The sequence below is a fragment of the Macrobrachium rosenbergii genome, chromosome 12 (assembly GCF_040412425.1).
Source record: "Macrobrachium rosenbergii isolate ZJJX-2024 chromosome 12, ASM4041242v1, whole genome shotgun sequence".
Lineage (NCBI taxonomy): Eukaryota > Metazoa > Arthropoda > Malacostraca > Decapoda > Palaemonidae > Macrobrachium > Macrobrachium rosenbergii.
Window position 1 is genome coordinate 110,449,486 of NC_089752.1, and position 72,089 is coordinate 110,521,574.

The 72,089-nt window shown below is 37.0% G+C and overlaps 3 protein-coding genes across 4 annotated transcripts in view; 2 read left to right on the forward strand and 1 right to left on the reverse strand.

Moving 5' to 3' along the window:
* Nucleotides 1-6,423: 6,423 nt before the first annotated feature.
* LOC136843863 (facilitated trehalose transporter Tret1-like) lies at nucleotides 6,424-25,000 on the reverse strand. Of its 2 annotated transcripts, none has more exons than XM_067112706.1 (10): nucleotides 23,736-25,000; nucleotides 14,569-15,035; nucleotides 14,181-14,331; nucleotides 13,016-13,178; nucleotides 11,963-12,084; nucleotides 11,254-11,388; nucleotides 10,357-10,557; nucleotides 9,342-9,439; nucleotides 7,628-7,885; nucleotides 6,424-7,032 (listed from the first exon to the last, which is right to left on the reverse strand). In XM_067112706.1, exons 2-10 carry the CDS (start codon nucleotides 14,710-14,712, stop codon nucleotides 6,850-6,852), a joined length of 1,455 nt encoding a protein of 484 aa, XP_066968807.1. In that variant the 5' UTR covers nucleotides 14,713-15,035; nucleotides 23,736-25,000; the 3' UTR covers nucleotides 6,424-6,849. The 2 variants fall into 2 exon arrangements, with proteins under 2 accessions (XP_066968807.1, XP_066968806.1); XM_067112705.1 differs by lacking the exon at nucleotides 23,736-25,000 and adding an exon at nucleotides 18,656-19,263.
* A 17,878-nt stretch (nucleotides 25,001-42,878) lies between these two features.
* LOC136843871 (gastrula zinc finger protein XlCGF8.2DB-like) lies at nucleotides 42,879-63,117 on the forward strand. The gene is made up of 2 exons (XM_067112728.1): nucleotides 42,879-43,128; nucleotides 52,989-63,117. Exon 2 carries the CDS (start codon nucleotides 53,868-53,870, stop codon nucleotides 54,864-54,866), a length of 999 nt encoding a protein of 332 aa, XP_066968829.1. The 5' UTR covers nucleotides 42,879-43,128; nucleotides 52,989-53,867; the 3' UTR covers nucleotides 54,867-63,117.
* A 570-nt stretch (nucleotides 63,118-63,687) lies between these two features.
* The window catches only part of LOC136844181 (uncharacterized), a 32,254-nt gene continuing 23,852 nt past the window's right edge, over nucleotides 63,688-72,089 (forward strand). The window contains exon 1 of the mRNA XM_067113198.1: nucleotides 63,688-63,814. Coding sequence (XP_066969299.1) covers nucleotides 63,703-63,814 — 112 coding nt within the window. The 5' untranslated portion in view covers nucleotides 63,688-63,702. The remainder of the gene's footprint in view (nucleotides 63,815-72,089) is intronic.

Here is a 72,089-nt window from a genome sequence, read left to right on the forward strand (position 1 = left end):
CTTGCTCTGAAGTGCAGATACGTTCAAGAATATTGAAAATGAAAAGTGATCATAAAACCTGTACAGTGCAAGTATATGTGATTATATACTTTCATGCCTAATCATACACTTATAATAAATGCATGACGTGTGAGTCATGTAAATATCCTTCATATTTACTGTATATTACTGAGTAGAACAAGTAACTTGCTTCATTTGACCTGTGAGCAGTAATTTAAAGAATCAGGATTCAGAAGCAGCTTATTTTTTTAAGTCTTAAGTGGCACCTCATTACCATCGGTTTACAGTTTTTATTTTTTTACATTATCCAAGTGGTAAATCTCGTAAATTGGTTAATATCTCCCATTTACTCCAAACCATTAAATTAAAATGAACTGCAACAAGTAAACAATGCGCCGAAATTTCTTCGGCGCAATCGAGTTTTCTGTACAGCCGCCACAGCGTATAATCAAGGCCACCGAAAATAAATCTATCTTTCGGTGATCTCGGTATAATGCTGTATGAGCTGCTGCCCATGAAACTTTAACCACGGCCCGGTGGTGACCTATCCTATATCGTTGCCAGGAGCACGATTATGGCTAACTTTAACCTTAAATCAAATCAAAACTACTGAGGCTGAAGGACTACAGTTTGGTATGTCTGATGATTGGAGGGTAGATGATCAACATATCAATTTGCAGCCCTCTAGCCTCAGTAGTTTTTAAGATCTGAGGGTGGACAGAAAAAGTGCTGACAGAATAAAGTGCGGAAAGAATAAAGTGCGGACAGAATAAAGTGCGGACGGACAGACAAAGCCAGCACAATAGTTTTCTTTTACGGAAAACTAAAACAAGATGACGGCACTGTAAAGATTGTTCATGCTTTGCTACGCAGTTGACAGGTTCAGTGACTTACTGTATCTGCTACCTGGCAAAGATAAAACAATGGACGCTATGAAAAATTATATCATGACGTGAAAATAAACACTTCGTTATTATCAAATAAATTAATTTCCCACGCAGAGGTGGGATATGACCTCTTAAAGGATTGTTTCGCTAAGGCCAAAGTTCCCTGAAGGGATGTCTCTTGCCAAGGCCACGATCTCCCTCAGTCTCCTTTATCGAGGTCATCATCTTGGGGGCACAGGCAACAGGACAGAAATTTTTCATTTACTTAAAGATTTCATTTTGCTAAAATTACACTCAAGAATAAAAAGTATAACTGTGATACTGGGGCTAGTAAGAGAAAAACAAAATAGAATGAAGGTTATTAGAATACTCGGTGAATGGGGTTTTAGTCTTCGATATCATTTGATAAAGTAATCTGTGCACAAGCTGGTATCTCTTAAGTGTACATGTATACTAATTATATATATATATATATATATATATATATATATATATATATATATATATATATATATATATATATATATATATATATATATACTGTATATGTATGTGTGTGTGTGTGTGTCAACTTAATCACTTATACAATTAATACAATTATTAATTGTATTAATAACTGTGCATTAATACAATTACTAACAGGACCTCGTTGAAATAAATGGTATTTAGCGGAGATATTTATTCAAAAAAAGTTACAAGCTTTCCAGGACTAACAGTCCTCATTGTCAAGTATCTGTCGAATAACCGGACATGTTGTTTTAGATTTAGCTGGCCTTGTGCCAGCATGGGCTCTTGCTCTGAGAGCAGCCCGTAAAGACCGGACATGTAGTCCAGCTGTATTTATATGTCCGTGGGGGAGTGGATTAAAGCCCTTGTTCCTGTGATTACCCTCCTTCTCCCGTGTGTCCCCGCCCTCGTGACCTTGGCCTTTCTCTGCCTGCAGGCAGTTCTTTCCAGGTGCGCATTTTCCATGTGGTTTCTTCTGTTTTTGTGTTTCTGTTCTGTTGTAGAGTAGACGACTTTTCTTGATAGGCTGTCTTCAAATCCGTTTCCACTGTTGCCTGCCATTACATTGTTTGCGCATGTTATCAGTCTGTGTGTGTCTGTGTGTGTGTGTGTGAGAGAGAGAGAGAGAGAGAGAGAGAGAGAGAGAGAGAGAGAGAGAGAGAGAGAGAGAGAGAATAAATGTATCTGCCTGTGATCAATCTTCTGCTACTGTTGTGCAGCACGAGCTGGCATTAGCTCTCATATAATAGTTTTCAGTACTCCTGGTTCCATCACTACCCTACCTAGTGTCCCTTCCTTCTTGAATATGAATAGTCTTAATGTGTACGCTGTTAACTCAGCTAGCATCATCACCGTGGTGGCACCACCAATTGTAAGTTTCCTGCCTATTTGTCCTCTGAATCAAATCCTACAGGCTGAGGGAGAAAGCCAACCTAGTTTTTTTTTCTCTCTCTCTCTCTCTCATTTTCCATGAGGTTACGTAGGCAATGTCCTCAGATATATAGGCATAAAAAAGGAAGTACATGTAATGAATGGTAAATCCAGTATGGCCCCCATATAAACAAAGATAATTGCGACGTTTATTGGTATTGCAAATAGCCGAGTGAGTTTGGGGTCATTGTCTAGCCAAAAGTGGTCGGGACCTTGTGATCGGGTGATTTTAATGGGAATCTGGTAACGCCAGGTTTACACTTCGATTTACTTTTTATATCTCTAAGATTGTGATGTGTTGGTTTGTGGTTGGGGGAGGGTTATCTAGCTTTACCATTCAATAGCTTATCAACTCTTGAACTGGACATGCCATGTAGGTTATAGGCTGCATGATAAAGAACTTTGGAGTAATTTTATTGCATAAAGAACACCTGTGTCTTTGGAAAATGAAATCCAAAGAATTTAGTGACAAAGGAAAGAGGAGTCATGCTGACATAATTTTACTCGAAAAGTTAAAGGAGAATAATGGGTCAGCACTTAGAGACGATGCCATATCTGCACTAAATGGAATCTCTATTGAGACTAAGATCGTTCGATAATCAGAGCAAATAATTGGAACAGTGTGTGACCGACTTCGATTTCAGTTTTATCTTAAGTAAATCGAAATCGAAGCCAATGGTCGCTGTTTGTATGAGGGCCCTGAGACACAGTTCAGTTTAATTTAGTTCGAAAGTTTTGCCTTTGCAACTGCACCTCCTGAACTCCGTAGTCCTCTTTTCTGAGATCTTTTAGTTTCTTGTCTCTTGTCCTTCTGTGAAGGCTGTTTATCTATACTCTATTCTTTCTTCTGAAAACAAGAAAATCCCTACTGCATTTTTTGTACTTTCTCACCGTTTTGATTTTTATACCGCAAATATACTGTAAACAACTCACCTCTAAAGCTTCGACCTTCATTCTTTCATTTACATTCAATGTTCACTCTTCACTTACAAAGAGCAGAGCTTGTTCAACAATCCCTAAATAAATTCCTCGTCTCCAGGGCTCTCAGAGTTTTTCTCAGTCTTCAGTGCTTTGCACATAGCCTGTTACCTTCCTTGTTTCACTTCTACTGTGAGTTATCTCTTCTTTCATCTTTCCTTCATCCGAAATCTTTTCTCCAAAATGCTTATAAAAATCTGTCGCTCCCACTTCTCGCCGTCCATAATATTCATTACTCAATTTTCCTGGTTTCCATTTGCCCCCCATAACCTTAATACTTCTCACGTTCCTCCCCATGAGACTACTTTCAAACTCTTTCACCAACGTCTTTAGTTTTTCTCCACTACCGCTATCACCATTCTGATTCGTTCTGATTGGTTGTTTCTGATACAGATTGGATGGAACGATATCATTAATGCTACTGTCACGATTTATGGCCATGAGCTGCCGTTTTAAATTTCCTATATTTTATATTTGGATGAAGTAGTAACAAATTAGACCCTGCTACCGTCGATCACAGTCCTACCCTAAATATCGTCTTCTCTTAGTTCTACCATATGACTTTAAAATACTTGTGTTATAGCGTTAAAACTGTATCGTTTTCTATATCAGAGTAAAAAAGAAAGTGTAACATGTATATTTTATGATAAACTATATCCAATTCGTAATCATCACTTTCTGTGAAATTATATCGTTTTTGCACTTCTATTGTGCATTATATATATATATATATATATATATATATATATATATATATATATATATATGTGTGTGTGTATGTGTGTGTGTGTGTGTGTGTGTATGTATATACAGATATGTATGTATAAGAATAATTTTACTGTAAACCACTGTTGCATTTTGAGCTAAATATATTTTTCCTAGGCTATGTTTTGGTGTGTGTTGAACGCTTCTGATATTCGTTTCGTTCGCAAATGAATATTTTTAGAGATAGTGGACCCCACCCTTATATCCTACAATTCAGGGGACCACAGTGGGAAAACTGGGTTTTTGGGCTGGGTAAAAACAAGAGTGAAATACAATGACCTTCATCCTATTGATAGCTCTTATTCAGATTAAGGTAAGCTTTTGGAATGTTTTCAAACTAATATCTTGCATTAGGGTAGGAACCGGGTCCAATAGGTTAAGTTAGGCTAGCTGAGGCTGGTTAGGTCATTCACGAACGAAGTGAACGTTAGAAATGTTCGAAGCACACGTAGCATAGGAAAATTATAATTTCAAGTCCAAAATGCGTTAATGGTTTACAGTGAAATTTTATATATATATATATATATATATATATATATATATATATATATATATATATGTGTGTGTGTGTGTGTGTGTGTGTGTGTGTGTTTTATATACACACATACACACACACACACACACATATATATATATATATATATATATATATATATATATATATATATATATATGAAATTTTTTATCTCATATGATTTATATATATATCATAAGCTATAATATATATATATATATATATATAAATATATATATATATCAGGAATAAATTTCACTGTAAACCATCAACGATTTTGGGGAATTTATAAGTGATAAAGGGACGGGTTAATGCCGAAGCTAAGTTCAATTTCCCCGCTCTCGACGGGTAAATAAAGTACACCAACTCGGCTTTAACTTATACCTCTCTTGATAACTCAGTGGGTAGAACGTCGACTGGAGTCGCTGGATAAGTATCTGTGTCGTGAGATCGAGACTCGGCAGTACCCGTCCATTTATCACTTATAAATTCCCCTTCGGTGATAATTCCCCATCGGGGATATTCCCGAGGCAGCGTGAATTTGATACTAAGCAACATTTGTAGCTTCATGATTATATATATATATATATATATATATATATATATATATATATATATATATATATATAAAAGAACAAATAGATTCAGTTAATAGGGACATGCAGGAGAAGAACGTGAGTGAGGTAATGCTGCATGATCGTTGAAGATGGAGAAGACTAATAACAAAACAGCGACCCCATATAAAGATGGGAAAAAGCGAAGATAAAGAAGAAAAGAAGATATACAGTATATATATATATATATATATATATATATATATATATATATATATATATATTGAAAGAACAAATAGATGTAAGTATACAGCCGTAAGATAAGACGATAGATCATGTATGGAGTGTGGGATGGCTCATGTTAGCTGACGATCCAGTTCGGCATGGTGATAGTGAAGATAAACTAAAGAAATAAGTGAAAGAGTTTGAAAATGTTTGCATGGGTACAAAGCTGAACACCAGGAAGATGGGACAATGAATATTGTTGTGGACGGTGAGAGAATGGAAGCAGCAGGTTCTCAAAATGTATTTGGGAGAAAGATTTCAGATGATGGTAGCATGAGAGAAGGGGAGATTCACAAAAGAGGAGCAATGAGAAAGGTTGCAGGATGTGTGTAAAAGAAAGGAGGGAAACCGGGAAGGTCTATGGAGTCACGGTTAGAAAGCTTTAAGGGACTGTTGAACCCACTCTACTCTATAGAAGTGAAGATTGAATATTGAATGCAAATAAAAGAATTAAGTCAGAAGCTGCTGAGATGAACAGTGTATAGTATATTTGTGGTATAAAAAGAACTGAAATGATGAGAAATGGGGATGCAGAAGACGTGCTAAAAGTTTAACTTAGGTTAAAGTGTATATATGCGTGATTTGAGATAGCTCGGTCATGTGGAAAGAATGTAGGATAATAGATAAGCGGAAACAGTTTACAGTTCAGATGTGTTAGAAGGAAGGTGGCAAGGAATACATAAAAAGGACTGGACTGATCGGCTAAAAGAGGAAATTAAAACGATGGCCTAAAACATCCAGGAACCAAGAGAGTGCATACAAGATAGAAGTGGATGGTGCTTCATAGGTGGGCTCGATGCGCTGCTGGTGAGCCCTCTGTACAAGTGCATAAAGCAACGAGTGTGAAAGGAATCCAAGTTTCGTAGATTTTGGGGAGAAGTAAATCCCTTTACAATGAGAAGGAAATTTTGGGCAGCCAGCCCTCGAGGAAAATGTGAAAGATTCTTCCTCGTAAGAAGAACAAAAATGTTTCATTTGCTGTTTGGGAATATATTGTGGTTTTTCATACCATCTAAAGACTTAGAATTAATTCTCAACTTTTTTTTTTACCCAGGAGACTAAAATAAAACTCTCAGATTAGTAACATACTGTGTTAATGGATCATATCAAACAATGGTAACAGACTGGCACTTAAATAACTAGTGGTGTATCAAAAAAATCTTATAAATATTCCATCAAAACATCGATTGCAATCAAAGGAAAATATAATTAAACCTGAAAATCAACAAAGCCTCAATGGCTTTTCAGGTATACTACAACTTGAATGAACACATATTCAGGTACTGTGCAACAGGATAACAATACTGTTGTAAACGTCAACTTGACCCAGCCAAGTCTCATATTCAGTTTTTAAAGCTGTTGACTGCCACAGTCACAAGTGTTGTAATTGCAGCTAAACTTTACTTGAGACATTTCTAAATTCGGGATTTCAGCCCACTTTCTTCCCTCTCGTTTCTGTCACGAAGAAGTAGGAGAAAGCAACGCCAGCAGCAGAGACAGAGGCGTAGAAGGCGTACAGGCCGGCTTGCGTCATCTCTTGAGCCATGGGCGTATAAAGTTGCAGAGTTAGGAAGCCAGCTACGGTCCCAATCGTATAACAGATGCTGCTGGCCTGTGTGCAAGAATAGGTGTTAGTCAAACCTGTTTGATTGTTTCTACCAACCGTAAAACACAGACACTCTTCGACAGTAGTAATACATCTTATTTTTTTTACGAAACTTGTGAAGAATACAGAGTTAGGACAGAAAGGAGTGTCATGTTCATGGTTGATTTAATTGTATTGACATACTATATTCTGTTTCTTTTCTGTTACCGTCCAAGGTTTCTGTATCATCTGCTCTGACGTTAAGTTGTAATGGTGTAGTGACAGCAACTTTATATAATGAAAGTTAATCCTGTGAAACCAAGGAGATTAAAATTATAGAGGAATAAGCAGTTGTATGTACCAGTGTAATGATTCATGTACGTTCTGTTTGCATTTTTCATCCTTATAACTTTATATTTGTATATCTTGAATATTGAATAAAGAATTGAACTGAACAGTATATTTTATATATAAATAAGCAAACATAAAATCCCGATAAACAGATGCAAAGGCATGACTGTAATAATTATGAAATTAGATAAAATTTGATGGAAAAGAAAAACGAACAAGAAAATTACTCTTTAAAGGACAAAAATCACGTACCACTGAGGGCAAAGGTTACCTGTGATCTGATGGATGTCGGGAAGTACTCGTTGCTCAAGATGAAAGGGATAGGATTTGCCCCGAGGACGCCGGCAGCTTGAGAGATCACCAAACACACGAGTGGAATCCACCGGTACTCTTGGCTCCAGGCGTCAGCGAATGCAGAGTAGACCGCCATGACAGTCAGTGGGACACAGATGCAGGAGTAAGATATAATGAGGCTCTTCACTCTTCCCAGGCGATCTATCAAGAACGATGACGCAATGCCGGGGATCAGCTGATTTAGAGGATAAAGAAAGCATTTTGGAATTATGTAAGGTTTGGGATTTTTTCATTTGTTTATATCTGTGCATTGCTTACATTGTAATACACGTGGTCCTTTTTTATAAATTACCTGCAACAGGGAAATAACGCATGGACTTTTACGATAATTTCACCAAAGGTAGCCCTAGTAACTGCTGGAAAGCTATTAGATTTTGGGAGATATATAAATATAACTTTGGGGAGAAGGGATATTTCAGGAAGATTTAACCTTAGCGGAGATCGCAGTCTCCAAATTATTTATGATTGTTATTACTGACTTTATCCCTTTGTAATTTATATACTGTGAAGTGCACAGTCATTATTATTAATGTTATTACTATTGGAGAAACAAATCCACATTTATGTATGGTACAACTATATTTAAAAATAAATCTGTACAGAGTGCTTTCGGGAATCCTTTCGATTCCCTTTTTCAATTTGAGATTGAGAAGAGAATCGAACAGATTCCCGAAAACTCTCTGTACAGATCTATCTTTAAATATAGTTGTACCATACATAACTATTATTATTATTATTATTATTGTTATTATTATTATTATTATTATTATTATAATTATTATTGTTATTATTGTTATTATTATTATTATTATTATTATTATTATTATTATTATTATTATTATTATTATTATTATTATTATTAATGCCGCTGTAATTCACACAATATTACGATGTGAGCAAATTCTAACAGTTTTTACAAGATGAAAGTAAAATCACAGATAGTGGAGACAGACGTAGAAGATTCATTTGCCAGTGCTTAGAGAAAGGGAATAGAATTCATCCTTTTACCTGTCTATTTTTCCAGTATAAAAAGAGTCTTGTTCTTTCATCAACATAAACTTGTTACAGTTTTCGCATTATTAGAAATAATCATTTGCTTTTTGACATGGATTCTAAGACAGCACGAACTAATCCAATGACAAACAAAAATGACAATAGCAAAATCTGTCTATTAAAGGAAACGCACGCAAAATTGCCATATGACTTCCACGTGTAAAGTTTTTATGCTGTATGAAAAAAGAATTTGATCCCTTTTTTTAAGAAAATATTTATCCCATCCCATCTCCCTAAAGTTAGCAGTGTCTATATTTTGAGAGAGAGAGAGAGAGAGAGAGAGAGAGAGAGAGAGAGAGAGAGAGAGAAGGGGTGGGGTCTGCAAACTGAGAAAGAAGAAAAACTCCGTTTCCGTTATTGTATGAGAAGGTGCCTTTGTTAAGAGCACGTTATTACCACGCAAGAAAAAGTAGAATAAATGGAAGACCAATTATTGCAATAGATTAGCAATTGCTGATTTGAATTAATTTGGTATTGAGGATCAAAGGCGGGACAATAAAACCAAAGATGTGACAAAGATATCTGAGGGCCATCAGGTACATCACTCGGGATGGAATCTTTTAAAAGGATTCCCTTACCTGCACGGCTGTAATTATCAGAGCAGCCAGACTACCATCCACTGTCGATCCTGTAGCTACGAAGATCCTGGAAGTGTTGGCACTGATGACGTAGTATCCTGTGGTAGGGAGAGAGAGTAACAATTGGTACGAATTACATTTAAATTTCCATCAGCTGCCAAAAAGTACGTCTTTTCATATTTCAATTTGATGATGATTTTTTCTGGTTTTAATTCTAAGACATCTCTCGTCTACACTATATAGATTAAGTCTAGTAGTGAGCTTTCATTCCTTGAACAACCCGTATATAATACTGAAAAGAAAGTCTCCTTACTAATAGTTGCAGCTCTTTGTACAGGGATAAGCAAGCTCTACTTCGAGCTAGAGGAATGGTAAGAGGCATCTAGAATAACCTACCGAACTGAAAAAGCATGTAAAGACTCAAAGAGGCGAAATTTCATATTTTCAAGCGAATGGAAACCCGACAGAGCAATGTCTGCGAAATGAAAGAGGCATTTGTCTTTGAAATTGTGAGCTACGCCAAGTAACGTTTGTCCGAATCGAAGAGTGCTCACATCTAAATCTAGTCTGGAAAGCTTTAAGAAAGATAAAAATCAAATGAAAATTTAAGTTTTTACAACATTACTAGAGCTTATCAAAAGAGGAACCAATTTCGAGGTTGCGTGGAAGAAGAAGGCTCTAATGGCTCCAGATCGATGTTTAGTAGGAAAGTACAACTGGCAAAAATTTAAGGAAATTATTTTTAATAGAATTCCTTTAGAAAAACAGGATCAAGCAGCACTATCTTCTTTTCGGAACGAGTTTAGAGTTATCTTTTTATTAATCTCTATGGCTGCGTGTGGCTAAAAGAAAAAAAAAATTTGATTTTCTGTTTTATGAATGCATTAATCAAAGAAAAATTGGTCCCCCCCCTCAAAAATGATAATTTGTATTTTAACGCAAAAAAAAAAATCAGTCTTCCTCTTTCGACCAATAATAAAGTATTAAAAGCTTGTCTTCGGTTTCGCCAACCTACCTGCAAAATACAAGATCGTGAATAAGTTGCAGACGACGATTATGTCCTTTAGCACATCAGGTTTCAAGAGTTCTCTCCAAGAGCCTTTCTCCTTACTTTTGGAAATCTGGTTCAGGGTCTTGTAGCTCATAATTTCGGACTCGATATCCGCTGAGGGTCCTTTGAGTTCCAGAAGTACTTTCCGAGCAGCCTCCTCTCGGCCTGAGAAATAGAAAGATGAAATGAATAGGTAAACGTACCATCAGATTCCAACAGATAATGAGCGGATGGGGAATACCTTTAAACTGAATTGAATATAGAATTTAGGCCGAAGGCCAAGCACTGGTACCAGTGAGGTCATTCAGCTCCGAAACGGAAATTGACCGTAAAAGGTTGAAAGGCGTAACAGGAGGAAAACCTCGCAGTTGCACTATGAATCAATTGTTAGGAGAAGGTGGAAAGTAGGATGGAAGACAGAGAATATGAAAGGAGATACAGTAAAAGGGACGAAAGGGGTTGCAGCTAGGGGCCAAAGGCACGCTGCAAAGAACCTTAAGTAATGTCTACAGTGCACCGCATGAGGTGCACTGACGGCACTACCCCGCTAAGGGGGAATACCTTAAGGTAATCATGTAGCAGGGTCCATGGTCAGAATCAAGTGAATACAGTCAGAGGACGATAAATAAAAATGCAATGTATGAATGAATGAGAGATGAAACAACGAGTTCGCATAGAACTAAAACTAAGCAAATTAAAAGACTAGAAAATAAAGATAAGTAGATTAGTGGGTGCTACGAGATAGATAATTTGCAAAAAAAAACTACTTACATCATTGCAGAATTATAAAATTTCCAAAAGCAATGCTGATATATAAGTTAGTTTAAACACTACATCCACTTAAACAAAAGGGCAACAAACCTTTGACGACGAGAAAACTTGGACTTTCCGGCAGCCATAATTGAGATATAACAAAAACGAAAGGAAGGACCGCATTAACAATTGCTACCACGAAATACCTGGCACCGTAGCCAACAGCCATTGTTAGCAACTGACCTGTGAATCAAAGCACAGAGAAGAATTAGCATTAAGGAGTCTCTCTCTCTCTCTCTCTCTCTCAACATAATCTGTTTACTCGTCATTGTCATCTGTAACTTACGTTTGTTGATGAACTTTGCTGTTTGTGAGAAATTCTTTGGAGTTTTCAAGATTAAAGATTTGTCTGATTTGAACGTATTGCACAAATCTAATATATCATTTCCTTCTAAGGAAATATATATTTTTAGATTACTCTGGAGACATTTTTGTCTTTCAAGATATTGTCACCGATAAATTTTATTAAAAAAAACGCTGCAGTTTGCATATAGTTAGAGGAGCATGTTTTAAAATTCTTGTGAACTGTAATTTTTAATGTGTTATACTTCATAATAGTATTTTTAGAGACAGAGAGAAATTCCTTAAAAATATAACTGCATACCTTGAAGGTTTGATAAATAAACTTATACACTTAGGGCTATACAGAAAATGATAATCACTTTAAAAGCACTTGGTGGTATAAAGAATAATATAACAATGAACCTACAGTCGTTAAAATGAAAGAAGATGAAAATACACTAGGATTTTAACCAACCTGCTAATATCCCGTTATTGACGACGATAAATACAATACCACGGACTTCAGGATCAGGTATTTCCACGATGTATATATTGATGGCGACGCTAATACTGCCAAGCCCCACACCACAGATGCTCCTGTCCAGTGGAAAGATGAAGCTTGGAGTAGGTCATTCAAATAAACACTAAGGTTTCTTATATTCATCTTACACAGGTTGAAACTACTGGCCTTTGCAGGTGTAAAGAGGGGAAGATTAGAACATCATGTAATTACATTTTTACTTTATATGAGCAGGTTTTTAAGACAAGCTTTAGTGGTCATTGGGTAAGGTCGATGTTGAGATTACTATCGTTTGTGTTTGTCAGTGCTTGAGCAGTTAATTGTGTGTGTGTGTGTGTCTGTCTGTCTGTCTGTCTTTTTGTAAAGCAGGTGTGTCAGTTTCGTGGACAGTCTTATAGATTTTCAGAAAAGGCAAAGAAGCTCTGTTGGACACGATTATTGTCATTATCATCTCCTTATTTTACACATGCCGTCAGAACAACATTTTATACATTACTTTTTTGTATAGTTGGATTTATTAATTATTATTATTCCAGACCATTTGGCTTAGGAAACATCTAGCCTTTACGGAAGTAGATAATCACAGTTATGGTCCATTGTAGAAAACTATAAAAGGATTCGATAGATATACAGATAGACAGACGGACAGACAGACAAATTGATAAACAAATATATATATATATATATATATATATATATATATATATATATATATATATATATATATATATATATATATACATATTATTAAATGGAATTCTGTTTTAACGGAAAACATTTAACAGTGACATAAGTGTATATATATATATATATATATATATATATATATATATATATAGAGAGAGAGAGAGAGAGAGAGAGAGAGAGAGAGAGAGAGAGAGAGAGAGAGAGAGAGAGAGAGAGAGAGAGAGATGAGAAAAGACAAACACCCATAAGTTGTCTTTATAGAAAATGGGTATGTTCTCGTTTTCTATCTTAAAAATCTTGCACAAACTTCATTATCCTTACCTGGCAACAAGTAGGCCCGCCGCACCAGGAAGAATAACAACTCCCAACCATCCCAGGGTGACTATCACGCCAGATATCACCATGCAAAGGCGTCTCCCTATCACGTTGATTATGGGCGCTGCCATCAAAGCGCCAACAATCGTAAAAATGCTTAAAAAACTACCTGCAAAAGAGAAAATATGTCAGTTTTAGGATTGTTCCCTAAGGGAATTTGAACAAATCCGTAGTTTACGTTAGGTTTCTGTAAATTTCCAGTCATATAAACCAGTATTTTTTCATTCAATTGATATCAAACGTACAATTCAATCGTATGCGGCTTCATATCCTGCGCTTTTTAAAACAAACCCAAAAAAAATATTTCATTGTAAGGACAAATAATCAGACATTATAGGATCATATACGAAATAATATGGTTACTTTTTATATGAATAAATCAGAGACTGAATCCTTTCGATAGTTATACACTTTTAGCCATTAGCGTTCAAGACTATCTTCTCATAGTTATGGCTTTTAACAAAAGTTATTAAAGACCCTGAATAAGTTCCACGACATTACAGTAAAGTGTGCATCCTTTATTGAGCATTGTTTAGGGAGAAATTGGGAATCCAATTTGTTTTTACTTTTTCTTATTTAATCAATTTTACTTCACCATAAAGCCTGACCGTTATTATTTGCCTAAAGATGAGCAGATTTTACAAATAACAAATTCCTGAATCTCAGAAGGTTCAGGCACAATATTAATATGTTATAACAGCTGATAATTATTGGACATAATATGTATAAAATTTTCAAAGTTTCCGTTTTAACTTTGTTGAGGGTTTTTGAATTTCAGTGTTTCTTAAAATATCAACGTTTTAGAGTGGTAAGATATGCAATTAATAGACAGATGTGTATTTACATACGTGCATACGCATACGTACATACATACATACATACATACATACATACATACATACATACATACATACATACATACGAGTCTATGTTATTCCTGTAAATATAAAGGTCACCACTTCAAATATATAGATTATCCACCATCTTCTCTCTCTCTCTCTCTCTCTCTCTCTCTCTCTCTCTCTCTCTCTCTCTCTCTCTCTCTCTCTCTCTCTCTCTCTCTCACGCACACACACACACAAACACAACAGCACCTACTCCAGAAACATACTTAACATGTCCATCTGAGAATCCGTGAGAGAAATTGGGGTTCCGAACATAGTTGTGTTGTTCTGCCTGAGGTCATTTGCTACGACGGAAGGGAAGGTCAACATTGACCCAATGCTCCACTTGCCTAAGCTGACCAGAAACATCTTCATGCCCTGAAATGAAAATGGAAAATTAGAGTCAAAATGGCTTTAAGTGATTTATCACTCGCACTTAAAATAGCATTCAAGACACATGGTATAAGTAAATGATCGTTCTTATTACTTACTTAATTAAGGATTTAGTGAATGTCGTCTAATTTCTTTTTACTTTGATTTTCTAAAATTAGGCTTCGGCGTAAATGAGCAGAAATATACAGTATGTTCCAGAAACTATGATAAACAGTTACCTACCTGTTTCATAAGACGACTCCTCTTCTCCTGAGGGTCTTCCTTTGGCCTATCCTCGGGATATTTCTGTTTACATTTTGGTATTTCTTCTTCGGGATTCTTAGTATATCCTTCGTTGATTATTCCCACTGGTTTCTTGCATTCCATTTTGGATGCAATACAAAGGAACGGCACAGTAAGCAGAGCGACAAATTCTGTTGTGAGATCTAATGGTTTGGACCAGACTAAATCATATCGTTCTCGGGCTCTTTTGCAAGGGGTGTCAAAGTCCAGCGGATGATTATTATCTTTCAGGAAATCAGAGACGTCTCAGAGGTCTGCAATAGTTATTTTTCTTTAGCCGCGTTTACTCTCTGTAGTTAAGATTGGTATAAAGAAAGAACTTATCCTGTCCGTCGTCAGCCTCTTTCCTCAGAGCTGATAATCACTCGTGAGATGCCTTCCTTAATTTGTCACAAAGCTGAGAAAACCTGAAAAAGAAAACATTTTCAAACTTCCGCCATATAAAAAGAAGACTTTGACATTTCTTATGAAAACACCATTCAAGAATTTGGTATTTACCTTTTTCTTGAAATTAAGTGAACCGGAACAACCATATCGCAATCTATGATTAATGCATAAACCTCCCTCACAGAAATAAGATTTATATCAACTCATTTTATTTTTTTCTTTTGCAGATGGTTGCAATGAATTTCATAGACCCTGATCTCATTATATGGGTTCGAGTTATACTTGAGGCGAAGTTTGGGAGATCGATGTGCAAACACAAAGGTTAAAACAAATTAAAACTTAGGGTTAATTGGCAATGGTCTCGAAAAGGCATAAGAAAAATCATAGTCAGCAGAGGAAGTTAATAAAACAAAAACAAATATTTCTTATCATCAGATAAATCGTTGTAATTAAGACTACCCACTTAGAAAGTTTAGTCTACATTTTTTCGGATTTAAACTCAGATAATTAGGATACCTATAAGCCGTTCTCGTTGTCTCTTTGGGTTTTCTAATTATTGGGATGAAGAGAGAGAGAGAGAGAGAGAGAGAGAGAGAGAGAGAGAGAGAGAGAGAGAGAGAGAGAGAGAGAGAGAAAGCATTTATATTTAGAATGAAGTCAAATTGCAATTTTTCATTGGTGATTTCAACAGAGACGTAAATAATGATCTTACCTTATTTTGCTCTTAAAGCTAGTGAATTTTTCACGATAGTTTTCTTAATCTATTCGGCAAATTATCAGCGCTGTAATGAAATGAAAATGAAAATTGAATTTAAAGGAGTGATATAAATAATTAAAGTTAAACCACCCGAAACATACAAGTGGTCGATGTTGTCCTTATTGCGATGTCTTTCGATATCTTTACCACCTAAATAAATTCCATCCAACTTTAGACTGCCAATACCGAAAAGGTATAGGGTTAAGGGTCTTCTACCTGATTAAAGACAGAAAAAACGTTTTAGAAGGCTGAGCTGATGCCCTGGTGAAGAAAGAAAGAAACAAAGCAAGCAAGAAAGGAAGAAAGAAAAATTCCGGGATTCTCCCCTACGCTATGGGAAAGTCCCATTCTTGAAGGCGTACATAAATTTCGTTTCCTATATTAACTGTTTAGGCCTAACTTTATTTCATTCTTTTTATTTGGTGAATTCTCAGTTTTTTTTTTCTTAGGAATTTTAATCTGCAGAACAATGGGTGTATTTATGAAAAATATGTGGGAAAAAGTTGAACATCTCAAAATACAGCTAAAACAATATTAATATGCTATTCGAACAGGAATACAGATCTAGCACTATACAGGCATAGTAAAACTAAGCAGGGATAAAGCATTATAAAAGAAATCGTGTCGAATTGATTAACAGCAGTCCAGGAGATGTATAAATTGAACAGACTGCTTGAAAAAAATAATTTTGGAAATTTCATTTACAGTCAGATAGTTGTAACTAGATTTTACGTTTGTTCATTGCTGCCACAGAGTTGACTGCGTGCCTTCACAGCATTTTTAAATCACATTACCCCAATGTGTGAAAACTCGAAAGAGCTTTTTCAGTTTTTCTTACAGGCCTTCCTCCTATATATATATATATATATATATATATATATATATATATATATATATATATATATATATATATATATATATATATATATATATATATATATATATATATATATATATATATATATATATATATATATATGTTAGTGTGTGTGTGTGTGTGTGTGATGACAATACTACAAGCACGAATATATGTGACAGCGTCTACTAGCACAAATAGCTGTGACAGATCCTACAAGCACGAGTGTATAAGACAACTTCTACAAGCACAAATATTGTGACAGCGTCCACACGCACAAATAGTTGTGACAGTGCCTAAAAAATCTACACGGCAACGTGTACAAGCACAAATAATTGTGACAACGCCTACAAGCACGAATAGATACGACAACGTCCACATGCACAAATAATGTTGACAACACTTACAAGCAAAAATGTTTGTGACAACGCCTACAAGCACGAATCTATACGGCAAAGTGTACAAGCACAAATATTTGTGACAACGTCTACAACCACAAATCACTGTGACAACGCCTAGAAGCACGAATATATACGACAACGTCTAAAAGCACAAGTAATGTTGACAACATTTACAATCACAAATAATTGTGGCAACGCCTGCAAACCCGAATATATAGCGCAACGTCTACAATTACAAATATTTGTGACAGCTTCTGCAAGCACAAATAACTGTGACAACATCTACAAGCACAAATAATCGTGACAAAATCTACAAGCACAAATACTTGTGACAACTTCTACAAGCACAAATAATTGTGTCAACATCTACAAGCACAAATAATTGTGACAACATCTACAAGCACAAATAATTGTGTCAACATCTACAAGCACAAATAATTATGACAACATCTACAAGCACAAATATTTGTGAAGCTTCTACAAGCACAAATAATTGTAACACCGCCTACAAGCACGAATATACTCGACAACGTCTACAAACACGAATAATTGTGACAAAGCCTACATGCACAAAGAATAGTTGCTACATCTGCAAGCATAAACAATTGTGACGATTCCTACAAGCACGAATATATACAACATCTACAAGCGCAAACATATACAATGCCCGCAAGCACAAATATATATGTATATATATATATATATATATATATATATATATATATATATATATATATATATATATATATATATGACAAGGCCTACAATTACGATTATATCAAGCACGAATATACATGGCAACACCAACGAGCAGGAACCCCGTGCATGCGATCGGAAGGCCAAAAACAGACCAGACCACCAACCCAAGAAAACGAGAGGAGACCTTGCACTAACCCAGACCAAAAAGTAGATTTGAGATGGTCGTCTGTCGCCCAGATCTCCTACTGCGACCACCTCAGAGAGGCTCTTGCAGTATAACAGAGACGATGCGACAATTCTTCAAAGCGGCGAGATGGAAAAACTACATTAAATGAGTTTATGCCATGATCGTGAAATCCGTATTTTTTAGAACATCAGAGGACCAGGCTAAATGTTCTTAATATCACAAGACATCCTTACATCCACCAGGAGGCAAATGGCATCAGTGACAAGAACTAGGCTCACCTGACGTATAAAGGAAAGAAGTGTACCTGTTTATGTGGCAATAAGTTGGCTGTTTTTCCATTAGCACAAAGCGGAATATACCACTGTGCCCACTCAAGAAAAAACTGCACTCTATAAGTATGCATGTGCGTGTGTGTGTGTCTATTATATTTACATATATATATATATATATATATATATATATATATATATATATATATATATATATATATATATATATATATATATATATATATATATATATATATAGACGGGGAAAGAGAGAGAGAGAGAGAGAGAGAGAGAGAGAGAGAGAGAGAGAGATCGGGCATGGAGATAGCATCCCCATCCTAAATAAATTTCTGAAAATCGGGAGGTTAACCCTCAGTGGAGTTAATTCCTCTAAAGAAATAGGGCGCATGCTGGAAAACAAAAAGAAAGTTAAGCAAATACATAGATATACAGACATCGCGAGATCCTTACCTTTACTCTTTGCGGCGCCTCCTCCTTAACACGCTGGATACTACAAGAGCGCCTAAACAGATATGACTGCGAGATGTAAAACTGACGCGGCCTAACTTATTTTATCCTTGAGGAAGGCGGGTTTGGGCGGGTGTGGGAGCGGGTCACACAGGGCCCGTCTCATCGATGGGGGACGCGGCAGCCCAGAGTGGATACTTCGAGCCAAAAATTCCCCCAGACATCCCCGGTTTGTAAGTTGGGCCTGCTTTCAGGCGTTGGTAGTTGGAACATTTTATGTCAAGACAAAAATGAGGCATTTAGCTTTAAAAGTTAATATATGATTGATGCATTGATTTTATAGAATTTAGGCTGTCGAGCCAAGCACTGATGTACTTTTGGCCATTACAACAGCGAAAAGATTGTTGTAATCACTAGACGACAAGGGAAGGAGATCCAGAAAATAAAGATCAAGTGCAAGGGTCAAAGGTGAACCATACAGTTGCTCTAAAGACAGTAAGATTAAAGAAAGGAAGGGGAAAAGGAGGTAATGCAAATGGATAAACAGTGGATGAAGCTAGGGGTCGGATGGTCGCTGCAAACATCCTCTATTAATGCCTGCAACACAACCGTGAGGTCAGTTGACAGCACTTCCTCCGCCCCTTTACTGGATTAAAAGATTTATATATATATATATATATATATATATATATATATATATATATATATATATATATATATATATATATATATATATATATATATATATATATATATATATATATATATATATATAAAGACACGCACACACACATATAGATACAATAAGTATCCAGTGTAAAACCACATTGAGTCCCAGCACTCCCCTTTATGTACTGACAAGGCAAAAGCAAAGGATTTCCCGTGAAGGGGAATTTGCGCCTTGAGCTGAATCTTCCATAATTAAATTAACGCTGGAATTTCCTTAACCTTTTAGGCATCAGGGGAAATACTGCAAACTTGACCCGTGTGGCACTGAATGGTGAAAACAAATCGAGGTTTTGTTTTCATCAAGGTTTTGAGAGAAGTTTATTATTTTTCTTAAAGAAGTCTAAGGTTTACTGTGTGACTTACGTACTAAGATATTATGAAGTAGCTGTTGACAGTTAAGAGAGATGTGTTTATCTATCTATCTATCTATCTATCTATATATATATATATATATATATATATATATATATATATATATATATATATATATATATATATATATATATGTATATATATATATATATATATATATATATATATATATATATATATATATATATATATATATATATATATATATATATATATATATATATGTACATATATATATATATATATATATACATATATGTATATGTATATATATATATATATATACATATATTTATATACATATATATATATATATATATATATATATATATATATACAGTATATATAATATAGATAAATAAAAAGAATGTAGTAGTACAGAATGTAACTAACTCACTAACTCAATAACTGCATGCTCAAATTACTCTCACCATTCGGTTCAAATATGTCAAGTTTACAGTATCTACGCTGTTACCTTCAGGTAATGGGATTTCCAACATGTGTTAGAGAAGATTTCAACTTATGTTAGAGAAGATTTCAACATATGTTAGAAAAGATTCCAATATATGTGAGAGAAGATTTTAGCTAGTAGCTCGTAAGTAAATTCCTTTTTGCAGGAATTCGTTCGTTTTCTTCCACCAAGGATTGAGAAAGATGGAACATTAGATAAATTAAAACTAAAAGATAAAAAAAAAAGCCATGGACAAACCCACTCACACTTGCGGCCTACCATTTTCAATTCTCCGCTTCTTGATATGCAATAAAGTTAAGCTGTGCAGCAGCAGGGAGAGAGAGAGAGAGAGAGAGAGAGAGAGAGAGGGAGAGAAACGTTACCGAAATCCGTTTTCTTTGCAGGTCAAGGCAACACCCGTCATTGCATCCAAGGACAGTCGACTATTTTCTCTCCATTATGGAAAGTTTCCAGGTATCGACGAGTTTGACAATGATTTCTGATTCGGTATCTGAACAGACGGCACCAAGAACGTTCTCTTGAGCAATGCTTTTCTTCCTGGAAAAACCAGAGCCTAGTGTCTTCTGTTGTGGCTTTTGAATCACCAAATGAATATCATGTTGACGTGAAAATGTCAGCTTCGTTTATTCACGTTCGTATCTATCTATTTGTTTACTCATTTTTCATGGCTACATTCCCTTCATGCATGTACACGATGTTAATGACCTATGATGTCACGCTGTCAGAGAATCTCAAATCAAATCAATCAAATACTCTAGTGTAGAAAGCAATCTATTTTTTATAAGTATGCTTAACAAGTCAGTGGCTTACCTGGTTTGGCTCAATGAGGCATAACAAGGCAGAAGCACAGGTGGTTTCATTACCGTGTTAGGTTTCATTACCGTGTTAGGGAACGCAGACTGTTGAGAAATCGAGCACGTAGTCAAGTAACTTGTTGGATGAGCTTATAGCGTCCTTAGTCCGAGAATTTCCGGCTGACCAGTAACGATTTGTCATTCGACAATTAATTTCTTGAAATGCGTAGCAGATATCCTCAACTTAGACATCTTAGATATCACAAGCAGTAATGACTTTCGCCTGAGGGTTATTGTTGTAAATAAAACTAACCGTGTTTTACGAAATATTTACTTATAATGTAGTGGTTGCAAGCAAATAAACTTGCTCATATAAATCTACTTGACAATGTTTGGACATTCAAAGGAACCTTTAGATAGATAGGCAGACAGTTAGAGAGGGTTAGCGCAGGCCTTACTGTCCTAGCGAATGTATGAGTGAAACTGATATCCGCACTCATAGTCCAAGCAGTTTCCAGGTCTTAAGTTTAAACTCTTCAAGCTGTGAGTATGCACGCACACTACGCAGAGGAGGCCCGTTTAACTTGTCAGAATGACTTTGAACGTCCGCTGACCGAGGCATCCTGCCTTCCTGCTGCCTGTGCCCAGCGACTCAAGGGCCGAAGGACCCAGGGGGAAGCTATAATTTTGCTTCAAGCTCTTTGGTTCACGATGACCATGTGTCTTCCAGCGTACAAATCTTCTTTTGCAACTCTCGCCCCCAGTTGCTCTTTTCTTCCATATTATTCTCTCTCTCTCTCTCTCTCTCTCTCTCTCTCTCTCTCTCTCTCTCTCTCTCTAAAACATTCTTACATGCATACCATTTGCTCATTTTTTACAATTGTTGTACAGTGTCGTTTCATCCTCAGATTACTATTTCTATTGTACTTTTATAGTAAAGAAGAAATCCTTAGTGCCAGGTTTACCTAAGCTCTTTGAAATATGTACAATTGTCTTATTTAATTTGGAGCAAATATGCGCAGTTGAGCCTGGTGCAGAGGACAAGATGCTACTGAGCAAAAAATGAATGACACACCCTCTTCATGCTTAAAAAAAAAATCAGTCTCCTACTAACGGGCGTAAACAATTTTTTTTATACTGTTTGTGAATTAGTATGTACTTTGCTGTCATCCTAACTTATATTTAAGTAGATTTCTATTACTATGTATGCTAGTCCTTAGGAAAATTTCTGAACAGACGGAACCGGTCAGGCCCATATCTCTTGCTTCATTATATATACACATACGTATCTACATACATATACAGTATACATATGTATTTACATACAAACATACATTATGTATTTACATACATACATACATACGTCCATACATACATACATGTATGTATGTAAATACACACATACTATATGTATGTATGTATGTATGTATGTATGTATGTATGTATGTATGTATGTATGTATGTATGTATGTATGTATGTATAATGAAGCAAGAGATATGGGCCTGACCGGTTTCGCCAATCCATAAATTTTCCTAAGGACTAGTATACATTCTAATAGAAATCTACTTTATGTATATACATATATAACATACATATATATATACATATATGTATAATGTATATATAATATATATACATATATAATTTAGGCAGGGAAACTATGTGCCAATGAACACAAATCTGGTGACAGCAAAAAATATGGAGTCAAAGTTAGTTTAAATGAAAGGAACTAATTGTGTTCATCAATTGGAGACTTAAAAGTAGAGAAAAGAAAATAAAACCGCACAGATTATGCTTCACCTATGCCACATCTTAAACCCTAAAATTCAGCAGGTAAATCAATATTCCTCCCACGCAAAAACTGCTTTAGCTTGAGAAAAATTACATTCATTTCACGTCGACGAAAGTGCAATGGCTGTAGCTCCTTACCTAATTACCCAAATGTGTTCAAGCTAGTCCATCTGCTATTTAAGACAGAAGGGGGCGTGTCATGACTGACAATAATTATTGTACTGTGGAGTATTTTCTTAGAGCCATCGTTTTGTTTTTACAAATATTTATTAGAATTCACGCCAGCAGTAAAAGCCTTTTTATCTTCACTAGCAAATTTTTTTGCATCACACTACGAACACTGAAAATGATAAAAATCTAATACCTGATGTAATTACAGAGTTTGTTGTTTTCATTTATAAGAACTGCAAGTAAGTCAGATGGAAGCATATTACTTACTTCACTCATTTACTTCTGAAATATGATATTTCGTTTTCGTTCTGAGTAGTGTAGAGCGAAATTGGTTTGATGAAAAATTGCAAATCTTACACACCCGGTCTTGATCTGATTGGTTCGCTCGACAGATTGCAAGGACACATTTTTCTTCATGATATATATTTACACATACACATATATATATATATATATATATATATATATATATATATATATATATATATATATATATATATATATATATATATATATATATATATATATATATATATATATATATATATATATATATATATATATATATATATATATATATATATATATATACACACATAAACACACACACACATATATATATATATACATATATATATATATATATATATATATATATATATATATATATATATATATATATATATATATATATATATATATATGTATGTATAACAAATTTACATATATCTATTGCACATGTTTTAGACATACCTTCTACTCGAACAGTTCGAGGAAGCCAACCGTCAACAGCAGCTCTTCAACAGTTCCAAAAAACACCGTAACTAAATGTTTTCGGAAGCTGGAGCCACTTATAACTTGAAGTCGCTTGTGTAACGTAGAAGGTTGGGGGTGGGGTGTTTGATGGCAAGAGCCTAGAGTAAGGTGGGACGAGGGTAGTTATAAAATCCGAAATTTGGCCGGTTGTTAGGGGCGTGGGCGGGGAGAGTGCCCAGGAGGTGGGTGGGCAAGGGTTTAAGTAAGCAGTTACTGGAACTAGTTCTTGCTGGATCAGCCTCCCTGGAATGCGACTGGAATACTTAGCTTTTTCTTTTGCCACTTATGCAAAGCAGTCAACTGGGGGACGTAGTGATAATTCATTTTGTTCATTGATCGTGGGCTGTTTATTACTGGTATACAGGCTAAATGAAACAGTGGCAGCCACCTGTGAGTTTTTTGAAGTCGAGACGCCAGTTAAATAAATCAATCAATAAATTACTGAGAGAATTTTCTATGCGTTATCACCGCTGTACCTTAGACCCTTTTAATATTTTATCTAGTAACATACGTCGCTGAACTTTTAAACTTTTTATTACCCAGTAGAGAACAATAGGAGGATTTTTTCATCTCTTCACATCTTGTTAAATCCTTTTCTCAAAATCACAGTTATTTTATTTTTTTATCTCCTAATATCACAGGTTTTTTTTAATGTTTTGATCGTCTGCGTCGTAATTTCATTACTGAGTTTTTTCTTGTTACCATTCGTAAGTCATTTTTTTTTTACTTTTGTTTTAATGATTTCTTTCTATGTCTGTCGTAAGCGTCTGACGTCACTGAAGGATTCTCATGAACGATGTTATTAGTCGATACAAAATAGGATTATTATTATTATTATTATTATTATTATTATTATTATTATTATTATTATTTAACTAGCTGGCACTTAAGCCGTGTCACAGAAATAAATTGTTACACTCGCAAAAGAGATGCCAAATTCATTTATGTTAAAATTAGCTACAGGAAGTCTGCTCTCTTAGAAAAACTAAAAGTTAACTTATTACCCAGACTTCCGTTCCAGTCAGGCTCTGAGTAACCTTTTATAACAATAGCCTTGAGCGAGGACACAGGCACCGACTATTTAGGACATCGCAGGGGTCTCAAGGAACAGAGTGCGTTGGAGAAAATGAGACGTCAAGCTTGCTAGTCCCTTCGACCTCTCATTCCAAAGGTGACTTGGTCTAATCATTTGGATTTCTTCAAGTGCACCAGGCCCTCCCAGAGGTATTGGGCTGCAAGGTCTCATAAAAAAATTAATTAAAAAAAAGTACTGGAGGTTTCCATTGATTTTAGAGCGGGAGCTCACTGCTGATATTAAATGTTATTGTAATCATTTTCTAATGAGTTCGAGTCACTGAATAGTTTTACTCTTTGTCGAATCATTATTGGGAATAAATAGTCTCAAATTTATCCGTATTTTTCACTCACGGTATATGACTGACTACTTCGTTTGTCTTCATTTTATCAATATTTTCTTTGCCGTAATTTATGACAGGAAAAAGCAATACGATTTCTTCGTTATTATCATTAATGTCGTAACTTTCATGGCTATATTTTTACTGCTGTTTAAAGTGTTTGAGACTTTTTCTTTTTTTTTTACCTCCTCGAGTTTGATCATTTCCTTTACTTATCGACGAAATTCACTGTGATTCATTTCATAAGCAGTGATTTGTTAGGGTAGTTCGTGAACTTCTTTGTGTCTCGTTATGTAATAATATGCGAGTACAGTTATATCCTGAATAGTACGTTGTCTTAGTGTAATCGACAGAAACTGAATTCTTGTTACAGGATAAGACGAGTTTCCGAAAACCGGTTCTGAAGCTGCGGGGGCAAACGCTCTTTAATACAGTATACGCCTTGAGACCTTGGCGTCAGCCAAATCACGTGCAACCAAACCCAAACAACCCCCGCCCCCACCCCAGCACCCCTTACGTTAAAAAAATTTCATGAATAAAAACACACGACGCATATCTTTCGGAACTTGGCTCTCGTCTTATCAGAATCAAACAAAGGCAAAAACAAACGATGTGCGTCTTGAGATCTCAGCCCTAGCGTGATTACATGCAAATGGCCAAAAAAAAACCATCCCAAAAAAGCTCCTGAAAACCTGGGACTTTTAAGATAACGTGCATTGTCCCTACATCCCCAGCTACACCCTTCCTCTTTGCTTGCAGAAAAAGAGGCGGGGATGGGGGCGGGGGTGAGGGGATGGGAGATGTTAAGGAAACTGGCTGACCACTCCCTCTGCTTCGTTGCCAACTTTCCATCTTAGACAGGAAGGATAAGTTTGGTTCATTTGAACAGTATGTCCAGATCATTTAATGGCTAGTATTCTCTCTTTCTTTTCTTTCGGGGATGGGGGCGGGGGTGAGGGGATGGGAGATGTTAAGGAAACACTGGCTGACCACTCCCTCTGCTGAGTTGCCAACTTTCCACCTTAGACAGGAAGGATAAGTTTGGTTCATTTGAACAGTTTGTCCAGATCATTTAATGGCTAGTATTCTTTCTTTCTTCTCTTTAATAATAATAATGATAATAATAATAATAATAATAAAGTAGACGAACAAAGTCCCGGCTGAGACTCTCTTGTTTTCCCTTTCTCAGTAACCTGTGATAAAACTTTATTGAGATCAGGCCCCACGCTTGCTCTTGTTTATTGCAAGGTGAGTAAAACTAGTTCCCATAACCTGACTCACTTGCTCACGTGACCAACATTACTACTTATAAAGTTGAGTGCACAAAGTCCCGGCTGTTTTTTGCTTTTTAAAGCAACGTCACAAGGAACATTTTCTGAGTAACAGGAAAGCATGTGTCTCATACATAGCGGTAAGACATTTACACAGAAATGTATTTATACAACATTACATTAATATATATATATATATATATATTTGCTATTATATAGCAACGTATATAACATTTGTATGTATATATAGAATATAAATGCATAGACATGCACACAACATGCCGACATATACATATATATAAATGTATATGATATATATATATATATATATATATATATATATATATATATATATATATATATATATATATATATATATATATATATATATATATATATATATATATATATATATATATATATAATATAAATATATATATATATATATATATATTGTATATATATATATAATATATATATATATATATTATATATATATATATATATAAATATATATATATATATATATATATATATATATATATATATATATATATATATATATATATATATAAATGACTGCGTGCGACAAACTCACTACATGGTCAGCATAGCAGAGGTGGGTTGATATCGACTCTAAATACAAATACCCAAGTTCGACGGGGATTTGTAGGTGGGAGCCGGTATCAACTTATACCTCACTTGTTGGCCGCGTGGGTAAAGGCGTCACTGTAGTCCTGAGTTCTTGTCTTTCGTTGGTTCGAGCCCACGGGACGACGAACTTATTATCAACTAAAATTCCTTCGGTAACATATATGAAGATATATTATTTCCGAGGTAGAGCGAATTGGATATTAAAGGACGTTTGTAATGCTTAATGCTTATATATATATATATATATATATATATATATATATATATATATATATATATATATATATATATATATATATATATATATATATATATATATATATATATATATATGACTTTTTATCACATCACCGTGATTCATATATATTAATCAGTAAAGCTAAACGTTTCTTTATTATTTAATTCTGCTCTACCTCAGAAATGATATATTATTTCTGAGGTAGAGCGAATTGGATATTAAAGGACGTTTGAAGCTTACTGATTATTATATATATATATATATATATATATATATATATATATATATATATATATATATATATATATACTGTATATATACATACTGGATATATGTGTGTACTGATTATATATATATATATATATATATATATGTGTATATATATATATATATATATATATATATATATATATATATATATATATATATATATATATATATATATATATGTATATATACATACTGATATATGTGTGTGTGGGAGAGAGAGAGAATGTGTGTGTACACGAGAATCATTTCAAAAGCTTCTGACCTCGTTCGTAAAGAAAAGCAACAAATAAAACTTCTTGGTGTGACTCCATACTACAACAAATTATATAACACTGCACGAGAAGTCAGTTATTAGTATTATTTCCCAGGCAAATCACTTTGCAAGTCCGGACAAAAATAATAATAAGAAAACTCTTTCATGTGCAAAAGGCGGCTTTGACCAGTGATAAATCCAGACACGGTCAACATGTCTGGTGAAGACTTTTTTCCTATTCCAGCGAAAAGAAAGTGAGCTGCTTAATTCACTTGGGCTCCTGCCACCAAGGACCAAGCGGAGGCCAACAATTGCATGATTGTCCAAAGATCAGAAAAGCTGTGGCCCTTGGCCGAGACCTCAGACATCAGTGTCTGGCTCCGTGCCCACTGTTTTCGTTAACATCTTAGGAATGAGCAAACTTCCTGTGAGATGGGTGCCACGACTGTTGGAGCTAAAACAAAGAAAACTTTCTGTGAGATGGGTGCCACGATTTTTTACACTAAAACAAATAAAATATCCTGTAAGTTGGGTACCACGATTGTTGGCGCTAAAACAAAGAAAACTTCCTGTAAGATGGGTACCACGATTTCTGACACTAAAACAAATAAAATATCCTGTAAGTTGGGTACCACGATTGTCGGCGCTAAAACAAAGAAAACTTCTGTAAGGTGGATGCCACTATTGTTGGTGCTAAAACAAAGAAAACTTTCTGTAAGTTGGGTGCTATGATTGTTGGCGCTAAAACAAAGAAAACCTCCTGTAAGATGGGTGCCACTATTGTTGATGCTAAAACAAAGAAAACTTCCTGTAAGTTGGGTGCTATGATTGTTGGTACTAAAACAAAGAAAACTTCCTGTAAGATGGGTGCCACTATTGTTGGTGCTAAAACATAAAGAAAACTTCCTGTAAGATGGGTGCTATGATTGTTGGTACTAAAACAAAGAAAACTTCCTGTAAGATGGGTGCCACTATTGTCGGAAAACTTCCTGTAAGTTGGGTGCGCTAAAACAAAGAAAACTTCCTGTAAATTGGTCGTGCTATGATTGTTGGCATTAAAACAAAGAAAACTTCCTGTAAGATGGGTGCCACTATTGTTGGTGCTAAAATAAAGAAAACTTCCTGTAAGTTGGGTGCTATGATTGTTGGCGCTAAAACAAAGAAAACTTCCTGTAAGTTGGGTGCTATGATTGTTAGCGCTAAATCAAAGAAAACTTCCTGTAAGATGGGTGCCACTATTGTTGGTGCTAAAATAAAGAAAACTTCCTGTAAGTTAGGTGCCGCAATTGCTGGTGCTAAAATAAAGAAAACTTCCTGTAAGTTGGGTGCTATGATTGTTGGCGCTAAAACAAAGAAAACTCCTGTAAGATGGGTGTCACTATTGTTGGCGCTAAAACAAAGAAAACTTCCTGTAAGTTGGGTGCTATGATTGTTGGCGCTAAAACAAAGAAAACATCCTGTAAGATGGGTGCCATAGTTGTTGGCGCTAAAATAAAGAAAACTTCCTGTCAGGTGGGTGCTGCAATTGTTGGCGCTAAAACAAAGAAAACTTCCTGTAAGTTGAGTGCTATGATTGTTGGCGCTAAAACAAAGAAAACTTCCTGTAAGTTGGGTGCTATGATTGTTGGCGCTAAAACAAAGAAAATATCCTGTAAGTTGGGTGCTATGATTGTTGGCGCTAAAACAAAGAAAACTTCCTGTAAGTTGAGTGCTATGATTGTTGGCGCTAAAACAAAGAAAATTTCCTGTAAGTTGGGTGCTATGATTGTTGGCGCTAAAACAAAGAAAACTTCCTGTAAGATGGGTGCCACTATTGTTGATGCTAAAACAAAGAAAACTTCCTGTAAGTTGAGTGCTATGATTGTTGGTGCAAAGAAAAACAAAAAAAAACAAAGAAAACTTCCTGTAAGTTGGGTGCACTTAAACAAAGAAAACTTGTTGGCGCTAAATCAAAGAAAACTTTCTGTATGGGTGCCACTATTGTTGGTGCTAAAATAAAGAAAACTTCCTGTAAGTTGGGTGCTATGATTGTTGGTACTAAAACAAAGAAAACTTCCTGTAAGATGGGTGCCACTATTGTAGGTGCTAAAACAAAGAAAACTTCCTGTAAGTTGGGTGCTATGATTGTTGGCATTAAAACAAAGAAAACTTCCTGTAAGATGGGTGCCACTATTGTTGGTGCTAAAATAAAGAAAACTTCCTGTAAGTTGGGTGCTATGATTGTTGGCGCTAAAACAAATAGAAAACTTGCTGTAAGTTGGGTGCTATGATTGTTGGCACTAAATCAAAGAAAACTTCCTGTAAGATGGGTGCCACTATTGTTGGTGCTAAAATAAAGAAAACTTCCTGTAAGGTAGGTGCCGCAATTGTTGGTGCTAAAACAAAGAAAACTTCCTGTACGTTGGGTGCTATGATTGTTGGCGCTAAAACAAAGAAAACTCCTGTAAGATGGGTGCCACTATTGTTGGCGCTAAAACAAAGAAAACTTCCTGTAAGTTGGGTGGTATGATTGTTGGCGCTAAAACAAAGAAAATATCCTGTAAGATGGGTGCTATAGTTGTTGGTGCTAAAATAAAGAAAACCTCCTGTAAGATGGGTGCCGCAATTGTTGGCGCTAAAACAAAGAAAACTTCCTGTAAGTTGGGTGCTATGATTGTTGGTGATAAATCAAAGAAAACTTTCTGTATGGGTGCCACTATTGTTGGTGCTAAAATAAAGAAAACTTCCTGTAAGTTAGGTGCCGCAATTGTTGGTGCTAAAATAAAGAAAACTTCCTGTAAGTTGGGTGCTATGATTGTTGGCGCTAAAACAAAGAAAACTCCTGTAAGATGGGTGCCACTATTGTTGGCGCTAAAACAAAGAAAACTTCCTGTAAGTTGGGTGGTATGATTGTTGGCGCTAAAACAAAGAAAACTTCCTGTAAGATGGGTGCCATAGTTGTTGGTGCTAAAATAAAGAAAACTTCCTGTAAGATGGGTGCCGCAATTGTTGGCGCTAAAACAAAGAAAACTTCCTGTAAGTTGAGTGCTATGATTGCTGGCGCTAAATCAAAGAAAACTTCCTGTAAGATGGGTGCCACTATTGTTGGTTCTAAATTAAAGAAAACTTCCTGTAAGTTGGGTGGTATGATTGTTGGCGCTAAAACAAAGAAAACTTCTTGTAAGATGGGTGCCACTATTGTTGGTGCTAAAATAAAGAAAACTTCCTGTAAGTTGGGTGCTATGATTGTTGGCGCTAAAACAAAGAAAACTTCCTGTTAGATGGGTGCCGCAATTGTTGGCGCTAAAACAAAGAAAACTTCCTGTAAGTTGGGTGGTATGATTGTTGGAGCTAAAACAAAGAAAACTTCCTGTAAGATGGGTGCCACTATTGTTGGCGCTAAAACAAAGAAAACTTGCTGTAAGTTGGGTGCTATGATTGTTGGTGCTAAAATAAAGAAAACTTCCTGTAAGATGGGTGCCACAATTGTTGGCGCTAAAACAAAGAAAACTTCCTGTAAGATGGGTGCCACGACTGTTGATGCTAAAACAAAGAAAACTTCCTGTAAGATGGATCCTATGATTGTTGGCGCTAAAACAAAGAAAACTTCCTGTAAGATAGGTGCCACGATTGTTGGCACTAAAACAGAAACTGACCGCAATGGAAACGTTCACACTCTTTTGGCTCGTTTCCATGGTGAACCGAGTTTGTGGCATAAGATAATATGTTAAAAGTTGCTTTGACTGGTGAAGAGAAAACAAACTGCAGAGATTGGTAAAAGTCTGAAAATGACCACAAAAGGGGAAGAGACATATTTTTTTAATATTAAATGTAAATTGGGTGGCCGGGTGAAGAAAAAATAAAAGATCCGTAGGAGTATATGTTATGGGTAGTTGCAGTAGGAAAAAAAGGACGTGAATCAAAGAGCATCAAAGCAAGGGAAATTTGCAAAAGTTGTGTACAAAAGACATGTGTTTGGAATATAGAAGTTGAAATATCTGAAACTAGCGAGTAGAAGAACTCTTCTTTTGGAAGTAAATTGTGAATGATAAATCAAAACGAATGAAAAGAAGTAAAACATGCGCCGAAGTTTCTTCGTGGCAATCGAGTTTTCTGCACAGCCACCACAGGGTATAATCAGGGCCACAGAAAATAGATAGATCTATCTTTCGGTGGTCTCGGTATAATGCTGTATGAGCCGTGGTTCATGAAACTTTAACCACGGTCCGGTGGTGGCCTGTCCTATATCGTTGCCAGACGCACCATTATTGCTAACTTTAACCTTAAATAAATGTAAAGCTACTGAGGCTAGATGGCTGCAATTTGAAGCCCTCTAGCCCCGGTAGTTTTTAAGATCTGAGGGCTGACAGAAAAAGTGCGGACAGACAGACAAAGCCAGCACAATAGTTTTCTTTTACAGAAAACTAAACAGTATCGTATAGTATACTAGAAGTTATACAGACCGAAAGAGCAAGAAACGTGAACACATGACAAAAATGAATTAGCATAAATAGGAAGATGGATCAGATTGCTTTTGAGAAGTCAGGGTAGTGGTAGATCAGATAGAGAATGAGAAATTGCAGCTTGACAAAAGTGGAAGTTTTGTAAGTCTTTGGGCAGAGAAGGACCGGGAGGCCTGAGAAAAATGGTATGCTGATGAAATGATAGCAGAAACTATAATATAGCCTACTATGGTGCGATCACCATCCCCACCCTCCCCACCCCCACCACCCACCCCCATCTTCCCACATTCCTTCTCCCCCACCCCACCTACCCATGCACCCACCGTTTGACCTTAGTATTCGCCCTACCAAGAGCTAACTAGACCCAGCAACTGTTTAAATTCGATGACGGAAATACCGGCGTTGCAGTGAATGTTTTTGCTGTGCCCTATTGCTTGTTAATGAAACCCAGCTCGTTTTCCACATCATATTTCCAGTTGTGTCACATAAAAGGGCGCACTTCCCATGACAGGAAAACCGGTTCGAAAAGGGAATTTCCCGACGCAGCCTTCGTGCCTGGATTCTGACTTTTTGTTGCCTGGATTTACACACCTCTTGATTTATTTTTGTTTTGTTCTACGAGAAAGAGAGCGAGAGACAGAGAGATAAAAAGCCCAGTGACTCATTGGGAATGACAGTTTTCGTTTCTTTTGAGTTTCACCTTTCGTAAGATGAACAAAAGAATAAAATATCTATTTTCTTCGTCTCGATGAACAAGTTTCTCAGCGTGGGCTGAAGGTGTTTCAATATTCTGCATGTTTACTAAAACATGAAGAATTCCTCGTCGTTTTTAGTCACACTGTGTCTAATTAATACAAGAATCGAAACAGGAGAAGCTGTATGCGAGTGATTTTCTGATCTTAAACACCTGAGTCACCTGGCTTCTTGTAATCCATTGGAGGCTGGCGTGGCAGAGTTGGTGAAACATTAGTTACTTATGTGATTCCCTTCCTGTTATTCCTACTGTGTCTAAGTGGCCAGGACATTGATCTGCTGCTTTGGTAATCAGAGGTTCAGATCCCAAGGTGGAGGTTATTGTTTGTAATAATGAGATTGCATCAGTTCTTTGGCTGACAGACCGTGGATGATTTTTTGTTTTGTTTAAGTGGCATACAGTAAATGTTTCATTCCTGAGGCAGGTGGACGTTGCTTGGGTTTTCCAGGTTTGAATATTCACAACTGAATGGAGTATCGGGAAAGAATAGCCGTTAGTGTATACCCAAAGTCCATTTTGATTAGCGCGCAAGTTGCTAAGCAATGCATGCATGTTACAACGTACGGGAAAAGATAGAAATATCCAAAAATAAACGCACACACACACACACACACACACATATTTATATATACACACATATACACATATATATATATATATATATATATATATATATATATATATATATATATATATATATATATATATATATATATATATATATATATATATATATATATATACAGCGTCAGTAACCTAGGTGTTGTCACGTTAGTTTTAGTAGACATAAATCATATATATATATATATATATATATATATACTATAATATATATATATATATGTGTGTGTGTGTGTGTGTGTGTGTGTATTATATATTTCTTGACTCATGTGATAAATAGTCATATATCGGGCTCAGTCGGTTACAGCAGCAGCTTCGGACCTGGGGGTTCAAACCCGATCCCGACAGAGAGTCAGAAATTTATTTAATCAACGGATAGGTTCCACAAAGCATGATTGTGTGCCACTTGATGATTTCCCGCCGCAATAACTTCTCGCTGCTGGGAAGAAAGGGCGTTGGGTATATATAAACATATATATATATATATATATCCTTCATATGGGATAAAAGCAAATTAAAAGAATAAGAAGATATATATATATATATATATATATATATATAAGATGAAAAGTCCCATAAAAACCTTATTTACACGTTGTAGAGGACTCAAAACTATCGCGTGATAGATTTGCAGGTTCGCCACAAGGCCAGGAGGAGAAAATGAAAAATTAAGTACTGAGTACATCCGGGTAATTGTTACATATTTTCAAGGCACGCTGCATCTTTGTCCTCAGTGTGACCCACTGCCGTCCCACACCAGACACCCCCCCACCCCCACAACTATGTAAATCTCGTGTTACCTAGATTTTAGGAATTGCTAATATTGCATTTGAATTATTTTCAATATCAGTATCTTTTCCAGTGTACAAAAGGGGTTAGGTCGCTTACGGTGACTCGTGGCTGGTTAGAAGAAGAAGAAGAAAAAAATAGCATTCTCTATAGACACCTCGAGATGGGTAGGATGAGTCCAGAGCTCCTCAATAGGTATCTTTTACTCTTTGGCACCTCACCGCACATATGGGTTGCTCTAAGGCAAGGACCCGTGCTGGCATGAGGCCAGCTTGTATGCTAGACGTTTCGTAATATTTATGTTGACAAGCATGAGGTGACTGACTCGTCTTTAACCGGAAATTACGCAGTAATAGGCCTCATGAGCATTCCGAGCAGAGGCTTCCAATTTCTCCAGCACGACTGCTGTTGAAATACAGATTTGAGAGTCTACGAACGCTTGCATGCAATCTGACGAAATGCAGGTAATATTAATGTTTTCAATATACACAATTAATGTTTTCTAATTTAACTCTTGAAGAATATAACCTAAAAGAAGATCGACATATTTTATAACTGAGTACAGACGAAAAGTTCTCATCTTCTTAATAACGAGTAACTTCCATATCACAAGGAACCCTTGAGAAACCTTTAGGGTACGCGTGTCAAGTTTTAGAACTTCTATTCCGAATCCTACAAGAAGTAGTGTCTGATTAATATTCTCGTACAGTGCCTCATTCTCACGGTGGAGGTAGTGCCATCAGCACACTACAAATGATACAACGTAGGCATTACTTAAGGGTGGTTTAGCGCTCACCCTGCCCCTACCTACACCCACTCATTAGCCTGTTACGTGACCTCTATTTTCGTTTCCTTTCTTCAGTCTTACTGCTCAGCCTCTCTAACTATTACTTCTTGTTGCAACTGTGGGATTTTCTCTCAGTTCCACCTTTAGATCCCTGTACTTCATTCCTTTATCCTCTGGGTCATCTTAGCTGGCTGTCCAACCACTCCAACTCTCTCTTTTCACTCTCTTGAGCGCCGAATGCTGAATAGCCGAAAGTGCCAAAGGACTTGGCTTGACGGCCTAAATTTCATAAAATTATAAATTATGATGCATAAATATTCCAGACTTGTCAGTGAAGCAACAATGGCATCATGGTGATGGCAAGTCTCATCATAACATACGAATTCATTGGTAACTCGGAGGTCCCATTATTATGCAGAAATGGCAGAGTTTGGATCCTGGTTTGCTAAGTAGGTCAATGCTAAGTCAGCAAGAACTAATATAAACCTGGCATACGAGAAACAGAAAGGCACAAATCATGATGAAGACCCTTGATGATCATCCCAGCAAAAGCGTCTTTCTGACATACACACACACAGGTATATACTGTATATACAGTATATATATATATATATATATATATATATATATATATATATATATATATATATATATATATATATATATATATATATATATATATATATATGTGTGTATATATACAACCTCTCTTTACTGCAATGGAGTTTCACGTAATGTGAACACAATCTTTTATTTATTTTATCATAAAGTCTTATTACGTGGTTTTAAGATTTAGTTGTATGGCGGACCTGTAACACGAGTAACCTTCTCAATATGTATGTGTGCGTATCTATCTATCTATCTATCTATCTATATATATATGTGCGTGTGTGTGTGTTTGATTTTAAATCACGAAAAGATAAAAAGTAATGATTATACGAACAAAGTTACAACCACGAAGGAAAGAGCGAAACAACGGGATGCTAAGTACTTTCGTCTTATTACGAAAACATGGTCACAGCAACTAAAGATATACCGAGACACAGAGACATATATATATATATATATATATATATATATATATATATATATATGGTGAGTAAAGTCCTGAGGGAATGCAAAAGTTGGGAGATCACAAAACGGTCAACAGATTAACACTGAAATCTACCTATTGGTAATCCTCTTTATTTTGTCTTTCAAAAGAATATAATCCTGGGCTTAAATTAAGGTTACATTCCCAGGTCAACTGAATCACAACAGATTCCAACAAGTTCCTGGAAAAAGTTTCATTATTTCGTAATATTACATTGCTTTGTGTCAAATTCATTCTGTGGGGCTTTTCACTTAGATGCAAAAATAGAGCATTATTAGTTTGGCCTGTTCTTACTGAATATTTGTGTTGTTTTAATCTGGTATTTAATTCTTTACTGGTCTGACCTAAGTAAAATAAATCACAATCCATACAAGGAACTTTGTATACAACATTGCTAATTTTTCGGGGTTCTATTTTTTATAACCATGTTTTTTATATTATTATATATGTGAAGGATACATTTGTATTAAACAATTTTAAAAAATGTTTTACAGCTCAAAACCCATAAAATGTGGCAAACACAGGGTGTTCGAGGACACCTTTTTTTCTTTCCGATTTTTCATAGGTCTTTATAGCTTTATTGTGGCAAATATCCATAATGTGGGTTGGATAGCATAGATCTCTTCCTATTTTTCTGAAGTTTTTGTTTGAATTCTTGATCTAAAAACTCAGGACTGACTATTCGAAAGGCTCGAAGAAACATTGATGAAAAAACTGGAATTTTGATATTTATATGATGCCCTGAATAATAGCGTACATATGTCAAATTGTTTGCCAGCTTGAGACCAGTCCCGTAATAAGTGCCATAAAATGGTCCACTGGGGAAAAATGTTCAAGTCCACGCGTGAAAGAAGCAAGTCTAGAAGTTGTAAACCTGATGCTCAAGTGTATCACCATACCTAGAAGCAGAAGTAGAAGAGTTAAGGTTATAAATATTAAGAGTCTCGTCTATGTGAAGATTTTGAAAATCTCAATTTCAATTCAATTTATTTGAACATTGATTGTGATATTCTTACCGATGTCGGTAATGAAGCTTTGGCAACAATTCGAGTAGAACCTTACAATGATAGACGAACAAATCTCACAGGAAAAGTTGGCAGAGGCGCCCAAGGTAATATATTACCTCTCCGAACATTCAAGAATTTACATCCAAGGTACATCGATGCAAGAGTTCCTACAACTACTAATTTTTCACACACATCACTACGAGCTTACAATGGTACTGCAATTCGTCACTATGGGTGTATTCAAATACCTTGCATGTATCCAGGCGATGTGGGGAAACCAACGAGATTTTACTTTACGTTGCAAATACTTCTAGGTCCAGTAATCTTTCGACTGCATACTTGTAGAACTCTAGGGTTGATGCATCTGAAATGTGAAACTCAGACATTTCAAGAAAGCAAGAATTTGTGTAAACCTATCAAGCCCCTTAGTGATTTGATTAGCAGTTACCCAGAGAGATTCCAAGGTCTTGGTGAATTCGCTGGTGAACATAAACTGACAGCTGATGACAGTGTCAAACCAACAATACATCCACCCAGGAGAGCACCAATCCAGTTACGGGAAAAAATCAGTGCTGAGCTAGACAGAATGTGTGAATGTGTCGAGGCGGACGTGTTGGAGGTCTCTCTAGCGTTTTTTACCCAAAAAGAGGGGTTTTTCGCTCTTGGTGATTATATCTCTCATAGAAGGCAATGTATTAATAGTGCCTCTACGTAATACCCGGCGAGTAACCCGGTTACTGTTGTGTAATTGCAGATATATTAATCTACGTTCTGCCCCAATCAGTGCCTTCGGAACTTTTCAAGTTTCAACTTCTCGAAGCCTATTGGCCCTGGGAAATGGGTAATAGAGTGCTATGTATGAGTTAGTGCTTGGCCCTCCCTTTACCACAAAAATGTCATCTGACCAACCTCCAACCGTCGTGCCAGTAACCCTGGCACCTAGCGATACCTGTCCCCTACACACAAGTTCTGTACTCGAGAATAATTGTCTTTACTTTATCCAATACCAATCGAACCGTTCCGATGTTGAGTTTACTATACAATCTGTCAGTGCAGCCTTCTCCGACGAGGAAATTAACTTTGCATATACAAAATGCAAAGACCTGATACCAGATACCATTCCCCAGGAGCGACCCATGAAAAGCCTATCCTCTCACAAGAAAGAGTCTTATATCACTAAGTGGCTAAGGACCTGCTCGGTGGAAATCTACGCCGATGACCCTTACAATCTGCCTCCAAAGGGGCCTGCTGATCTAAGCCTAACTGCAGTGTACCATACGGCAGAATATGCCTTTCTAAAAGCAAAATCCCCCTCAGAAAAAATTGACAAAACCTCAGAAAAAATTGAGGAAGCACAAGACAAATTTTCACAGATCTGGGACGTGATCAAAGGATTGCAGGAATCACTCGACAGTCTTCAAACTGTGGAAACAAATAACAATCTTTCACGGATCTGGGATGCGATCAAAGGAGTGCAGCAATCATTAGACAATCGCACAGCAAGCCACCAGACTCCTTTGAATGAGGCATCTATTATTTCCTCGCCTCCCAACAACACGAGAGAAGTGAGGGTGCGACGCGAAGTCGAGATCGCCATACCCTCCCATTAGGGAACTGCCCTGTCCCCCTCGGATGAAGTGCCCACACCACACCACCTGTAGACCTATCGGAGAGGACCGACAAACCCCCGACACCCGGCCCCCCATTGCCTCCGGCGGAAGACAGATCTTCAGCGACGATCACCAGCCCTCGTGAGTCTTCCGACCCCATCTCTCCCCACCAACACCCCGTCGAGGGTGAAGATGTGATTGACCATGAGGGGACTTGGGGCGGGCAGACACAAACAAGTAGAAAAAAGAAAAGAACATCTTGAGTGTCCGCTGAACCGAAGCCCAGCATTCGTGAATCACCTCGCCCGAAACCTGAGAGATGTCACGTTGTGATTCACAATTTACGGTCATCTGTGAAGCTAGACGTCATAGTAGAGAGAGTCAAGTTTCTCACGGGCTCCTACCCTCTTATCTCCCACGAACTCCCTTGCAAAATTAAGCATAAAGTGGCCTACAGGATTACTTGCCTATTTCACCACCTCGATGTTCTTAAAGGCGAGAATTTCGGTCCTAACATAAAAGTCTCAAGATACAACCTAACCCTGGACCAACCTCCCCCAGGGGAACTTACTGACACCCCAAGTATGGGTTCAGGCGCAGACTCGCCTTCTACCACAAGCGCCAGCCATCCTCCCAAGCCGAGTGAATGCCCACCCTCGATGGCCAACCCCCCATCCACCCAAATGATCAATTCATTCATTTCCCATCTTCGTGAGCTGCCATGGATACACTAAATATAATCTCTTGGAATATTTTTGGCCTCAAACGGAACATTTGTAAGAGACCCATCGCACCGATCGCGGTCTCTTTCGAGCACACGTGTGTGTTCGTCATCCATCGGAGGGGACAAGACAAAAACAAGAGCATCCCGTTTTTTTTTCTGTCTCTCAAGGAGCGCAACTTCTACCATACAATATTTCCGTCTGTTTCTCCCAAACCATTGTTGTCTCGATTTATGTACAATCACCACTACTTGCATTGCCATGCAAGCATTCTAATCATGTACTCATAATGTTCCACCGAATCTTCTGTATCAAACTGTATGTATGTTTCTGTTTGTGAAGACACCAAACGTCCCTCCATTTCACATATATTATGCTACTGCATTGTACTCATTAATCTGTCTCGAATCTCATGCAATCGGCCATTTGTGGAATTTCCTGGCCATTCCATTGACATATGTTTTATCACTGCACGTTTATTATGTCTCACAATCGCCACCTGTTTGTCTGCCGACAAACACAGATGTCCGAAACATTACCTCTGTTTGGCCCTGTCTGTTTGTAGATGCTACTTTGCGGCTCGAACCACCCAATAATAACAACTTCGAAGATTCTGTACATTCTTTACGGGCTGCTCTCAGAGCAAGAGCCCGTGCTGGCACAAGGCCAGCTAAATCTGAAACAACATGTACATTCAGTTACGGGCTGCTCTAGGAGCAAGAGCCCGTGCTGGCACAAGGCCAGCTAAACCTGCAACAACAACAACAACATGTAGCCTACATTCATTCAGTAAGGAACCACCAATAAACCAGTCAACACCCAGCCAGTATGTCACTCAATCCCGTCCTTTCAAGGTTTGCCTTCTGCCACCGAGAAATGTAACTGCTGCTCTTCCGCTCGTACTGCTACAGTATATATGGGTGTTCTCTTTGGACGAACCATGCCCGAGAGACCATGAGACGCATCGCTGTTGTTCACAATGACATTCTGAGACGCCTCACAAACACTCCTCGCTATCACTCAGCCACGCAGATGTTCATAGAAAACCGCCTGGGGAATTTGAAAATCATTGTGAGACGAGCAATGTCCAGTCTGATCACCCGACTGAGAAACAGCAGCAATTCGCTCATACAAAGCATCCTGAGCAGTGAGGCAAGAAGATCTAAATTGTGGGAAAGATGGAATAACGAGGCGTTTGTTCCTTAAATGCCTTATTCTCTGTTTTTGCAATTGTGAAGTGTCATCTCCAGAATCTGTCATTATTATTATTATTATTATTATTATTATTATTATTATTATTATTATTATTATTATTATTATTATTTTTATTTGTTTTTGGTATTCTTACTTCCTGTTAGTACTGTTTCATGTCATTGTTGAGTTTTGCACTTTTCAGTATTCGCATTTAGCCCTCTGGACCTACCTCCGTAACCACCCAAGGACCCCAGATGGAAATTAATCGTCTGCAATCTGTAATTTTTATTGCTATTGTTTTTATTTTTTTCCATTATTCCCCATATAATTACTGTCATTACCATTATTATGAATTCTATTTTTTTCTATTTCTTCAGCAACTGCGTGGATACTGCCGATAATTATTTTTGTCACGCTACCTTATGTATCTAGATTATGTGTATTGTATTTGTATATTCCATGTATGTGGCCCTGAGCCGAATTATTATTATTATTATTATTATTATTATTATTATTATTATTATTATTATTATTATTATTATTATTATGTCCTCTTCTAACAAAACATAACAGACACCTCACACGTCTCGAACTGTCGACCTAACCGCTCAGTTCTCCTCGCTGCCAGGAGAAAGGTAGCTGGGGATTTGGTACGGTACATGTACACATTCGCTACCGGGGTCTAAGCGATGTCAGGCAGGGCAGCCGATCGAGGCTACGGCCTACCCCAACGCCAAATCAAAGTCCTTCAAAAGAAGGCATCGTGCTTACCCCATATAAAAATGGGAAAAAGCACGTTGAAACGAAGAATTATTATTATGTCCAGTACAAAAACCTACTAACTGGGTGTCCAGTATCACATATGTTCACAAACCAGATGACAGTCTGCGCATTTGTCTTGACTCTAAGAAGCTAAACACGGCTTTGAAGAGCGGACCTCATCACACCCCCTACGTTAGAAGGACTCAATCATCGATTCGCCAGAGCAGCTTTATTCAGTAAGTTGGACTCAAAATCAGGATATTAGAGTGTATGTTTAGAAGAAGAGAGTATTATTAACACATTCCACAGTCCTACCACACTGCACTGACGTGCCTTAGTGCCGGATTGAAGGGTGGGCAAGGGGGATAGGCTCTCCAGGGCCTCTACAAATATGAAAACCAATCTACAAATATGTGACCATTTTTTGTCTAAATTTACCTTTGTAAAGATGCACAAGGCGCCTTTCCAAGTAGGCTATCACAGTTGGCCTTAGTATTTATCTCTTTTTTTTTATGCAACCAAGTGTATTACGGGAAATATTTCAGTAACAAGAAATTTGTCAAGAAAAAGTTACGAGCAACTATGGCTAGCAACCTAGCATTAATAATCGTATATATATATATATATATATATATATATATATATATATATATATATATATATATATATATATATATATATATATATATATATATTGTGTGTGTGTGTTTGTGTGTGAGTGCGTGTGTTTCCCTGAAGTGTTTTTCTTCCAAGGAAAGCCCAGAAAAGATAATTGCCATATCTGAAAATTTAACTTCCGTAGACATAAACTGTAAATATATCGACATTAAATGAGAGAGGTAAGGAAAATATTCAAGGCGGAAATAAAACCAAACACAAAATAACGGGGCACCAATTAAGGAACAAATTGAACTGATTCAATACCTTACGGTTCAGTACAAAAAGGAGCCATAGCGGCAGGATACAGATTGTCTTTTGTGAAAATATAAAATATATATTTCCCATAATTTTGAGTAGAATGCTAGAAAGACGTGAACTAGATCAAAGTGATATAGCCAGTGATATTGCTTAGTGGAAATAATCAAATATTATGAGTTATAGGAAAAAATAAAATAAAAACTAGGCTCAACGAAGTATCACGCAAACCTGTGAGGAGCCGTTACAGAGATAAAATCTGCTCTTTTGAACGACATTGGTGTATTATTGGACACAAGATTGTTTTGACAGCTGTAACCAGTCTCCATAACAAATTTTGAGTATCTGAACGAAGAACGCAGCTTAACAATGTGCAATTTAATTACAACAGACCCAGGTCATGTCGTTTGGGTTAAATGATTAGTCTTACGGCAATCTGGCACCCCTTACTGTGAAGATCAAACCCGTGAAATCTATTAAAAGAGACCTCTCAATGAGACCCAAAGACGTTCGACTGCCCATGGGATAATTTGGTAAGTTAACTTACTTAATTTTCCATTGAAAATGACTTGTTAACGTGGAGTCTGAATGGCAAGTGAATTATAGTATACATATCTACCATTTAGTAATAAGAGTATGGAAATTTACTGCATTTTCCAAGTCTTGTTTTCTTCAAGAAATTCATAACTTCGCCTCTTAAATATTTCTTGTGTCTGACGTATTGACTGAGATTGAACAAATCGTAACACTTGATGGACTCATTGATATTTGACAACGGTTTTAGTGAAGTATGATTTGGTAGTACCTATTGTATTCAATGACCAACATATAACTTCCAATGCTCACAAAACCATCGTTGTCATTGTAGTAAGTATGTCAAGCTATTTACACCTTCTGTCTGATCTGCAGTAAGTAAGATTTCTGAAAACTCTCAGAACGATGATGAGTTGGTTTTGACCTCCCATTTTGTTAGCCTAACAAATCCGAAGAACAACACTAGGTAATTCAAAATTTTCGTTACCACACGAGGCCATTGTAACAAAATTAAAATGAGCAATGTACTGTATAATGTGGGTAGTTTACAATTTAGTTGGCCAGGCCGCACAACACTTTCCGCCCGGACTACAGTCACTCCGCCAAGGTAAGTAGCTCCGTGACCCGAGCCTGCTCGCGACCCCACGCTTTCTGGGGTGGTCCAGGGGTGCAAAGCCCCCCCAAGCCAGGTTAGGGCACACTGCCCTATGTTAGGTTAGGTTGGTTACATCTGGTTAGGTCAGGACCTGGCACTATAGGAAAAGTTTGTCTTGTTTGTATTCATCCGCCAGTTTCCTAGTCGGAACCCACATGACAGCCTTGGCCAACTAAACTGTAGGCGCTCCTGTAATGTAGTCTGGGGAGATACAGGGCCAGGTGCCTCAATGGCCTGGGAAGACAGCAGCTATGACATTCAAGGATGCATTTTTATAATATATTCTATGTTGCTTTAGGTCAGGTTATGTGTGATGCCCCCACCCTGGTCAAACACTACATCCAAGGCTAAGTAAGATTTGAACGTATATCCATAATGCCATAGCCATATCCTTATGCCTTTTTTTAATATATTTAATGAACTGTTTATTTTTCTAATTGCCTGTCTTTTGACATATGCATTCTTGACTGTTGTTATTAGTACAATTCATTCAGTTGTAGTTTCTGCTGTCTCGAAAAATTATTTCCCCCATAAGCTAAGAGATATAGAGGTAAGAGAAACACAAAAAGTGAGTTGTTTTGCATTAATAATAATGGTCATAAAAGCATAAAAGAAAATACATTTTTGTAAAAATGTGTGGTTCATGTGTTTTGGGTATTGTTAATTTATCTTAAAATTACCCAACCATCTTAACACTTTTGAGAGACCTCACAGGCATGAGAAAATGGAAAATAAGCAAATGAAATGAGGGAATGTTAGTTACAGGAATGTATCATAATGGTACCTAACCTAGAGCAGTAGGTCCTTGGAAAGGAGAAGGCTTCACCCTTTCTGGACTTGGCTTAATATTTGCTAAAGATATAGTCCATGGTAGTGGTATACAGTATACGCACTGGAATGCATACCAACCTAACCTAACCTAACCCAACCCAAGACACCAGTTCCTGCCTGATAAGAGCATTGGCCTTCTGCTTAACCTTTGAAATAATATGTAGTTGATAGGTCCTACCTGGCTGCACAGGTCTTGTTACCTCCAGGCCCTCTTGAACATGTCTCTATGAGAATAAAAAAACAGTAATCTTGTCAAGTACTTTTAGTCATCTCGCTTTATATATTTCTTGTCTTTTCTCTTGTCTATTGTTTTGTCATGTAGTCGATTTGTGAAGTCATCACTAGTTGGTGATTCATTGCAGCATTTACAGTATGGAGTCTTGGAAGGCTCATAATCTGATCTGCCTTGGGAACTCCATTGCCAAATGCCTTGGCTCTCACTGCTGAAGGAAAACCTTTTAAGATCCTCATGAGGCAGATGGAAAATTACATTGCTATCATCACCTCTCATTGTCCTTGCAACTCAGTCTCACTCCCATGTAACCAGAAGGAGGAAGTGCTCACACACTTAACCCTGCCAGCTGCCAGAAGACACAAGGAAATCAGCAGTCTTTAGGTAGTTATGGGTATCTTGTTTCCTTGTGTGACAAGGAAGCTTTGGCTTTCTCTTCCTCTATAGGTAAACCAGGAATTTTTCTATGTAGTTTCATATGGCGAAGCCTCCATTATGACAACATCATCTGTCAAGTCATACCTTCTTCTGCAAGAGTCAGTGATAGTTTGCATGACTCCACCTTTTTCTTCAAGATAATTTTCTTCCATTTATCCTCAGGAAGAAATGAGATATGTTACCTTGAAATTTTTGGATTCTGCATGAGATGGCCACTCTACCTCCTGTCTGTTATATTAGTTCAGTTTCAGAAATGGGCAATAGGCTATGATCCCTTTCATTCAGCCTTCCCATGACTACAACTACATCAATTTCTCTGTGTGGTAGACTTTTATTTATAGGATGATTCCATTCTGTTCTTCTTCCTAGAGAATTGGGAATAGAACAATTAGAACTTCATGCTTGATGGAACTTCCCTGGCACTTCATTCATGTCACCATACCTTTTACTGCATTCTCCTTTACACACCAGTCAACAAGGTGAGCTTGGCATCCCTTTGAGCAGACTCTCCAGTCTTTTTAACAAGGAAATATATCTGAGTTTTGCTTGTTTTTAGCACGTTTTGAGTTGAATTACACCTAGCCCTTTTGGCACGGAACTTTAGTGTCAGCTATTAAGGATAGAATCTTGACAGTCTTCCTCCCTCTTCCTGCAAGAGAATACTAAATAGGCTATATGCCTCTGGACTTCTATTTCAGGGCCCAGTGGTGTGGTTATTCATCTTTGTCTTAGCCTCCCCAGCTTCTTTCGTACAAGTTTGCATCTTGCCTAAGATTCATGGTTTGGCTTACATCAATGAAGAGACTTTTTGCATGCCAAAACAAATACTCTCTCATTGTATTCTTCCTAGCTGTTGACAGCCCAACTCATGCTTAGGCTGCTCTGTGGGTTACAGGTGACCTCAACCGAGCACCTGTCCCAGGCCTTAGGTTAGACAGTGTGTTCCTTCAAACCTTTCTTTAATAAGGGCTAGGATGCAGATCACCATTGTTCATCCTGCTGACCTTTTCCCCCTTCTTGAAGACAAGACTCCCCCTAACCTTCATAGATCATGGTTCAACAGAGCAAACTATCTCTGGCACAAAGCCCTATCATCCCATTGCATTGAATGCCATGGTGTACAGGAAATTATGGGACTCAGTTTTCCCCATATCATGTGCATAACTAAGAGTCTGGCTTTTCCAGGTGAGTCAAAGACTGTCCATTGAATTTCAATCTGTAAGCATACAGCCTACTATATGAGATGTGATAGAGGCTTACAGTCCCACAAGTTCCTCAGTTTTTGGAACAATACCAGTCATTTCTTGAGACAAAGCTTCTTACAGAAGAATTGAGACTCGTAGATAAATACAGCTACTGTACAGTATTTGTATTCCAGTAGGAACAGTATCATTGTTTCTTAGAAAATGTAATTAGTATTAATGTTAGGTATACTCACACAGGTATCTGTGCTGTGCTTAATTAGGTATAAATCCCAGCTCTAACCACCCCATATTTGTTCCTGTAGCCAAAGGAAAAGTTGAGATGTTGTTCAAGTGAGTGGGTAGTTTCCTTACCCCCTCAACTACCGTCCAATAATTAACTACAGTACCATGTTATCAAGTTTCAACTACCAAACCAGCTGTCATACTCATAAATAGATTCTTGGGTTTGTATACCTACAAAATACAAAGTTTTAAATGTAATGCCAGTTTCCTAAAACCAGGAAGTTTTCCAGTGATTGGCCTTTTGTTGTCTCAGTTACTTGTAGATGTGAATAATTGTTGTTATTTGCATCAGCTAGGCTACTATGCAAACCAGCAAAGTCAGAATTTTTCTACAATTTAGAATTGTGTCTGAAAATTTTTGTCACATTATAACAGAGTTTGATAAAGAGTTGATTAGGAGGTATTTTTTACAGTTGTCCAGAATTGTAATTAGATTACTGAGTATCTGAAAGCTTGTCATTAATGTAGTAACATAACTAAGATTGTCTGATAAAATTACTATAGTTCAGCTGTGGATGAGCTCTAATTATGAAAACCTGAACCTCCCAAAAATGAAACTCTAGTTAAGGTTAGTTGTGGGTGTATCCTTGTTACATGGAATTTGCCTTTCTCTTGAAGGGTTAATGGAAGTCCAGTGGTTGATGTTGTTTATGATTAAGCTGGTGTAATACCAGCATGGGCTCTTGCTTATAGAGCAGCCCATAAACCAGTGGTTGGAAAGACCCAAGGTCATGTTGGGTGATGTGTCCAAGATGAGAATAGGTTAGGATGCATACCTCATAAGTGCCATTTCTGTAATATAGGTAGAGTACTGTGAATTTTTTCTTTATCTAATAAACACAGGTGTTAAGCAAATACTGAATATGTGTTCTGCTTATCTTGTGTTCTGAGTTCATATGACCTCTGTTCTTGGTGCTTATTTCATTTTTCCCCCACTCAAAAATCTTGGTTCCCCTTTATGGTCCCCCATAATTGTAAGTAAAATATAAAACAGGTGGTTTTGTACATGCAACTTACCCGTCAGATATATACTTAGCTATAGTCTCCGACGCCCCGACAGAAATTCAAATTTCAAGCACACGCGACAGGTAGGTCAGGTGATCTACCATTCCCGCCGCTGGGTGGCGGAATAGGAACCATTCCTGTTTTCTAATCAGATTTTCTCTGTAGCTGGTTCCGGCAACATCTGTTGTTGGTTCCTCCTGCTTGGATTTTCATTTTTCGCTCGCTAAGGATTTATTTTGGACTGACCTTTGGTGACGTATTTGATCTTTGGCTTGGCATACGCTTTTGTGGATTGTTTTTGATTTTGGTTTGGATCCTGACTGCCTTCAGACTATCGAAGGATGGGTTAGAGCGAAGGGTTTTTCGCGCAAGGCTGCAAAGGCTATCACCAGAGCCAGAAGATCTTCTACCTTGCGCCTCTACCAGTCGAAGTGGGAGGTTTTTAGAAGATGGTGCAGAGCCCAGAAAGTGTCCTCTTCCAGTACCTCTATAACGGACATTGCAGATTTCCTTATTTACTTAAGGAACAATGTAATCTGGCAGTCTCCACCATTAAGGGATGCAGAAGTATGCTTTCTTCTGTCTTTCGACATAGAGATCTGAACATCTCTGAAAATAAGGACCTTCATGACCTTATTAGATCGTTCGAGACGTCTAAAAACAAGTCCCTAGACCTCCCAGCTGGAATTTGACGTGGTTCTGAAATTCCTGATGTCCAAAAAATTTGAGCCTCCTCGTTCAGCTTCGTTCAGAGATCTGACTAGAAATCTTTGTTCCTTTTTGCTCTTGCTACGGCGAAGAGATTAAGCGAACTGCAGGCCTTGGAAGGTACAGTTGGTTTTAAAAAGGACTCTGCGATCTGCTCCTTTAATCCTATCTTCCTAGCGAAGAATGAGAACCCTTCCAAGCCATGGCCTAGGAGTTTTGAAGTCAAAGGACTTTCAACTATAACAGGACAAGAGTTAGAGAGCACTCTCTGTCCAGTGAGAAGCCTTAAATTCTATCTAGATAGAAAGAAAGAGCTCGGAGGCAACACGGAAAGTCTTTGGTGCTCAGTAAAGGATCCTACAAGAACTATTTCTAAGAACGCCCAGGCTTTCTTTATCAGAGATGTCATCAAAGAGGCGCATCTTTCTTGCAAGGACGAGCACTTCAAGCTCCTGAGAGTGAACGCACATGAAGTGAGAGCCATAGCTACTTCTCTGGCCTTTCACAAGTCTTGGTCTCTCCAGTCTATTGTGGACTCCACCTACTGGAGATGTAATTCGGTGTTCGCTTCTCATTATTTGAGAGATGTATGTGTGACTTATGAGAAATGCCTCTCTCTCGGAGCCTACGTATCCACGGATTCGGTGCTGGGTCAAGGAGCGGAATCTAATCCTTTTTAGTCTAGCTTTGTTGGTTGTTCTTTTAATGCGTGGTGTGTGTTTTTTATGGTCGGTTGGAAGAGAGTGTTAGGTAAGCCTCCCTTTCATCTCGTATCACTAACAAGGTTAGGCTTGGTCAGGTGGTCGGGATTGGTTGCTTAGCTCCTTGTAGGTTTTTGTTTATACCTAGCTCTGTCATGTAAGAGGGATAGCCCCCATTGATATGATTCAGGTAGAGGGCTCTGTCATGTAAGTGGGTTAATCCCCATTGACACGATCCATAACAGGCTCTGTCATGTAAGTGGGTCTTCCCCCATTGACACGATCCAGAAGGGCTGTCAGTCATAGGTCACTTCCTCGCTGAAGCTCTTGAGGCAAGCAGACTCATAGACAGTATCCATGAAGTCTTCTGCCCAATCAGGTAAGAACCATGGTTTTTGTATATCCTACAACATATGTTGTCTTCCCGTTTTTTAGTTATTAGCTGTCTCTTGCCCTCCTCCAAGGGTGCCAATCAGCTAAGTATATATCTGACGGGTAAGTTGCATGTACAAAAATGATATTTTTATGATAAAATAAAGTTTTGTACATACTTACCCGGCAGATATATACGATTTATGGCCCTCCCAGCCTCCCCTCAGGAGACAGGTGGAAGAGAAAATCTGATTAGAAAACGGGAATGGTTCCTATTCCCGCCACCCAGCGGCGGGAATGGTAGATCACCTGACCTACCTGTCGCGTGTGCCAGTGTGAAATTTGAATTTCTGTCGGGAACGCCGGAGACTATAGCTAAGTATATATCTGCAATAAGTATGTACAAAACTTTATTTTATCATAAAATATCATTTTTCATGCAAATAATTGTCATAACACACAAACTTCAAGGTAAAAAATTATAAAAAATGTATGCTTCAAGTTCTTGGTGAAAAATCAGTTTGTCATAGAGAAGGTTAGGTAGGTTGGGAGTGTTTCAGGAAAGGTTATGTTATGCTAGGTTCATCCATGGCAATTTTTGTCAAATTGTTTCATTTGTTTCTAGTATTTACCATCAGTCTTGGTGTACACCACTTGTTTTTGTTGCCTTCCCATACAGTTTAAGGGGAACCACATCGGAAAACTGGGGAAATTGTATGCTATAAAATGAAAAGGAGTGGTTTGTGTTGTAATGTTTAGTGGTTGTTTTTATTTTAGAACAATCGTTCACAGATTGTTCCCTTGTTGTGGGTGTTGTCTCCTTACCCGGTGGTGTTTGTTTTTTTAGTGTGTATGAAGTTGGCGTCTGTCACCTTCGTGTTGACAGCGGCAGTTGGGTTTGGTATGGCAGCGAGTCAGGTTCTCAGCAGCATAGTAGAAAGGACTCCTTAGTTTTGCAGCAGGTATCATTTTACCTGTCGGCTGTGGTAGCAGAGGATGGTTAGATGACTAAAGCGTAGTCATCTGTGGGATTGATTCCTGTTTGACAGCAGATTTGCTGTCTCGAAGTTCCTGCCATGATCATCTGTATGTTGGATGTGTTCCTGTTTGCAGTCACTGGTTGCTTTGATGATTTCACGGAGTTCGTTTGAGTATTTTCATCCTCTTCAAGCTGGGTCTGTCTCGACATCTCTACGGAGATAGTTTTTTTTTTTTTTCGTGCTGCCCTGAGTTAGTGTATTTTATTTTATGCTGCGTGTTGATTATTATTATTTATGCTGCTTTATTTGTTTTACCGCTTTGGTATGTTATTTATGCTGCTTGATTATTGTTAATTATGTTGTATGCTGTGCTTTCATATTGTTGTTTATGCTGCCTGTTTTTTTTATTTCTGATGTAACTGTTTGGTTATTTGTGATGTAGCTAAAGTGTTTGTTGTCAACAATAAAGTGTTGACTTGAGGTAATGTAATGATTACTGTGTTTGTTCATTGTTATTGATGGTTTTCGTAAAGTAACTCAGTTTTAGCTACATTTGTTTTTTATTCTTTTGACTGACTCCGTTTATTAATTAATTGATCATAAGTAATGTTTATGTGGTTTGTTTAGTGACTGACTCTGTTTATTAATTAATTGATCGTAAGTAATGTTTATGTGGTTTGTGTAGTGCCAAACCTCGACTCATTTGTACATAATGTATATAACTTATAATAAATTAGTTTTAAGGTGCTTCAGTGGTTTTGTTACTGTCTTTCTTCCGTGATTTGTCACAACTGCTGCCAGTCAGTCCAGTCTCATTCCTTTGTTTTGATTTTTGGAACCTGCGGAACCATGGCTGGTTCATTACATGTGTTAACAACCATGGTAAAATACCCAAAACACAGGAGATTAGGGCAAAGAAATGTTTGACTCACCTGCAAGATTTCATTGGTATAAAAGAAGTAAATTTAACAAGACAGCAAAATGCCAATCAAAATTCACGCAATCTATTATACATTTAATATGTCTCCCCAAGACCCACCTAACCTTGCCTTGGATTTTGTTTCCTGGCTAATATATCCTAACATATTCTTTTGAATTTTACCTGGGACAGTGTCTTATTATGATCCCTCTACTGGGTTAATTTCAGCACATAGCACCATAGCTCATTACTGTGGTAAGGAGTGATTTACATCCCTCAGACCACACCCCCAAAACATATTCAGATTTTTTTATGTCTAAGGTTTGGGAAGTAAAAGACTTGAGTTTCTCCCATACACAGCAGTACCAAGTGGTTCTGGCTAGATCAGTTTCTGTGATGGTGTTCACACATCGCCATTTCTCATGCAGTAGAACCCTTCAGGTATAGGCCTGTAAGAACAGGGTTTGGTTTTGATGCATGAAACTAAGATTACTGTGAAGCTGTCATTTAGTAGAATCTTTTAGGATGACTTTTAAATGTTTTATTTGTAAATTATTCACATACTCTATTTTCATTACCTTCTGTTATGTTGGTTATCAGTCTAAATTAGCCCCATATATTTTGAATTTGTACTGTATACAGTAGCATACATGAAAACTGCTTTACACAGTACTGTACTTAAAAATACTAATATTGTACAGTTTACTGTCTTATATGAGTGATGTTTATTGTAAGCAGAAGCCTTTTCCATTCTAAGCAGAAAGATTTTGTTACATTCCATTAATGGACACTTGAGCCCCCATAGAGCCAGTTTTCTTTAGTTAAGGCTGCATTTGGCGACTTTCAAGGCTATGTCTGTTTTCTTGTATATCCATGAAATGATTATCCCCTTCAGGTTTCTGTAGCATTGCGTTAGACCTCTGTTCAGATCTCAAATGGGACAAGATGGATGTGGTAAATGAGTGTATATCTGTCATTCATTATTCTTTAAATATTCACCATGAGAACCCATAGCTAAGCTCAGGAGCCTTAGTATACATAATTTGGCATTCATCAGAGAACTTCAGGCAATTGTTCTGTAGTTATCTCCATCCTAGGTAATGATATAATTGTGAAGAAGTTCTTGTACTTTATGTAAAAACAAAATTTTTATGCTATAACAGCCTTCATACAGAAATTAATCAGTGCTGTACATGAGGAGATCCATTTACTATCTGCATCAGTTGTTATAAGGAACCCCTTGATGCTCCTTGTGCAGAGGGAGTTGAAGAACATATTTGTTCGCAGTAGGTATCTTGTCGCTCTACAACCACTCAAGTTAAGCAGTTGTCACTTGAATGACCTCTGACAGGGAATTTTGGAATTCTGGAAATGATTTAACCACTTGGGCGTTTTAAAGTAAAGCATGAATTGTTTGTATCTGTGAAACATAAATCATTTTTACATGTCTGTACTTTTTACTTTGTAGCTTGTTTATGTGTCTTAAGGGTGAGTTTGCTTTATAATTGTGTTAAATATTATCTGATTTCAGAGCATTCCAGCCATGAGGAATGATCATCCTATTCCTCATTTTAAGGATACGGAGATTGTTGAAGACTCATCCCTGTGTCTTCAACTTGGAAATACAGTAAATCTGTGTTAGATATGCCTAGAGGAAGAAAATATAAGTTTCCTGAGAATATGCTGCCATACAACAAACAAGAAAAATGAGTTATTATGAACTACTGTAGAATATATCTAAAGTCATTAAGTGATGTAGGTATACTGTATTTTTTTTTTTTTTTGTAGCTTGTATCTGGAACTGATATATACAATCGAAACGTTTTTATATTTTATATGTGAGGAATGCAAAGTTTGCATTTGTAATGAGAAAAATAATTTGGGTTTATGTGTTTTAATAACTCTGTCTGTATGAGTGTAGCAAGTGGGTGATTTTTAATCATCTTTCTAATGTGTTTTGTTATAGTGTTATGTTTTTCCGCTGTTTCAAGTTTTAACATTAATGTTATAGTGTGTTTATTTCTTGTTCATATTCATGTTAAGTTTTGAAGTAAATCATTTTCCTAATAGTAGATGTAAGTACTGCACATTTCATAAGCATTGTAAGTTTAAATGAATGATTTACATAATGGTAAATGTAAATAGTATTATACATTGTATTTATTTGAAGAATGGTACGTAGTAGGAAAAAATGCAAAAAATGGTAAAGATGGATTCATTTTAAAGTGGTAAAAGAGGTTGAAGCCAGCCTGTTCCTTCAACGAAGAATTAAATGATTAAAGAAAGGCCATTTATGTTATTTGAATGAGAGGTCTTTGCCAAGTTCCATGGTACTGAATTGGATATGAAGTTCAGTGGTTAGTGTTGTAACTTCTTTAACCTGAAAATTTCATAGAATGTTGAATTATCTATGGACAAAAGCACTAAAATGGAGTCTGAATTGTCTTCTAAACTTCCTGTGAAAAGTGAAGTTGAAGAGGTATCATTCTCTCAGATTAAACTTGAAAAAGACTGGGATGGATGTCATAATGATCAAATAAGTGATAGCTCTCTGCCTCTAGACCCACCAATGACAGTAAAGGTAGAACCAGGACCATCAGAGTCCAGCGAAAATGATGAAACATGCTCCAGTGATGTTGATCTATTAGAGAATGAAGAAGATCCTCTAAACTGTGGAGAAGAATCTAGATGTAAAGTCAATGGGGAAAGAGATGTAGATGGGCAGATTGTTTCCGCAGAAAGACTCGCCAAACAGTTTCGTCGAAAAAAGTATCTTAAAAGTGCTCACAAGGAAGAAGAAAGATTTGCCTGTGATGTATGTGGAAAATATTTCTTTTATAAATGCAGGCTCACAGAGCATATGAAAGTTCATACAAGAGCGAAGCCCTTTGTATGCAGTGTGTGTGGAAGAGCATTTTCTCAAAAGGAGTCTCTCATGGAACACATGAGAAGCCACACAGGAGAGAAACCATATACTTGCTGTCATTGTGGCAGCACTTTTGCTCGTAAACGTCTTTACATACACCACAAGAGAATTCACTCGAGAGATACGCTGTTCACTTGCAACGTTTGTGGGAGAGAATTTCCCGAGGATCGTCGCCTCATACGGCACATGAGAATTCATACGGGGGAGAAGCCCTTTACGTGTAGTGAATGTGGAAGGAAATTTGCTCTGCAACATACACTGAAGGATCACATGAAAACCCACACCGGAGAAAGGCCTTACACGTGTGCCATTTGTGGGAGATCTTTTGCTCAGAAAAGTAATATGAATTCTCATATGAGAACACACACGGGCAAAAAGCCATTCCCTTGCACTTTATGTGGAGAAACCTTTTGGAAGAGACAAGCTGTTGAAAAACATTTGAATAAGATTCATGGAAATTCTTATAGCACAGAAGTCAGATAACCTGTTTGTGTACACCGAATGTGGACGAGTTTTGTGTAAAAAAAAGTCTCAACTTAATTACTTCCAACGAGTAGGCTATTTTTTTTTTTGTTTTTATGTTGCTTAGCAGTACAGTATTACACAAAAACTTATGTCTTGACTTATGTGACAAGTTTACTTATGGTGGGCCATTTTACTGCCAGTAAGTGATTAGATTTGGGAGAGAACACAAAGCCTTGTATTTATGTAGGAGTATCTTTTGGAGGCAATGGTTGGTTCAGTTACTGAAACTTGATAACAATGTTGCTAAATATCAGGAAGTAGGTGAGAGCGGGGGAACTGCCTGTTCACTTGAAAGTCAGCCCCTCTTCTCTTTCAGTCATCATTGAATCAATACATCTCCACTACTGTTGTTGTGAAAATCGCCATGGTTGTGAAGCATATCATAACATGATTTTCTGTTATGAAAAGTGGTAGCTCAGTGGGTCAGGGTTACTAGAACAACAAATATGTACTTTGTACAGCATTCTTCTTACTTTGATAACCTGCTTTCTTCTTACAGTTTAAGTTTCTTGCTTGGATAACCTGCTTGCTTCTTACAATTTAAGTTTCTTGATTTGATTACCTGCTTTCTTCTTTTATTAATGGTTCATACCAGATACTAAATTTTGTCTTTATGAGAAGTATTAGGTTTATATACTGGGGAAACATTTTCCATTATAATGAGAGATTTCCATACAATCTTCCTTACAAGGATGGATTGTTCATGTGAACTCCAGTTGATCACTTAAAGTTACAGGCTCAGTCCTTCATGCTGTCTCTTTCCTTCTCATTCTACAGACGACTGATGAATGGGGGCTTGTTGGGAGTCTTCTCCTCAGGGTTTTCCTTTGGGATTTCTTTCTTTCTTTAAAAATTCAACTGGAAACCCTTATGGACAGGGTCAACAGGCAATAAAACCCAAGAGGGCTCCGAAGGGAAACCATCCTGCAGAGAAAGACAAGTTACAGGAAAAAGTGATAAATAAACAAATATGAGGGAATAGAAAATAAAACCAATGCTTAAATATTTTGAGATCAAAGTCCCACAACTGCACCAGACAAACTATTCCACATTTTAGCTGTAGCCAAGATCAAACTCCTAGCAAATTGAACAGTATTAAACCTGATACTAGCAATAATATACCCAGTTTCACAGTTTCTTTCTCCTATAAAAGAGATGCTAGCCTTTGATTCCTACTCTGTGACTTAAGCAATGGGTAAAGCTAGTCGCAGATGATTACGACCAACCATGTGGCCATCAACTTCTAAAGAACCATCACTGATACTTCCTACTCTACCATACTGGTGCTTGGGACATGTCTTGAGATAAGGAAAGTCTCTGCATTCTTTTTTACAGCACTGGAATGGCCGTACATATTGATCTCCTCCATCTTGCTTGTCCATGTTCCTGCAACAACTACATGATTCCTTTGTGTGGCTTCTTGGTGGTTGCTGTCATTTTTATCAAGTCAGTCTTACGACGAACTATGAATCGTTCTCCCAGAGATCTTTTAGCTTTTTCCAAGAGCCCCTTCTCTTAGATCCATGCTTTGGCTATTTCCCTACAGACCTTCACTGTTGCAGCTGAGGGTTGAATAAGAGCCAGCCAAGTGGGAAAAGGAAACAACATGGTTCCCATCTTTCTCTGTTTTCTCTGTGAGTTCGTTCTTTTTATCCATCCTATAGAAGTCTCTCTTCTGGGTGATCCTTCAGGATTTCTCTGGAATGATCTTCCTAAAGTAGAAACACCAGTCTTGTTTTCCTTCGAGACCAAGCTTTGGGGAAAATGGTCAGCTTATTCACAGTTGCTCATACCTGTCCATCCTATTAGACTTCTTATGGAAAGATAACGGGTATCATCCGTTTGGTACTGGAGGGACAGGTCGAGTGCCGAGACTCCTTTAGATTCTCCGGAATCATATTGGATAATGGCCTTGGGCTGTATCCCAACCTGGTTCATATTCTTACCATAGCTTTAGTTGCTTCTCCTGTGTGCTGGCTCACAGGGTTGTGATCAGTACCTTCCTCTGGACAGGTTTCTGTCCTCTGCGGTATCCGGTATGCCATTCACTGTTTGTGCTCATGCTGTGTATGCCTGGGTACTATCTGTTATGTGCATGTGCATGTTCTCTGTGCTCATAGTACATGTGTCCAAAGACAGGTTATGTCCCAGAACCACTGGTATATGTAACAGATTTCACTTTCATGATATTGTATCACAGAATTTGTATCCATGCATAGTACCAATTGGTGGCTGGAACTGTGGCAGCAGATCATGCTGGGGAAGGGAGGCCTTCTTGAGCATGCACTTCACTGAGTGTTTATTTGTCACAAATATGCATAGTCCTCAAATGTCCTAGACTGCAAGGATGTAATCCAATGGCGTTTGTGGTGTACCATTTATAAGAATAGATGTCTATCTGTGACATCTGCGCACTGCTCATGTCTGTCATGGTATGTACCACTAAGAGTGAGATCTTTACGTGTAGTATGTTCAGACACCTTCAGTGTTCATGCTCTGCCTGTCTCCTTGATTTGTATAATTCTTGATACTTGTCTATTAAGCAGGAGTCTGCTGATAAAGGACCAATTAGCTTGCAGCTTAGATATCTTAGCAGCAGAAGTTTTTATTGTGGTTTGGAGTTTGTGACCAGCTCATCCAGTACCTGATGCTGCCCATCCCCATTATCTGTCGAGAGCCTGTTCCAATCTCCAACCTGGCTAATGCTCATTGTCTGATTCAGCAAATAATGTTGTGGATGCAAACAATGCCCATGTCTGGTTTGACTGGAGCTCCATCAAGGGACAGTTTGTACCTGGTGCAGCCTGTGCCCAATCCTGGTCATTCCTGTATAATGTTCTGGATGCTTCTGGAGCCATTTTCAGACAAAATGAGTGCCTGATGCAATCCATACTCAGTACTCCATACCCCAGTGCCTGCCACAGCTCTTTCTGCAGCTAAAACTATTGTTTGGTCCAGCCAGTACCATTTTCATATATGAACATTTCCCATACTGTATTATGGCTAGTGCTCCACCTGATCTGTGTATTTATCATGCTTGTAAGCTTGTCACCAGTCTAGGGCATCAGGTCCATTTTGATGACTGTTTTTGGCAGCAAAGGTGCTGTACTTAGTTACCTGGTCCCTTCCCTGCTTGGTACCTGTTCATTTGCTGATAAGTTACCTGCAGGGAGGTTGCATGTTCTCTTAATGAAAGGCACACATTATGAAATTTTGATTTTAGCCAGCTTTTCTTTCTTGCTCATTACTGTTGTGACTCACAATGGTCTCTAACCCACTCTTGGATCTGTTCTCCAAGCAAGGCTACTTGTACTTTAGGTAACCCAAGGCTGGGAAGATTCCCAGAAGTGATTGAGTGAAAACAAATGATCAAGAAAAAAGTGTTTGTGGCACATTCATTTATGTAGCCTCTCCCCTCCACTGTTTCCTGGTTACAACTAAACTAGAGAAAGGAGATGGCTTGCTACCTGTTCATTTTACACTAAGAAGACTTAAAACAGGCATTCTTCTTTTTCATGCCTCTGTGTAGGAATCCAGTGTAAATCCTGTCTGTGAGAGATGATTGTGCTATTGGAATCTGAGCTTTCCTTAATTTTTTTATGTACCACTCCTCTTGTACAGAGGAACTTCTTAATTTTGTTCCCTTTTTTTTGGGGTCATAGTGATTCCTGGTTTAGACACATGAGACTTCAGGATTCCTAATAGTGTCATAGGAACCTAATTTGTCTATGATTTGTCTGTTACATTGTTTCTTCAGCTTTTGTTTGATTTTCTTACCGTCTAATTTTTCAGAAATTTCTCTTTTTGAGAAGCTAGTAGTTGGATCCTCTGAGGAGACAAGACTCCTCTAGGCAGATTTAAGCATTCAGCAATTTGGTTTTCCCCTATCTTTCTCTCCTTGCACAGACCTCTGTGTTTTCATCTGCCTCTCCAAGTTTTATTGTAATTTGATAAGTTCATCATCCTTTTGGGCCAAGTTGGTCTCAGACTTCTACTTTCATTTAGAGAGTATGGTGTCTGTCAGTGGATACTTCTGTTCTTAGTTAACCAAAGTAAGATTTATATCCCTTTGTCAGAAGTCAAGGTCTCCTTTACCCCAGGGGCTTGCTGCTTGCCATCCGATTCTTTGCCTTTCAAACTTCGATTCAGGAAGCCAAGGGGAAGGTGGTTGCAATGTGGAGGAAGATGAATGAAAATGGTGCTGAGGATGGAGTAGAATGGAGTTCATTCCCTAAGCATAATCCTTCCATAGCAAGTACCCCTTTTCATCAAACTTTTCCTCCTCCTTTTGAGGAGAAATCTCAACTTACAAACACTTCTTGTTCTCCCTCTGTTGTACAGCATTTCCCATTGTCTTTCAGACACTTTTACATCTCACCTATGGTTCATGATGCTTAGATTATCAAAGAAGTACATTGGATGCCTAGGTCTCTTTCCCTCCTTTTGCAGTCTTCCTAATTATGGATAGCCCAACCCATGTTCCTGCAGATATTGCATACACAGACAAGTTACAGAAGTGAGGACCTGTTTTAAGACAGGTCTGATGATGTGTTCTTTCCATCCCCTCTTGGTCAAGGGGGCTTCGGCCACATAGAGTGCTATCATTCATCTGTGGATACTGTACTGATGTTACTGCGTACCATTTTTTATTTCCTGTCCTTTATACTAGAAAAACAGGACTCCCCTTTACTTTTCTTAGAGTATGATTTGACATTGTGAACTAAATGCTGGCACAGGGCCCTATTAGCCTCTTACATCAGATGCCAGGCCATAGAAGGTTTCATGAGTCAGCTTCCTGTGCCCATGCACATGACCATGAATCTAGCAATTTCAGATGTGTGTTCAGATTGTCCCTTTCTTTTGCTCTTAGTATACTGTTCAGAACATAGTAGAGGTTGGCAACTTCACATTCTTCAGACTTTGGAACAGTATTAATCAGTTCTTGCAACAAAATGTCTCATATAAGGAGTGAGTCTCCTTAATAATTATCAATTTTTATATCTGTAGGGACAAGTGAATTTTAAAGACAATTTGTTTTCTTAGGTGTTATATATGCATCACTTCTAAACAATTATGAGGATTTGTGTACATGGAACAAGAAGGCACGAATTTTGAAAATAATTTGTTTTTGTTGCTGTATGAATCCAATTATGTATACTTACCAGTATTCCCTTCTCTAGTCATCTTGCATTTGTTCATGTAGCTGAAGGTCATCTGAAGTTTACATTCAGGTGAATAAGTGTTCCCCCTACCCCTCCACGACCTGTTGATAGTTTACTACCCTATTACCAAGATTCAATAACTACACTGGTTGTCAGCAAAAGATACTTCTTAACAAATAGTAGGGTTTGTATACCAAGGAAAAATATAGTGTCTTCAAAATATTTAATTTTTGGTAGAGGGGTCATGGATTGCTCATCATGGGAAAGGTCTGTAGTCTCTAGTTCCTCATATTGGTAATTGTGATATACTGGCAAACCAAGAAAAGCACAGAATGTGAAAGAACACTGCATAATGAAGACTTAGATTGCATGGAAGTTTGTAACTTTGGTGAGGTAAAAGAAACCATTGTCTTGTGATATGTACATTATAAACTAAACTATTGAAATTGTACAGCAAAGAAGTCAAAATCAGGCAGTGAATAAGCTGATTATTATTACTCTAGATTTAAATGTCTTCGTGGCCATCAATAAGAGAAGCTATCATTTAATACTAATTTCAGTGAAAAATTCATAGGTAGATGGTTCAAGTGCAAAATAAATCATTATTTGATGAGTAAAGGGACAAGTTTTTCCCAGAATCTGAATGCATTATGTAAATGCATTTACAGTATACAGTATATAGATCCCATTTAAAGGGTAAGAATTTTTGAGAAGTATGAACATGTGAGATGTTTATTTACTAAACATATTTTCATAATCCTACATTGCCTACTCAGAGCAGGAGCAAATTTATAATATTTAAATCAACTTTTTGTGTTATATGTACAGTTCTGTTATTTTTATGGATATATGTTGATAAGAGGCAGGTGATAGTTAACATATTGCATGGGTATCAGTATGTTTCCAAACAGCCTGAAAAATTACCAGTTAGCATATACTGTACTGTACCCTTATTTCAGCTCTAATGGGTTAAAGGGGTTGTACTGTACAGTATATAGTGCCTTGCTGCAATTTGATCGTGGATGTCTCTTTGCAGATAACTAGACACTGTGCTTAGGCATTCAGGTGGTAGAAATATTTTTAAAATCATTTTGTGACATCTTGAAAGGTAGTCATAATTTTTTACTGGGATGTCTCCTGGAACCCCAGCACCAGTGGAATTGTGATTATTTATCATAGATGTTTTTAGAAATATTCAGGAATTAAGTTTTCATAATACTCTTGTACATTGTGTACCAAACTTCCTAGTCGCTGATGTTAAGCCATGACATTAAGAAAACAAAAATAGTAGCATTTGAAAGAGATGTTTTAGCTTTGTGCAAAAGTTAAGCACACTGCCAGTTAGCAGGTGGATAGAGACCAATAATTACCTTTGATGGAAATGAGCCGTTCAAGATAGAAACAGCTGAAGAAGGCTTATTAAAAACAGGGGCTCCAACTAGGGATTAATTTGAAAAGAAGAAGAAGGGGAAATTGTGCAGAGTTAAATCGTTAGTGGAAAGATTACAGACTTTGCTGGCTGTTCTCTTAGACTTAACTTCCCATATACAGTATTCCAATATAAAGCTTCACAGGCAATATCCTTGGATCCAGTTTTCTAGACCTGCATGTATCAAGAATTTTGTCTATCATTAAAGCCCTTTGGTTTACTTAATTCTTCTTAGGGTAGAGAAGCCTTGCAATATGATTTCACTGGTATACTTAAAGGATTAGAGAGGCTTAAATTATGAAATTCCATGTATGAAAACACCGAGACTATTGTTCTTGATACAAACCCATAATGGGATTTACTAACCATGAAGAATATTATGAAAATGGTTTTAGATTGTCCTTGATCCTTTCACCCTGGGGAAGGGTGGGGGGGAAATTCAGGAACAATAGCTATAAATCTTACTGTCTGGTTAAGAGAGAGGTTGTCATCATACTGTAGCAATCATTTCTTATCTAAGGTGTACAGCTGTCTGTTGAGGATGAGGTATGCTTTTTTATACCTAATAAACAAACGGTTTGATTTGAGCATGATTGGTGGTCCCATGCTGAAGTTTCATTTGCCTTTCTGTACCTCAAATGCGTCACCGTTAGGCTCATTGAAAATGAGCCCTGATTTTTTTTTTGCCAGCTAGCCACTTTTAATATGCTAATTTTTCCTATTCGTTTTGATCATATATGAGGTTTGGTAAGCAACTAAAAAAAATTTAGGAAGAATGTGCACCTTTTCAACTGCTAATTTCTGTAGATTTGTTATCTTGTGCTTAACTCAGGGGTAGTTGAATTTTGATGATTCCTCACCCCTAAAGATAACTAGACATTGTGTAAGGGCTATAGTTTGAAATGAAAATGACATACAGTTCATTGATTTACCATACTTAAATGAGTCAACTTTCCTATGGAAGTGACTGTTTAAAGCATTCCTGGTGAATTACAAGACCCAGGGGACCAAACATTCTTAAGCTTAAAGTTATGACAAGTAATTTCTCGGGCCAGCCAATGAAGAATTAGAGGAATTTATTTCTTGTGTTAGAAATTCATTTCTCGGTATAATGTGGTTCGGATTCCACAGCCACGTAAAATAAGTCTAATCCTTTGGGCCAGCCCTAGGAGAGCTGTTAATCAGCTCAGTGGTCTGGTTAAACTAAGGTATACTTAACTTATGACAAGTAATGTTTATAGTAACATAAGAGCATAGGAAAAATGTTAACATACTCATGTTTATAGCCTTGAAAAATCATTCCATATACAGTATCCTCCAACTCTGGTGTTGTTAATTAAGAGTAGTCATTGCCATTGCAAATGGTAGCTGTCACCTGTCTCTTATCACTGGTATTTAGATTGAATGAATGTGCCCCACTTGAGTCACCATCCTTGTGATAGTTAAGATTTGTGATTCTGTGATCTGCTTTAATTACCTGGTCTTACAAGTTTTCTTGCCAGAGTCATTTTATTAATGTAAAATAACCTGTCTCAGAATGGCTTAAAAGCTTACGCTTATGTAGATGATTGGGTTATATTAAACAAATATTGAAATTGTTATAAAAAAAATAAATGACTTTTTGCTTTTTTTGTGAAGGAACCTTTCTATGTGAATGTGAGAGAATTATAAATTACAGTATGGAGTGGATTGTAGTACTGTATAGTGTTTATAGAAGATCATAAAATAATCTAAATAGAATAAGATTCAAAACAAATTTAATTTTTTAAATACAAGTTCAACCGATACAGTACTGTACAGGTAAGCCAGTTTTACTAAAGGTATTGACCTATTAAAGTATGATAACAGATTAACGAGACTGCCAAGTCACATTGTGAGACTGACATAGTCTTGCACAAAGGATTTATTCATAAACGACACTAGAAAATTTGAGTAAGGTAATGTTGAAATATTTTGAAAATCAGGAGAGGAGATCTCAATGGGACTGTATGTAATGTAGGAGGCTGAATGCTTTGCAGGTGGTACCAAAGGTTTGCTGCAAAAAAACTCTTAAATACCATTGCAGTGTTCTATGGAAAGCACACTTTTAGTGGTACCCCTCATATGGTAGTGCTAGATGTAACCTTGATATTTGTGTGTAGTATAGTAGCCTGATTACTGTGTTAATAAAAAGTCTTCATAAGAAGAGTAAACCTGTTAATTTATGAATATTTTTGTCAGTCTAGATGGAAACCAAACTCTGATCCAAGCTGGAAATGAGCAAAGCAGTAGTAAGATACAGTACCAGGCAAGACCAAATCTTCTAGAGGGAGTCTGTAAGTACCCATTTGAGGAAGCCGTCCTTTCTATTACAAGGTTTTTGTTTGGTTTCAGTTTTTGAAGTGTGTATGTGAATCGCAGTATTGTAGTTTAAAGTCCTTGTTTCGGTGTGAGCGTGGGGGAAAATAGGTTTGTTTCTGATGGATTTTTTTGAGCTGCACTTGATGGACACACATGAAAGTGACATGATAAGAGTTTGAAAGGATGCTCTTTTTATTAGAAGGGGGCACATTGAGTAATTGTGTCATTACAAAATACTGTACTGTCCTGCTTCAATATACTGTAAAGGGAACGCTGTGAGTCAGTTAGCAAACTAAGATACAGTATTTTTCGAGGTATATGTGATGAATCTCAGCAATTTCTCACATTTTTGTTCAATTTAAAGTTTCAGTATGTAACACTGGTGTTGCAGATGGGCAAAACACGGAGCGTAACCCATGATACACATCTTGATCCAAAAGAGCCGTCTTTTTTGCTTGGGAAGAATAGTTGAGTACATTTGAACAAGCAGGAACATAATTTCAATCGGTATAATAGAGGCATGATTAACTAATACTAGGATAGTATAACATTTTAGGAACTAAGCACTCCTTTCATGACTACTGTGGGTTTTTAAATAGATATGCCTTCAAACTAATAGGCGTTTATTCAACTTAGATGAAAAAGCATGATGCAAAACAGAACATTGACAATAACATTCCTACTACAAACTGACAGGGCATACAACTTGCAAAGATACATACTGTACACATTAATTTTCCATCACACAACATCACTTGTTCCATATTAATTTTGGTTGTTCCACACAGTCAAGTAAATACAGTACAGTATTGAGGTTTTCATGTACTGTACTAATATGAGTTGAACGTCTTAGAGGAGTCTACTTGTACTGGTGCTGTACTTGAGTAAAAAAGGTGAAGTACGTCAGGTGTTTATGAAATTGAGAATTTGCAGTATTTGTTAAATCTTGCTGACCATTGGAATCCTGGATAAGCTGCGTAGCAGTTTCACATGTTTTTTCATCAGCATTAAGATGCCTCTGGTTCAACAGGAACATTTTTGAGTGTTGAGTCCAGCACCTTGAGGAGCCATTATCCTCAGGGGCATTGTTGTTTCTGAGGCACAGGGAGCAGAACATGAGCACTTTCTGGGTTGGCTTCAGGTGAAGATTGAAGTCTGCATGGATCTCGGCTTCAGATAACTCTATGTCTATCACAAACAGTTCAGACTTTTTTGTACAAGACTGAAATTTCATTGAGACAGTGCCAGAATGTTAGCCATGTTGGGATGGAGTTGTCATTTGCTGCCCTCCAGTAATAAATCATGCATTTATGTGGCACCTCATTAGTAGCTATACACAATATATGTTGACTACAGTGAAGGGCATTTTGTAGTTTTGTTACGGATCTTTTAACAGTGAGGTACTGTCGAATACGGTTTGGAAGACACCTGTTCTGTAAATGTAGCACCAAACATTGTCTTCTAATTTTCCACATCCCCTGTAGGGTGGTAGTGTCATCAGTGCACCTCATGTTGAATTGTGACATTACTGAAGGTTCTTTGCAGTGTCCCATTGGCCCTTGGCTGCAAACCCTTCCATTCCTTTTACTGTACCCCTGCTCATATTCTCTTTCTTCCATCATACTTTCCATCCTCTCCTAACAATTGTTTCATAGTGTTACTGCGAGGTTTTCCTCCTGTTACACCTTTCGAACCTCCTTTACTCTAAATTTCCCTTTCAGGGCTGAATGACCTCTTGGGTCACAGCACTTGGCCTTTAGCCTAAATTTTGTACTTCAGTTCCAGTTTTATTTTCCATAACAAAAATTCCGTTTTTGTGTTACCGAGTGCGTGGGTTTCGATATAATTTTGGTAATATTCGTCATCCTTGGTAATTTTGTCAGTATCTATTGCTTTTAGTTTATAAATAAGATCAGTACCCACATCAAGAGAGTTAATAATAATTGATATTAAAAAGCAGACTGAATCGAATATCCTCTAACAATAACAGCAAAAAAGGCGCGGAAGCATTTATGATTTTAAACATTATATTAAGACGAGTTCCAAAAGAAATTGCCAATAAAGCAGTAATGAGAGGGAGAATGATAGAAGATAAATTAAGACCTGATGATAATCCTGCGTAAGATAATATAGCTATAATTAATGGCAATCATCCAATGTTCGGGATTCAAAAAAGAAAAATAAGGGAAGGAACATCACAAACGTAAACAAGATTAGATGAGGGTACGTCAAAAAATGCAACCGACAAACTGTAACTAGTAGTATATAAAATTATATAAAATTATGTTGTTAGTGTCTCAGGAAAAAATTAACTTCATAAATGCAGCAGTATATAAAGTTAATGATTTTGATGTTGCTCAGGTGCAAAAGTATGGGGTACGAAATGACCTTGGCTGTTGTGCATGAGTCCTGTGAATAAAAAATATGAAATAGAAGAGTCCTCGCTAATTGCATTCTGTTTTAGATACGTCAGGAATTGTTTGATGCTACAGTTGACGTCATTTGTGGAGGAAAAGAGACATTTTTTATCTCAAAAAAAATTTACGATGATGTCATGCAATGGAATGGAAATTGCAATTTATGCCAAGTGCTGGGACTTGTGAGATCATTCTGCACAAAAAGGGAAACTAAGAGTAAAAATGTTTGAAAGGTATAACAGGAGGATCCCTTAGGGGGTTAGTGCCCTCAGTTCACCTCTTGCAGTGCACCGTAGGCATTACTTAGGGTTCCTTCAGCCCCTAGCTGAACCCCTTTCATTTCTTTTACTGTACCCTCTTCCATATTCTCTTTCTTCCATCTTACTTTCCAGCCTCACTTAAAAATTGAGGCTTTCCTCCTGTTGCATCGTTCAAACCTTTTTACTGTCAATTTTCCTTTCATCCCTGAATGACCTCATAGGTCCCAGAGCTTGGCCTTCGGCCTAAATTCTTTATTGTGTTCTATTCCATAACAAGAGGAAAACCTCACAGTTGCACCATGAAACAATTGTTAGGAGATGGTGGAGAGTAAGATGTAAGAAAGCTAATATGAATGGATGTACAGCAAAAGGAATGGAAGAGATTGCAGCTAGGGGCCGAAGGGACGCTGCAAAGGAACTTAAAGTAATGCCTACAGTGCACCACGTGAGATGCACTGACATCCTCAAGTTAAAGCCTGTTGATTTGAAGAAATATCTATTTGAAAATCTATAATGTCATGAAAGGAACGTTTTTCCAAGAATGCAGAACTGTCCTGGTATTGGGTGCATTGACGGCACAATCTCAAGTCGTCCCTTGACAATTTCATTCACATTCCTTTATACGACAGGTTTTAGCACATTGCTTATAATTATCATCATCATTTTTTTATTGTTAGAACCGTCTGTGTTTAGAGTCCGTATGGCAATAAAAAACGATGCTTAAGAATGTTTGACTGTAGGCGTTACTTGATATTCTTTGCGGCGTCTTTATCTTACTTTCCACCCTGTTCCAACAATTGTTTTATAGTGCAACTGCGAGGTTTTCCTCCTTTTACGCATTTAAAACCCTTTTACTCTTAATTTCCCTTTCAGCACTGAATGACCTCATAGGTTCCAGTCCTTGGCCTCTGGCTTAAATATTTATATTCCATTTGTTAAGAATGTTTTTAATAGGATTTAAAAGAGTATTAATGGTTTATTGGTTCACATTTTCACAATTTCTTGCAAGTTTCAAATATCAATTTATATTTCAAAGAAAATGAAAAAGAAATTGCTAAACATTTAGAAGCGTCTCGTAGGATAACTCTTGAAGTTAGCAAAATAATTGCGTGATTGTTTTCCACCCTCGCCTAACAATTAATTCTTAGTGCAAATGCGAGGTTTTCTTCCTGATACACCTTTCAAACCTTTTCAGTGTCAATTTCCTCTTCAGCGCTGAGAATGGCTTCACAGGTCCCAGCACTTGGCCTTTGGCCTAAATCCTGTATCCTGTTCTATTGTAGGTACACTGAGCATGTGGTAATCATTCTGCAGCAGTGATTTTATACCTTGTAATACCTCAGACGCAAAGCCAATTAACGTGTCTCTTAAATCTCCCTAGACTCATGTTTCCAAAAGCACTCCGTTCGACTCCCACGTTGTAGAGTTGGTCTTGTGGCTTCAAACCCATTCCTTTCAGTAATGGACCGTGAAATATGTGAACCCATAAATCCAACCATTTCATTAAAGAATTTTAATTGAAGGCTTTCATAAGACGTCTTTGATGAATCGAGGCTTTAATTAAGGTATGTGGTCTTGACTGAAAAATTAAATTATGAATGTAGGCATTTCTCTTCTAGGACTCCTCTTAACGAGTTTTTGATTACTGTGTACGTGGAACTACTTATCTATCTCGTTGGTGTCTGGTCTTTTCCTTATTATTATTATTATTATTATTATTATTATTATTATTATTATTATTATTATTATTATTATTATTATTATAATAATAAAAAGGCAAGCTGCAACCATAATTGGAAAAGCAAAATGTTGTAGGCCTAAGGACCCCAACAAGGAAAGTAGCCGAGTACAGGAAAGGGAAGTGAGAGATAAAGAATAAACTATGACAGAGAAATAAAGAAAAGCAAATAGGGTAAAGAAAGACGAATTCATTTCCTCTTAACGACTGATTGGTGGTAGAATGTTCACAAAAATACCCTTAACCAGTCTTGAACATTTTATTAAAGGCCTTTTATCCGGATGACGTGGGCTTCATTTTTCAAGTGTTTGACTCTGTATTGAAGGCATAAACGAGGGAGATTTCTTAGTTAAATATGGAGGAATTGGAGTGTTGGTAAGTGGCTGGTTAGAATTATGGAATTAGAAATCAGCGTCGATAGATTACTTGTTTATTCTGGAAATGGCTACCATGAAAATCAGTTATTAAGAGATAACACTGCCAGTATGCAAAGTAAACCAATAGGCCTAAGTCACTGAAATCATCCGTGCCCTAACCATCCAATATCTCTGAGCTCCAGTGGTTAGGATGTTCTGTTTGCTCTTATAAATACACAAAAAATGAATGGAATTCTTTGCTTTCTTCAGTATTCCCTGAGTATCATTACAGTAGCTTAAAAGGAAAATGAAAAGTCAGTTTACATGGAATTTCCCAGATAGGTGAAATGTGAACAGGAGTGTATAAGATACTTTAACGATAGTAATCGCCATATCAAACCAGAATAGATCTTGGTTTGGGAACAAAAAAATGAAAAAAATAAATGTAACTTAAAACATGTAATTGGGCACACATGGGAAAGACGTCATTTCAGATTGTTGTATTCGTAAACCATCAAATCTGCAGATATACTGTACCTTCTCTCGATCAGTAAGAAAAAAAATGATAGTCTCATTCGCTAATGGGAAATCGAAGGTACTGTTATATTCTAAAGCTAAAGAAATTTCTTACAATTAAGATTGCTGGTATTTAAAAGGTATGTACTGCTATCACATCGAGTCTGTGATATTTAGATGCTTGTCTGTTTTGGTTCAAAATCACCTTGATTTCAGTTTAGTCAGTAGGTCCTGTAAAAAAAATGCAGTAACATAGAAAACTTATTCAGTTCAGTTTTGTATACACTTTATATATATATATATATATATATATATATATATATATATATATATGTGTGTGTGTGTGTGTGTGTGTGTATATAATATATGAAGATAAAAGCACTATTTGAAACACTATCTGAACGTTGCAACCATATATTTTCTGTGCTCCTGTTCACTGGTGCACAGAAGGAAGTGCTCGAAATATATGGTTGCAACGTTCAAATAGTGTTTTATGGGCCTTTCTATCTTCATATATATATATATATATATATATATATATATATATATATATATATGTATGTATATATACACTGTATGTATATATACAAAGTGTATACAAAAAACTACAACTGAATAAGCTTTCTGTGTTACTGCATTTTTTTTACAGGACCTACTGACTCAAATGGAATCATGATGATTTTGAACAAAACAGACTATATGTATGTATATATTATATATTCAGCCCATTTTACTATACACTAGGCAAACTATTTATCCAACACCTTGAAACTAATTGCTTTTTGTCATCTTCACTTAGATAGATATATAGTTGGCTATAACAATATATCCATATATCCCATATATTTGACTTCCTTCCACAGACACAACTACTGTATCCCAAATCTTTTGCACTCACCTGCTTCCTTCTTTGTTCATTGTTCTATATATGACTCTATATCTTCCCTCATCCTAGTATCATTTCTAGCATTTATCTCTAAATGTCTTTATGAATCACCCACTTTGATTATTCACGCCATCCATTCGAAACTTATTTTTTCCATCTTCTAATTGTCAATGTCATCCTTAGATAGAGGGGGAGTTGGCTTAACAATCCCTCCATACATCCCAACTTTGACTTCCTTCCACAGACACAACTACTGTATCCCAAATCTTTTGCACTCACCTGCTTCCTTCTTTGTTCATTGTTCTGTGACTCACGTCTTCCCTCATCCTAGTATCATTTCTAGCATTTATCTCTAAATGTCTTTATGAATCACCCACTTTGATTATTCCGCCATCCATTCGAGCGTTATTTTTTTCCATCTTCTTGGTGTCAATTCATCCTCATAGGTTATCTTCCAAGGCAGAGGAATGAGAAACATAAAGTTGTGAACCCCTTGGTGAGGGAAAATGTTCCAATATGTGGCAGATGAGTCCTGTTATCTTAAGGCCAGTGGCCATAATCCCAAACTGAAGAAGTTGGTTATAAAATGGTTAATGTGACTTCCATCCCCACCATTGACCTTAAGATAACATGACTCATCCACCTATTAGGGGAACTTTTCCCCTCACCAAGGGGTTCACAACCTTCTGATTCTCACTCTTCTGCCTTGGAAGATAATTTAAGAGGATGAAGGGAAACCAGAAAGATGGACAAATGAATGCTGGTATTGATGGTGGAAGAGTCGAAGTGGTTGATTCATAAAGGTATTTGGAGGTAAATGCAAAAATGACGTCAGGATGAGGGAAGGAGATGGGTAACAGAACAGTGAACAAGGAAGGAAGCAGGTGAGTTCAAAAAATTTGGGATACAGCAGTTGTGTCTGTGGAAGTCAAAGTTGGGATTGTTATGCCAACTCCCTTTCTATCTGTGCAGAACATTATTTACATCATATATGGTCTGGTAAATATTTATATATATAATATATATATATATATATATATGTGTGTATAAATATAAATGTATATAAAAATGTGTTGTATATACCAGTATATATATATATATGTGTGTGGGTGGGTGTGTTTTAGTTGCCTGTGTGTGGGCGTTACTTGGAAACCCTTACGCTTTCCAATTGCATTAAGAAATGAAACTTTCCTTTAGGCCAGAAGATGATATGGATAAGTTATTAGAAAAGCGAAATACACTAAATCATTAAATAAGTCGCCAAACAGTGAACTTTAACCCAAAAAAATCCTCATTAGGAAAGAACATAAGCCGTTTTTTATGAAACAAAAATTACGTCTAGACAACTTTTCGGTTATTGATATTGGCTACCCATATTGCAATTGATGAGGTGATTCAATATGGAATCACAGTATGCTCGTTCTGGGAAGCGACGAGTTTTATTGCCGAGACGGCATGTGAGGCTTGGCTCTCTCTCTCTCTCTCTCTCTCTCTCTCTCTCTCTCTCTCTCTCTCTCTTGCTGATTCTCTGTCTCAGTAGTACCGAGAAGCTCCCGTTCAGTAGAGCGCCAACTGCCGAGTGAGGAGGTCGACTACTTTGGCTCGTTCCAGCGACAGTCTGTGTGAAACTTTTGCTCCTTGGAACTTGTTCTATAAAAAACCTATAGAAACTTTTTGCACTCATTTAGAGAAACATAATACGTCTTTATCATTGCAAGGAACCTAACAGTATGGAAGAATATACCTCAGCACTTGCTAGACGGGGAGGCAGTTTAGATTTTAGAATTAAGTTGAATGAGTAAAATCTTCTTACATGGAATTCCGAAAGGCATAAAGAATAGTAATAATATGCAAGGCTGCAGATACCTTGTTTTCGTGATTGTCTTTGGACTCGGTGAGTATATATCTTACATGAGTAATTATAAACATAAACTTGGTTTGTAAACACGCCTGAATATTTTAAGGGTTCAGTTGGGTAATTGATTCAAAGGAGGAGAGAAAATATAATTTAAAAATTTCCATATATGTATGTATGTGTGTAAGTTTATATTTATATATATATATATATATATATATA

Coding starts and splice junctions, on each gene's coding strand:
- LOC136843863 (XM_067112706.1), bottom strand. CDS start 14,712: ATGGAATGCAAGAAACCAGTGGGAATAATCAACGAAGGATATACTAAG. Junction 12,085..13,015: donor GCGGGCCTACTTGTTGCCAG/GTAAGGATAATG, acceptor TCCACTGGACAG/GAGCATCTGTGGTGTGGGGC. Junction 10,558..11,253: donor AAGTTTTCTCGTCGTCAAAG/GTTTGTTGCCCT, acceptor TCTATTTCTCAG/GCCGAGAGGAGGCTGCTCGG.
- LOC136843871 (XM_067112728.1), top strand. CDS start 53,868: ATGGACAAAAGCACTAAAATGGAGTCTGAATTGTCTTCTAAACTTCCT.